The following is a 61,994-nucleotide window of genomic DNA, read 5'->3' on the forward strand; positions in this document are numbered from 1 at the left end:
CTTGGCATCCAGATATTCCCAAATGTCACTCATGTATTTACTTTGATGTGTATAAGTTGCATTTTAACCAACTAATGATTTTTTTCTTGATATTAGCAAGAACAGAAGGAATTAAATGTGAAAGGAAGCCTTGCATTTCACCAGGATGTCTATGAAAATGACTGCGGTTCTGCTGCTGCTATAGCTGAGAAGTCACCTTGGTTCTGGAAGTTGTGGAAAGGTGCCTGTGTGGGCAATGGAATACAGCCATTGAATCAATATAAAGACAATACTGGAGGAGCTCACACAGAGGGGGCATGAGGTGACTGTTTTGAGACCTTCCATTTCCATTTTTGTGGATGGAGACAAATCATCTTCAATTAAATTTGGGAGCTATCCTGCATCATTGTCAAGAGAAGATTTACAAAATCTTAATACTATATCAATCAGTGTAATGGTTTATGAGATGCCAAAAGTGACATTTTGGAAACATTATTCAATATTTCAAGAAGTTATGAGTCAATTTTCTGATTGTGTATAGACTATATGTAGAGATGCAGTTTTGAACAAGAAACTTATGGAAAAATTATAAGAATCAAAGTTTGATGTCATTCTTTCAGATGCCATTTGTCCCTGTGGTGAGCTGCTGGCTGAAATTCATCACAAACCATTTGTGTATACTCTCCCTCTGCTTCTCCTGGTCACACATTGGAAAAATATAGAGGGGGAATTCTCTTTCCTCCTTTCTATGTGCCCATTATATTTCAGGATTAAGCAATTAAATGACATTCATTGAGTGGGTAAAAAATATGCTATATATACTTTATTTTGATTTTTGGTTTGAATCATTTAATGAGAAGAGATGGAATCAGTTTTACAGTGAGATAGTAGGTGAATCACTTGTACTGTAAAATTCTAACTTTCCTAGGGCTTTTTGAAGGTGACATTACAAGAATATAAAGACTGAGGACATTTTTAGGAGTGTCATAAAATAAAAAAATTATCTGTTAAAATCAAAGTATTATAGAAAAATGTACAATAAAAGGTCAGAAAACATTGGCAATTACACCCACCACATAGAGCTCTGAGGATTCCTTTAGGCAATGGTATACATTTTACCATTACACTATTCAATTTAATTATCTTTAAACTTCACTAAATGTCTTCATGAACATAGAAACAAAGATTAAGAACTTACACATGTACTAGTACAACTATCCATGTAGCACTGAGAAAATTGTTTTTCTTTAATTGATTCTTCTTTTAGAAACTATTTTGTCATTTTACCTAAAGAACTCCTTTTCAGTTGGGAGACAATGTTTCCATCTCAGATCAGGAGGATTATAATTGTGTCTTTTAGCACTTCCACATTCCTTCACTAAGAATTTACAATTCATTCTCTTTAAGGCCTATAATGTAAAGCACAGAAATGCAAATTATTCTTGTATTTTAGACAATTTTTCAATTAAAATAATAAATAAATAAAAATTAAGAGTAAACAAAAATTTTATTTCCTAATCTTAACTGTTTCCTGAACTTCTTTCAAAATATATTTTTATAATAAATATTTGCAATCTCCTAACATGAACCCAAAGCAGTAGTAGATACAAAGAATAGAACCATAATCAAACTCCTTTTAGTTCACTAACAGAAAAAAAGTAAACAGGTTGTTTCCTATGAATTGTAAAAACAAGATGGAAGAATGCAGGGTAGTTCTTTTATTGATATGGTATGTTTAATGGATTATACAACTCAAATATTTCTCTACATATGTGTTTCTTACTTTTTCAAATTTAGATTTAAAAAAATACATATTTACCTCTATACTGGATAGCTGATTCTGATGATATTTAAGCTTATAAATGGGAAAAGATTACAGATCGTGTCTGCTCCAAAATTTCATATGTGTGTGAGTGTGTGTGTGTTTAAATATAAGAATTGTGTATATTATATATAATAGATTTATATGTACATATTTTCCATGCATAAATAGTAGCTTTATCAAACTACTCTCTTTATTACTAAAAGTTCTTTCTGACACCAGTCATATTTGCATGTGCCTGAAAATTTGCCATTGCCCTATAGCTTTAATCTTTTTTCTTGCTCAGAACGACCCACTGCACTGTCAGAGACAATGGCCAAAGCAGATATCTGGCTTATTTGCATCTATTAGGATTTGGAATTTCCTCGCCCAGCCCAACCCTACCAAATATTGATTTTGTTGGAGGAATCCACTGCAGACCAGCCAAACCTCTGCCTAAGGTAAACCTGTTTCATTTAGTTGGTTCTGTTGTCCTTGCATTTTTACCAAGAATGATTCTGTCTTCCTCACTCAGAATGATTCACTCATGGTGACAGAATTATAGGAAATGAACCAAAGAGACCTATAAATTGAAATTCTTGCATGCATATGCCATCATAATTATGTGAATTTTATTTCTGTTACAGAAGGGGACTTTTGAGGGACTTTTGAGGATAGGGTCTGTTAAATGAAGATCTTCACTATTCAACACATAAGAAAGTATGCATAATTTCTGAACAAATATTGAACAGTGAATAGCATGTACCACAGGAAAGTGCTGAATATGCAGAGAAACAAAGTAGCACGGTCTCTACCCCAAACATATTTTATCCTGCATTGAAAGTTACACTGTAAGCAAGAAAGAGAAATTGCATGGGGGAAAGTCATAATAAGGAATGCACCAGTGTTTCTTGCTTATTCCAATAAGGGTCCTCAGGAAAACTCCCTGAGAAAACATGGTCTCCATACTGCCTGCCTGAAAGGTAATAGAAAAAAAAATGTATGTTGCATATATAACAAGGAGTGCAAATTGTGTATTTTTAATGAATATCAGGTAACTCACCAGAATTTTAGGGCCCTTAGTGAGACTCCATCATTCCCTAAGTCCTGGATGATCTTTGAAGACAAGGTCCAAAAACATTGGCTGCTTTTCTCTTAGCCTTTTTAATTCCTTCTCTTTTGTGTCCAAGTTTTGGTTTTAAACATGAAGCAGACCAGTTGAAACAATCTTAAAGAGTAATGGGTTTTAATTTTATTATCTTTGATTTTATGGTCAACCCTTCCATTTAATTGGGGTTACTATGAGTACTCAGAGAAAGAATTATATTCTGTCTATTCTGTAGGTGATGGCTTATTATCTATTAAGGTTATTGAGTTAGAAGTAGTACTTCCATAAAACACTAACAGATAATGATTATAAAGTTCTACAAGGAAAATAGAAAATAAAAATAACAAGAAAAAAACATATTCAGTTCATATGAAAGCTTTGAAACAAAAACATAATTTTTTAACAACACAAAAACATCTTTGATATCCCTTTGGCCCCCATTAAAATTTACACTCATCAAATTAATTGTAAATAAAATTTTCAATAGGGCTTTTATAGGTTTTACTTTATTTTAAGCTTCTTTTAAAACTTCACTTCTAAATATATTTTGTAATTTGTGCAAACATTTTTTTAGATTTGTATTATAGTCATTTTTATTTTGAGATCACAGTAGTCCTAACAACAAAAGTCTGACTTTTTAATAGAACTTTAACTTGAACTTAATTTTAGCCTAAATTGGAACTATCCTAACATGGAGTATGGTGAGAGGAAGAGCCTAAACTTTGATGAATCATAGCTACAATGTTTAATTTCTGAAGCTCACCATTGCTCCTCTTTCAAATATCATATATTCTTTTCTGAGGCTATCTAAACATCAGTTAACATAATATAATTAAATATAAGTTACATCTGAAACATGAATCAAACAGAAAAGCTCAGAGAGGTCCTAACTTCCTTACAGGGAAAAGAAAAATGTGTCAAAATGTTTTCATGTTCTACATTGTCAAACTTTAAACAAATCAGGCTCTCCTTATTACCTCTCCAAAATCACGTTTAAATTTCCATCTGAATTTAAGAGTACTTTTATCCAGTTAAAAAACGTTAAATGATATAAATAGATGCTGAATTAAAGTTTTATGTTCATATACATCTGAAAACTTGTTACAAAAAAAATTCTTGCAACTTTAGTTTAGAGAATACCCACTTGGTAAAGTGCTTTTATAAGATTTACATTTTAAAAGACTTGTATGCTTGGTGTTATGTTTTACATATGAAGTGTCGCCCAAAAGCTCATGTGAGACAATGCAAGAAAGTTTAAAGGGGAAATGATTGGGTTATGAGAGTTTTAACCTAATCAGTGCATTAAGCTTCTGACATGTATCAAATGGGTAGTAATTTTAAGTAGGGAAGGTGAGGCTGGAAGAGGTAGGTCATTGGAAGCCTGTCTTTAGGGAACATAGTTTGTCCCTGGAAAATGGAGTTCTCTCTCATTGCTTCCTGGTCATAACTATTTTTAATTTCTTAAGTTTACATTTGGAAGCAATCCTTATGAAATCCTTATAAAATTTCTAAAGTTTGTCAATTAAGTCTTTTTTAATAAGATGAAATACTTTGCTTTTTTGTACTTTTTTCCAATTCAAATACAGATTAATTTTTTTTCTTTTTCATTCTTTCTTTTTTTACATACAAAATTACATCAGTTAGTTGGAATTTTAATTCTTAGAAACCTTACTTTATTTTAGTATAACTCAGATATTGGGAGAACCTGTACAGTGAGAAATACTAGTAGTAGAGTCTGTCAGCCACCCTGGATGCTGAAATCCAAGTTCAGGTTACCACTCATCCTCCAAGAGGGTAGAAGTACTCTGACCATCACCACTACTTATCTCCTGATGTAAGACTCATCATAGTTTCCAGTGCATTTGAGAGTTAACTCTTGAGTAATTGGCCTCTAAATAAAGATAGCAAGAATTTAAATAAATAAATAAAGCCCAGAGATCTAACACTCTCTCTCTCTCTCTCTCTCTCTCTCTCTCTCTCTCTCTCTGTCTCTCTCTCTCTCTCACACACACACACACACACACACACACACACAGAGTCATTATTCAAAACAAAGAAATCAAAACCAAAATATGTTAATTTTGATGCACAGGACAAAAGGTGAATTCACCAGAAAAACCATGAGCTTAAAAAAAAAAAAGGTAGATTTTTTTCCTTAAAAAATGGCTATGATTACTCTAATAACAGAGAATGTAGAATATTTATATCATACCAGAGTGCATATTAGTATCAGAATTGACTCAGTACAGATACTTAAAGATTGTGAAATTCTATGATGATCTGGGAGAGATGGTATCTTAGGAAAAAGTTCTCATAAAAAATAACACTTTTATATATGGAATTTTTCTATTGCTCTTCCCTTTTGTCACTGTTAAATCTAAAGAGAAGAACCTCAGAAAGTGGGAGCCCCCTGTTATTCCTGGGCTTGTTGTGTCAGCTTTCTGTATTAAGAACCTGAGTCTCTGTAGTTTGGATTGACATCCATCATGTCCCTAAAGAAAAATATAAGTAAATCTTTTAAAGCATTGTAGAGCTCTTGAACCTGGCATACCATCCTGTACAAATTAGGTGTTCCTCTCTGTTCCCTCCTTACTCTAGTATTTAGGAAGTAATTGATTGAGAGAACAGAGTCCCAGAATACAAGAAAAGAGAAAGCAGACATTTATGTGCAACAGTATCATGATTCAAAAGTGACACTTTTAACCTAAGCATGGTGGTGCATAACCTGTAATCCCAGTGACTCAGGAGGCTGAGGCTGAAGGACAACAAGTTTAACACCAATTGCTGCAACTTCTCTTAAGTTCCCTAAGCAACTTTGGAAGACTATATCTCAAAATACAAAGATAAAAAAGGGTGAGGATATGACTCAATGGTTAAGCACCCCTGGGTTCAATCACCAGTACCCCCAAAAATAAAAAATAAAAGTGACTGAGCAAACTATACTGGGAAAGTTTCTATTTCTTTGACTTGAAACAGTGCAAATTTGAACAAAGGCCCATGTTGACCTGTACAATTCGCTAAACCGACTGTTTCCTTTCAAATTATTTTAAACCATTAGTTTTAAATTTCATTTGTCCATTTCATTTTACATTTTTTTGTTTATAAATATGAATTCAATCAGTACAAAAGGGATGCTTTGATAGCTGTTTTGAAAGCATATATTATCCATATATCAAGCTGTTTCTTGTAAAATATGAGTAGTTCAAATTTATCACTAGAAAAATTCAATAGATAAAACAGGCATTTATTCACCTTTGATGTTTATATAACAAGCAAAATCTGGGGCCAAATTCTATGCTTTATTAATCAGAGTCTCTAGAGAGAACCACAAGAATCTTTTTCTTTTCTAAAACTTCTAATATGCATAGCATTTTTTATTCCCCTGCTAACAGGACTGGAGGAAGGAGTGTGTATATAGAGGTTAAGTTGTGAGGAATTATTTTGTTTTCCATTCTCTTTTTTTTTTACCATATTTCAACTTGCATGAGAAGTTTCTTCATAAAATTTATACAACTAGTTTTCTTCAAGCCCTCAATAGGAGAGAATAGGACAGTGGAGTCAGTGCTCATCTAATAAGTAAGCTGCATTCCAAAAATTATCTTACTAATCATTTATTGAGACTGGTGCATTTTACCAGAGACATTTTTTTCTAATTGATAACTTTAAAAATCCATACTGGAAATTTAATTAACCTACAAAAGTTTTAAGGATGCTATTGTCTTTGCTTTATAAAATTATAAAGAAGTACTATTTATGGCCAATTATAGTTTATAGAAAACATAAATTTAATCACAGGTTCTTAGCCTGCATTTCTGCAACACTAGTGTTCTGAGAATAAATAAAACTTGAAACCTTTACATTGTAACGCTGACCACCATTACCTAATTGTTTCTATGAAATTGTTCCTCATAGCTATAGGAACTTCTTATGTATAATTCTATGTATTGTCATATAATGGTTAAGAATGACATGTTGGAGTCAAGCAGACTTAGATTTGAATCTCAGTTATAAGTCTCACTTTGAATACTTTAAAAATGGGTGTACTAATTGTTGGGAGTCCACCAGGGTCCTAAGACTAACTTCCCCATCCCCACTGAGAAGAGCTGTCCAATGGTGAGTCCTGCTGGCTCACATGATCCTTACCCACCAATCAGAAAACACCTCTTGCCAACTGTCAAACCCTTCAACCATTAAACTGTCATAACTGTGAAACCACCCTCAGCTCTATAAATATGCAGAGCTGTTCCTCAATAACCCAGCTGACTATGAGCCTTGTTCGTTCTTTCACTAATTCTTCTATAAAATTGTTAACATCTGATAAATTCTAATTAAAATGGCAATGAAATTCAAAGTATAGTAAGTATATATCAACCCACAAATCATAATGTTCAATTTTAATTTATACAATTGACATATATACCATTTTATTTTCCGATTCTATAGATATTAAGAAAATTATATGTAAATGTGAATATACATAATGCCAGATGCAAAGACTAACAGTATAGACTTCCCAACATAATAAAATTCCCACTAAGAAACTTTAATCCACCTATGTGGAATGATTATTTAATTATATCTAACTTTTGATATTTTTTCAAAGGTTGTATTATTACATCTTAAACATTATTTGTAGAGGTATGACATTCTACACAGCCTTCTCATGGTTTTCTTTTGAATGATGATCATTGGCTCCCATTGAAAATATTTAGTGTTGGACAATAACCCCTTACACCACAATAGTTTGCACACAAGGAAAATTAGACTTGGGAGCAAAACAACAAAAGAACATTCATAGCTATAATGTAATCAGAGACCTCTTTTTTCTCATTAATATGTAAAATATCTGCCATTTTGAAGCCATCTCTGTCGAACAAAAAATCTGATGCTTCACACCCATTTAGACAAACAAAATTTCAAGATATATAAAAATAACTTTCTTCATGCAGCTAATGAATGGGAATGTGAACATGTAATAAACACATACTAATTATTTTATTGAACATTTCTTCCCATCCTGTGTATGTTGTACAGATAAGAAACTGAGTCACAAGAAAGTTAATTTACAGTCCCAAGTTCCCAAGTTACTTGGTTAGGAAGTGACACAGACCAGATGCCAAAAGACCCTTTAACTCTAGGCTGTGCTCTTATCTTCTCTATTGCTTCCTTTTCTGATTTAGTCCCATTTTCATTCTCACAAACAAATATGCCAGTTTATTAACTAGTGAGATAGAAGCTTTGAATTTTGTTGTTTCTCTTTCTAAGATATTTGACTACTTATATTTTGAGGGTAGAAAATTAAAGTAACCTGTAAAATCAAGCATTAGATATTAAAATAAAAGATAGTTACAAAAAGTCAATGGCACAGAGAGTCTCCAAATAGGCATCAATAATTTAGTATGGCAAATTTCAATATTACAGTGTATTAGACAAGTAAGATAAATCATCTGCAGGAAAGAGAAAAAAAGAAAATAAAATAGAAGTTATTCATAAAAAAATTAGATAATTAAAATGGCAGAATGCTTTTTCTCCTAGAAACTGGACCATAATGCTTCTTCATCAACACTTCAAATACACAATATATTTAAGTGATTTTTCTGATAGAGAAATATTGCCAGTTTCTGGCTCCTTTGACTCTGGAATCTAGGAATAAACCACAACATCTTTGGGGAGAACAGGGACCCTGGTAGCAGTGGCTGTGTGAATATGAGGCAAGGTAAAATACAGTACAAAAAATTACTAGGGACAAGAAAGGATATTATATAATGACAAAAGGATTAATCCAAGAAGGAGATAATGCAATCTTAATGCCCAAGCACTAGACAATATAGCTTCAAAATGCATAGAACAAAACCTGGTGAAGCTGAAATCAGCAAAAAACAATTCAAAAGTTATAGTTAGGGGCATTTATAGTCAACCCTCACCAACTGACCAAACCAGCAACCAGTAGAAAACAAGCAAGTATTAAGAACTGAATAATATTATCAGGCAATAGGGTCTAACCGAAATTTACAGACTCTTTTAACCAACAAAGAAAATGCACATTCTTCACAAGTGCCCATGGAACATTCACAAAGATAGAGATAAAATATAAGATATTTTAGAGAATAAAATTATATAATGTATGGTCTTTGATAAAAATGGAAGCAAACTAGAAAGCAATAACAATAAGACAATGTGAAAATCTTTAAACATTTGGAAATTAAACAACACACTATTAAATAAGCCTACAGTAAAAAAGTACATTTCAAATGAAATAAAAACATTCATAGTACTGAATGAATATCAAAGTACAACACTTCAATATTTGTGTGATACAACCAATGCAATTCTGAGAGTAAATTACTGCACTAAATGCTACTCTAGAAACAGAGGAAAGGCACTAAATTAGTAATCTACTTTCTTATATGAAGAAATTAGAAAAGGAAGAGTAATTAAACCCAAACAATTAGGAGAGCAATAATAAAGATAAGAGCACAAATCCATGAAAATAAAAGTAGAAATATAATAGAAACAAAAATCTCACTTTTTAAAAAATAAAATCAATATATTTTATAACACTCCAGCAAGAACAACAAAGATAAAAGAAAGGAGATACAAACAACTAAGATAAAGAACAGAACAGTGATTATCATAACAACTCCTAAAGCCATTATAAGAATAATATAGATATATATTATGTGAATAATTTTTTACTCATAAATTCAACAACTTGTAAAATTTTCTCACAGATAACAAACTAGCAAGAGTCAGGTAAGATGCTATAGATGATCTGAATAACACTATAGCTATTGAAGAATTCAATTTGGAATTTAAAATTTACCCCAAAAGAAATACACAGACACAAATAAATGTTCACTGAAGAATTTTGCCATACAAATAAGAACTAGCACCCTTATGTTAAGATTTTGTAGAAGGCCACAATATCTAAGGACAGCAGAGGAATAAAATTAGTAACGCTGTCCTGAGGAGAGTATTCTGTTGCTACTCAAGTTTAGATTACTTAAGTAAGGAAGATTACACTATTTTCCTTTTTTAATTGGAACAATTTCTCATGTAGCTCAGTGCTCATGGTCACAAGTCAATTAAACATCTGGCCATTTTCTTACTATGTGAATGTGTAAAGAGACAAGGTCACACTTTAAAATCAGCTTACAGTTTGGAGTGTACCTTGCAGTTGTTCTCCCAGAACAATTTCTCTTAGAAAGAAGGTCACTTGGTAGATATGTCTTCAGGAGACAAGATGATGGATTCTTCTCTAATTGTTCTATTCCTAGGGAATTTTAGTTTGGTATTTGTAAATATTAGAGTCTCCAAGGAGCATAGATATCCTCGTTTTCCGAGACAATTTTTCAAGACATTTTTGAGAAGCATATCACGTAGTTAAATGCTGTGTCAATTACAGGAATTTCTCTGTATTCCAAGAGGCAATTTTGTGTAGTAGTTGAGTGTTCAATTTGAGACTATCCCTCCTGTGTTGAAATACATACTACCACTCATTCATTGTGAGATATTTCAAAAATATCTAGATCTCCATGCTTCATTCCTCCTTCTCTAAATTGAGGGATAGAAGTGCTCACTTTCATAATTTAAAGTTTTTTATTATATCTCTTCCTTCAGCTCTCTTTTCCAATAAATCTTAAATTCCTATGCATTCTTTTTTTTTGTTAGTCATAATATTAATTATATTCAATCTAACCTCTAAATTACCTTCTAGTTTTACATAATCTTTCCATTTTCTGCATAGAATGGTCCATCCACACAAAATTACATCTGATTACACATAGAAAACAATAATTGTTTCTTTTGTTTGCAATGAATTTATTTATTTGTTTGTTTGTTTGTTTGTTTTTTGGGATGTTATATAGTGGGGATCGAACTCAGGAGCACTTGACCACTGAGCCACATCCCAAGCCCAATTTTGTATTTTATATAGAGACAGGGTCTCACTGAGTTGATTAGCTTCTCACTTTTGCTGAGACTGGCTTTGAACTCTGTATCCTCCTACCTCAGCCTCATGAGCTGCTAGGATTACAGGAATGCACCACCCTGTCCAGCTGCAATAATTTCTTATATAGGTTAAAAGTCTCTCAGTTGCCATTATGACATTCTCTTCACATATTCTATATGATAGATATTTGTGTTTAAATTTGTTTACTTTCTTGTTTACTGACTGTTCCCATATCTTCTTTTAATCCTCACCCTGAAAGACACATAATACAATGTGGATTTCATCAGAGTAGGTAAGTGACTGGTTTTCTTCACCAAGGGATGTCCAGTACCCTGATGGAGTTAAAGAAGGCAGTAAAAGACAATGGGCCCTGTGGGCTGTTTACAGAGCAAATGCCCTAATCACTCAGTCTTGAACTTAATTACCCTCAAGACTGGAAAGACCTAGCCAGAGCTGCTCTTGAGTCTGCAACATTTTTGAAGTGGAAGGCATTCTTCTATGATGAATGTGGACAGCAGAGGTATCATACACATCACAAGGGTTAACCTCCCAGCTGAATGCTTGCAGTGAGAATTCATCTTCAGTTCCCCTAGGACAAGCTACAGGCCCACCAAATTATTTTGATCAGGTGTGGCTCTGCGCTCAGAGCCTGGAGGAAGTTACCAGTAGGAGGATGTACAGTTTCTATAGAGGGTGTATGGCAGAAAGCCATTGAAGGCTTGCCACAGTTTATTGACAGAATAAAGAAAGAAGTAGAAGGGAAGGTGTCTCCTGAAGGAGCTAGGTAAGCCCTAGCCCAGTGATTGATATGGGAAGGATTAAATAAGGAACATAAAGCAACAGTGGCACCAGTACAAAATGGCACACTGGATAACTTGATTTTGGCCATCCAGGATAGAAGGACACAGGAAACTCAAGCCTCTCTGCTGACCCCAACCATGACAGTTGCAGAAAAACAGGACTAAAGAGGCTTGCAAATAGCTAGTCAGTGACTATAAAAAATGTGTACCTTTTTTTCTTACTGGCCATTTATAACCTACTGGAGTGAATCCCTGAGTGTTAAAATCTAAGCTTTATGGCAAATGAATGCCACTTAATATGTATCTTTTGGAAATTTAAAATTTATTCATGTAGTCATTGATATCTATTTAGGCTGTGTAATGTCCACAGCCTCCACAGGGGAAACCACAAAAAAAAAAAAGGGTAATCTCCCATCTACTTAAATGTTTTGGAATTATGGATGTTCCTATGTCTATTAAAACTGACAATGGGCCAGCCTATACTAGCAAGACATTTCAAGCAGTTTGCAATGGTTGGCATATATAGCACTTGACTGGGATCCCCTATAACCCTCAGGCTCAAGGCATCCTAGAAGAACACACAAGGAATTAAAGACTATGCTACAAAACAGAGGGGGGGGAATATACCAAGTCTCCTTGTGATGCCTTGAACAAAACCTTATTTGCTTTAAATTTTCTTTCAATGTCAAAATTTTCTACAGAAAGAGCAGTTCATGAACATTGGGACCCCCACATGGGGCCCTCCCATTTACCTATGGACTCATGGAAGAATCTCATAACAAATGCATGGGGTGGTACGGGGCCCCTTCTAACCATGGATCAAGGGTTTGCTTATGTTAACAGGAGCCTCACCCTATCTGAGTGCCTGCCAGAAGTCAAGCCCTGGACCCCGAGAACCACCAACCACAAAGATGAAGGAACTAACTCTGGAGGAGAAACATCTCAAGCAAAGCACTCAACAACACAAATAGACCTCACATAAAGTAACCTGGGATCATCTTAAAGGTCTTGTTGAACACACCACCAGATTGGCCCCTTTGCCTGGTGGCAACCTCATCCCTGGGCTTATGATGGTGGTCCCATTGGGTGTAATACTAACTGCTAACAGTGAAGCCTCCCATCAGGTAAATTGGGCTTTGGTCACTAGGCCAGTACCTTTAGCAGTTGCTAATTGGGAAGGTGCCCTACCTAAGCTCTTTCCCAATGATTCCAACCATACTGATCCTGAGTTATCCATCTAGGAGTTAACTATACTCTGGAATACCAGCATTTCCACACCTACTCTGCCTATTGGATTCTCCATAGTAGATAATTAAACCTGTAATCCGGACAGTCCCTTCTGTTTTGTTCTTGCCAATGAAACTATTGTATATAACTATATTAAGTCATATGTTGGGCTATCTCTCACTGACCTTAGAGTTAGAGTTAATACTACCTATAACTATAGACTCCCCATGGCAAATGCAAGAAACCCTTGCTGCCAAAATTCCCAAGAACACTTTTGGAAAACTTCTCTTGGATGATAGCATCCCATGGAATCAATGTTTCACAGCCATACCTTTTTTCCTTGATAACAGAAATTTCTCCAGGGAAGAATAACATCTATGTGCCTGGACAGGTGCAGCACCCTGGAATGTAACTGATGTGCCCAAAAACCACATGGGCTACTGCAGTACCTGCTACACAGTACAAGCCATTACCAACCATTATGCAGGAAATCAGTATAGCATGATGGATATCATGCCAATATTGCTAGCTGCAAGACTTATCAAATGGGCAGCAGCTGGCTTTTAGATGAATGGGTTTATATGGAATCCAGACCCTGAGCATGGATTTGCCTTCATGCCAAATTATACCCATACGCACTATACATAATCTTGTGTTATGCCATCCTTTGCTATACTGATAATCAATGATACTAATGTCATAAATATTACTCATACAGAGATCCTTGTACAGTCAGTACATCCTGCTGGCTCACAAATTGTCTAACCTTTGCTATGAAAGTGAAACATATATTTATCTTTGGAGTGCCCCTAGCAATCTGGCTTCCAGTGAACCTGTCCAGAGAGTGGAGGAATCCATGGGACATGGAGATGAATAATCTTCTGAATGAGACCTACATTGGACAAGGTGTGCAGTTAGCCTCATCATTGCTGAGATTATTGCCCTGGTAACCACCATCACTGCCACATCCACTGCCACTGATTTGCTCACTCAATGTATCTGCTCAGACTGTAAACTATTTGTCTACTGCCATGGCAGAAGCTTTGTCCCATTCAAAATGACTGAAATAAACTGTCCTAAGATACTAAATTCAACAGGAACTAGAGCTCCACCAGTAACAACTAGATGTTCTGCTTATGTTGCAAAGGCTCAATTGTGACCCTGAATGTTATACTATTTGTGTCACCCAATATGTTGGATCTGAAAAGGTAACCTTCCTGTTCTCCAGTTTTTCTCAGTATATTAAGGGTGCTTGGAATACTAAATATGTTATGACTCTGCATAACCTTACTAAGGCAATTTTTAAAATCTATGAGACTAAGGTATTTATCTTAACAACCTCCTCTTTCTTCTGGGGATTAACTGAACATTGGGAAAATCTGATAGTCAAATTAACTAATCCTTATAATGCTATTACTCTGCCCCCCCCCCGTTTATATAGTGATTTTTTTTCTTGTGTTATGAGATGCTTATGAACCATGTAAAGGCCACCAAACAAAAATCAGCAATGCTGGCTGAAGTCCTTGCAGCATAGTCAGAGTGGGGAGATGTGAGGACAAGTAAAATATGAAAAGAATTACATTTTCCATCACCTCATATTTTAAATCAGTGCAAATTTTATGACAAGAAAACTAAGTCTAAAGGACAGAATAAAAATACATGAAACAAAAATGCGAAAAACATCAATAAAATAAAGTTTCTGTAATTACTGTAGTAACATTAATCTTAATGTTAGAATAAATATAATGATAATCAGTGATACTAATGTCATGAATATTACTCATACAGAGAATAAATCACATCTAATAAGCTTAGACTAGGGAATTAGTGTTAGAACACTTGCTTAACATGATCAAGGCCCTCAGTTTGACAATCCCCAGTACTGCAAAAAATAAGAATCAATAAAAGGTTAAAAAACAAACAAACAAACAAACAAGCCAACCAACCTTGTGAAAGCTTTCAAAATCAAAATGGAGTTGTTCATGTCAGGATCAACAACACCAAAAGCTGGGAAATTATGAAAGAGGTAATGTCATGCACCTTTGCCTGATAGTAACAAATATCACAAATACTGTAGAACCACAAAGATGAGCAAAGGATACCACAGGATAATTTTGCTTTATTTATATTTGGAAAGTACAAATAAAAATAAATGAGTGAAAGAAAAATCAGTAGATTAGAGAAAGGAGAATAAAAGGAAGGAAGAGAGGAGGGAAAGTGGAAAACAGGGAATGGAATAATTAAAATTCCATGGATGTATGATTTTGTGAAAATGAACACAATTTCTATGTATAACTATAATGCTCTAATTTAAAGAAACTATATATGATTTTAAAGAAAGAAAGAAAGAAAGAAAGAAAGAAAGAAAGAAAGAAGAAAGAAAGAAAGAAAGAAAGAGAAAGAAAAGACTTTTGCAAAAATGCCTGTTAATAACTATTCAACTTTGGATTGTGTCACCCTAGTTATTGCTCATTGAGCAACAACAACCTTTAAAGGTTTCCCTTTACCTTGTTATTTTTTTTAAAAAATGCTTATGGTTTTCTGTGGTGTTCATATTTCACATTAAATTGGTCTCTGCTTACTCTCAAATAAATATTGTTTTTTACAGAGTCTCTGTTTATTATTTAGGTTAAAAGTCTCTATATAAAGATGTATAAAACACAAAAGGGGAAGGTGAGAATGTACTTAAACATGCTAAGGTATCTGTCTATCTATCAAATCACTTTTAATATTGATAAAATAAAATAATATTTGAATGGGTGCTGCAAAATTTAAGGGTCAACATTAAATGTATAGAAATATTACATGTGTTTTACAGATAGAAAAAGGAAATATAAACTCTTTAAAAAACACAAGAACATGAGAAATGGAAAAATAGAATAAATGAGCTTTATAAAACTGCTATAAGCCATGTTTTGTTATTATAGTTCCTAGGTAGGCAATACAAGCAAATAATAGCACAAAATAAAACAGCATAGAGGATAGGTGAGTAAAGGGTCGGTATCTGTTGGGACAGTGAAACTAGCTTTTTCTTTTTGATGAAATTATAAAGTAGCAAAATGTAAAGGTTAAATTGAATGGGAAAAAAAGCATTGGGATCTAATCATCTTGAATGATTGTTTCAAACTTATAAACTTTCTTAAGTCATAGAGGAACTTAGTAAGGAAAAGATAAAGACATAACTATAAGGATAGTTGTGGAATGATAAAATATTCTGTCAGTGTGTTAATTTCTAGGCTTTTTAAAACAATATTTTAACATTTCCCTCCTGTTCTTTAAATAAAATAATAAATCATTGGTAAGTATTAGGTCTTTCTTTAAAGTATCATCTCTCTTGGGTAGGCCAACCCCAAACCCTAATTTATGGTTAGGATTACTTCTGGAATTAACAGGTTATACCTTAATAATTTACTGATCTAGACTGTGATTCACAAGTTATTCATGGATACAACAACTTTTACAAATCAACTCAAAGTATCAACATAGTTTTTCGCATATTCAGCATGATTTAATTTCATTTGATTGCACAACTTTGTATTTTTAAATTTTTCTTAATAAGGTATTCAATAATTAGGACTGTGTATCAAGGTTTGTTTTTCTATTTGCTTCTGGGAGACTGGTATTGCTGCTTGTACATCCAACATCAGCATCACTTCTCTTCTCTAGGACATGAGAAATGCTTACTTTCTTTCACCTAAAGTCATTTCCCAGTAGACTGTGTGTGGAGTTTAAAATATAATTATCCATACATGCTTAATTACACAAAATTGAACTAGAAGAAAATATTTCACCAGTAAAATAATTGGAATATCTCTATTCCCAGTGACTAGAAAGTCTGAGGTAGGAGAATTGTAAGTTCAATGCAAACTTTGGCAGTTTAGCAAAAACAAAGAGTAAAAAGAATTGGGAATGTAGCTTAGTGGAAGAGCACTGCTTGGCATGCAAAAGGCCCTGGATTCAATCTCCAGTATGGATGGATAGATGATAGATATATGATAAATACATAGATACATGAGAGATGATAGATGATAGATAGATAGATAGATAGATAATAGATAGATAGATAGATGATAGATAGATAGATAGATAGATAATAGATAGATAAATCTCAACCACAATTACAAATGGGGGAAAGTCCTGATTAGATATTTCTGAAAAGAATATATAAAAATGTCCAAGAAGTCACACTCAACATTGATAATTATCAGGAAACTGCAAATTCTACCAAAATTAGATATCAATTGTCTCACCTCAGTAAGACTGTGCTTTATCAAAAGACCACAAAAAAAAAAATTGCTGGCAAGAATGCAGAGAAAAGGAAAGCTTATACTCCATTATCAAGAATGTAAATTGGTATAGTCATGGAAAACATTATGGAAATTCCAGAAAAAAAAAGGAAAATCCAGAAACAGTAATAACATTTGATCCAGCAATTTCACTACTGGTATATATTCAAATAAAAGGGAATTGGTATGTTAAAAAAAATCTATACTCCCATATTTCTCACATCACTATTCACAATAGCCAAAATATGGAATAAAACCATGTTCCCATCAATGGACAAATAAGTATAGGAAATGTGTTTTGTAAACACAATCAAATATTACTTGTCCAAAAGAAATGGTGATGTCCTGCCTTTTGCACCAACATAAACAGACTGGAGCACATCATGTTAAGTGAAATAGGGCAAGCACCAAAAAACAAATACCATATGTTCTCATTTGTAGAAGCACAAAAGATTAATCTCACAGAAGTAGAAAAAGGTAGGAAGAAGGGGAAAGAATAATGGTAAAAAGAGAGAGGTGTGGCTATACTTGAGTCATAATTCTAATGTTCTTTTACACAGTAGAATAAGTAACATTGACAACAGTTAATTGCATATTTTATATAGCTAGTAGCGAAGATTTTGAATGTTCCCAACAAGAAATGACTCATGTTTCAGGTGATGGATCTGTTTTTGATAATCTGTTGTCTGATCTGACAATTAAACATTGTATATAAATTGAAATATCCTAATTTACCCCATAAATATGCACAATGATTATGTGTCAATTAAATTTTTTTAAACTTTACATGCTTCAAAAAAACTAATGATATGTAGGAAACAGAAATGAAATCAAGACATTTTTCTCAGAAAAGACTCATAACCTATAATACCAGAAGTAAACTATTTCTAAGAAAACACAATGTGTTTTTTAATTCAAATTGAAAAAGTGTCTTGCTATTGAAATTCTATATTTAGGAATCACAAGCAAAAATAACCCATACATAATATTTGTTTATGGGGTATTTTCTTTGGAACTCCATGGCTAATAGTGAAAACACTCTTACAATGAACATTATAAGGTACAAAACCATGCTGTTCTTGTCAAATTGATTTTCTTAAAATTCATAAATTTGAAAAGCACTTTGGAATGAAGTAAAATATATGTGAACTTGTACAAACACCATGTAAATAATTTGCAAAAATACACAGAATCTCAAGGTAAATAATTTTAATGTTAAATCTCTGTACTTCTGTGATATTTGACTTTCCCCAATAATAAATTACAATTATTCATGTGGCTTAAAACTAATTTGTAAAACAAACATATTGATTCAACATAGCTAGCTATAAGATTTGATATCGAATTAACAGTTTGTTAGACTCATTCAGAATACTTCATGAGACAAATTTCTTGTCTATTTCTCCATCTTAATCCTGCTTTTATGACACTTGTTTCATATTTAAAATATCTATGGTGCAGGTGGTAAAGATTTTCTTCCATTCTGTAGTCTGTCTACTCACATTTTTGTTTTCTTTGCTATGAGGACACTTTTTACTTTGATACCACCCATTTATTGATTCTGGATTTTTCTTCTTATGTTTTAGGAGTCTTGTGGAAGAATTCAGGTTCTAAGCTGACATGATGGAGGGTTGGACCTAAATTCTCTTCTACTAGGCACAGTGTCTCTGGTGTAATGACTATGTTCTTGATTCACTTGGAGTTGAGTTTTGTATAATGTGAGAGATACGGTTTAATTTCATTTTACTGCATATGGATTTCCAGTTTTCCCAGTACCATTTGAGAAGAGGCTATCTTTTCTGCAACATATGTTTAGGGTGCCTTTGTCTAATATGAGATAACTGTATTTATGTGGGTTTGTCTCTGTGTCAGATAGAGTATCAATCTCCAGGACATACAAAAAAACAAACAAACCAATGAATAAATGGGCAAAGGAACTGAACACACACTTCACAGAAATAAAAAATTGGTCAACAAACACATGAAAAATGTTGAACATCTCTCGAAATTAAAGACATGCAAATTAAAACTATATTGAGATTCCATCTCACTCCAGTCAGAATAGTAATTATCAAGAATACAAGTAACAATGTTGGCAAGGATGTGGGAGAAAAGGTTCACTCATACATTGCTGGTGGGACTGCAAATTGGTGCAACCATTCTAGAAAGCACTATAGATATTACTCAGAAAACTTGGAATAAAACCAACATTTGACCTGCTATACCACTCCTTATTATAAACCCAAAGGACTTAAAATTAGCATACTGCAGTGATTCAGCCACATTCATGTTTTTAGCAGCTCGACCAACAATAGAAATCTAGGGAACCAACCTAAGTGCCCTTCAACAGATGGGTGGGTAAAGAAAATGTAGCATACATACACAATGAAATATTACTCAGCCATAAAGAAAAATGGAATTATGGCATTTACCATTAAATGGATGGAACTGCAGAATATCATCCTAAGTGAAATAAACCAATCCCCACACACCAAAGGCCAAATGTTATAATACACAATGCTAACACAAAACAAGCTGGAAGAGGAAACAAAAGAAGGTCATTGGAATGAAGGGAAGGGAAGAGAGATGGGAATAGGAAAGACAATAGAATGAATTAGAGACAACATTCCTATGTTCATATAGGAATACATGACCAATGAAACTCCACATCATGTGCAACCACAATAATGGGATCTTAATTAGAGTAAGTAATACTCCATGTATGTCAAAATAATTCTATCATTATGTATATATAAAAAAACAAATAAAAATGTATGAATAAATATATTTTTAAATTACTATATAGTAAAAACTAAAGTCACACATTTTTTGTGAAATTACTTAGCATTTAATATTAATATTTAATGCATTTTATAGTAAATTAGTGACCTTTGTTAATGACTTCAAAAATTTGTGGTGATTGACATATGATTCAAATATTCTGACAATCTTAACAAGCTCTATTCCCTCTGGGTGACCTTTCCAGATGAATTTCAGCAAGCCTTATAGCTCCCTCAACAAATCAATACAGTAGAAATCACATAGTTTATTTTCAAAAACTATTAGAAAAGGCAACACATTCTCTCTCTCTCTCTCTCTCTCTCTCTCTCTCTCTCTCTCTCTCTCTCTCTCTCTCCCTCTCTCTCCCTCTCTGTTTCTGTCCCTGTCTCCTTTTCTGTCTCTTCCTTTCTCTCTTATTCAATTCTCCACACTCTATAGAATCTGAATTAGTACAGAAGCCTCCAAGATAAACTTTTAGTGGAGAGAATTGTCCCACTTGTTCCAACCCAAAAAGTCAGTTTGATTTTTCTTGACATTGACTAGAGAAGTGAATGATCTTCCATGATTATATCCCGGCCACCACAGGACCATATCCACCTTAGAAAGCCCCTGTTAAAAACCACCTTGCTGAGTGCACTCAACACACCAAATTATGAAAGAAGATACCAAAACAAATGTTGCTGTTCTAGTCCTCTACATTTGAGAGCAATTTGTTAATCAGTGATAGATAACTGGAACATTAAATTGACATATTTTTAATTTTATTAATGTTATATTCTTTCAGTTAATACGGAGGTATATAAAGGAGAGACGAAAAATGTAACACTTTGAAAGTAAATATTACACAGCAAATGGAGTCAGTATAACATAGAGGCAAATGGTTCATATTCTGTACCTGGTAGATTTTATACTAGTCCCTACAAAGTGATATAAAGAGACAAAGTATGTTAGATGTTCTTAGGAGTGTAGCAAAGAGAATAAGTAGAGGTATAGGGCTTATTTTCAGGTTGCGAAAATGCCGTAAAATTGATTGCAGTGATGGTTTTACAATTCTGAGATTGTACTATGTACTACTGAGCTTCATGTTTATTGCTGCATTGTATGATATGTGATTTACATGAAAAAAATTGACACTTCCCCCCAAAAAAATTCATTGAAGGAAGTTATCCTTAAATGCTGATTCACTAGGATTATGACTAAATTTCTGCTTCTGTACAACGAAGCTGTAAACAAAAGTAATATGTCACATGTCACTGTTCTTGACATTATTCAAAAACATCAAGCATAACATAAGAGACATATACATGTAAGGTAATCAATTCTTAACTACAGGGAAGAACACAGAAAGGAATTATGGCACATTTTCTTATAAACATGAGGTCATCTACCATTTGCTTTTCCCACTTTGCAGTCAGACACTCTGTCTATTAGTGTATGTATTTACTTAGGTGTGTACAAGTTATATTTTAACTAATGATTTCTGCTTGGATATCAGCAAGAGCAGAGGGAATCCAGTGTGAAAGGAAGCCTTGCATCTCACCAGGATGTCTGCAAAAATGACTGCAGTTCTACTCCTGTTACAGCTGAGTAGTCACTTTGGTTCTGGAAGTTGTGGGAAAGTGCTTGTGTGGCCATTGGAATACAGCCATTGGATAAATATAAAGACAATATTGGATGAACTAGTTCAGAAAGGTCACGAAGTGACTGTTCTGATATCCTCAGCTTCTGTTTCTTTTTATGTTGAAGAAGGATCTGCTATTAAATTTGAGACTTACCCTTCAGCAGTGTCTAAAACTGACATGGAAGATTTTTACATTGAAGCAATCAGGAAGTTGATTTATGAGCTGCTGAAACAATCAATTTGGACATATTTTTCACTGTTGCAAGAACGGGTGTGGGAAAATTCTGAAAACTTTTTGACAATCTGTAAAGAGGTAGTTTTTAACAAGAATCTTATGACAAAACTACGTGATTCCAAGTTTGATGTCATTCTTGCAGATGCATTTTGTCCCTGTGGTGAGCTGCTAGCTGAGCTATTTGAAATACCAAGTGTGCATACTCTTCGCTTTTTGTTTGGCTACACGTATGAAAAATATAGTGCAGGACTTTCATTCCCTCCTTCCTATGTGCCTATTATTATGTCAGAATTAAGTGATCAAATGACATTCATGGAGCGGATAAAAAATATGCTGTATGTGCTGTATTTTGACTTTTGGTTTCAAACATTTGATGAAAAGAAGTGGAATCAGTTTTACAGTGAAATTTTAGGTAAGTCCTATTTTCTAATGGCAATGAAAATTCCAAAATTAGTCATGTCTCTGAGGGTGAGCCTGAGGGAGTATGAAGTCAGAGAAGTTAAACTTTTAAAAGTATGGTGATAAAATAAAAAAATATTTTGTCAAATTAATACATCAAACTCAAAACTCTATGGAAAAGCTTAAGTTATAAAGTTCGTTTGAAATATTTGGATATAGCAGGAAGTCACACACACAAAATAAGCCACTGAGGACTTACCTTGGGAGTCACACACCTATATTACCCTTTTAGTATCCATTTTATTTCATCTTCAAAAGCAATAATTTTTAATGTTAGTCAATGTCTTCATGAGTCTAGAATGTAGTTTGATGACCCCTACAAATATTTCCAGAACAATTATCTATGTAGCTTTGAGAGAATCATCTCTGTATCTGTAGATTAGTTTCCACATTTATAAATTAAAATATTTTGTCACTTAATTCATCTCTCACATTGTGCCTTTCTCATATGTCCACATAAAAATGAGCAACATATATGTTTTTTTATATATGCACATATACATACACACACATTAGCTTTATTAAATCACAGACACTCTTAAACATTTTTGGCTTCATTATTAAAAGATTTTTCAGATACTTACCAGACATATTCATTTCCAAATAATAACTTTCTAATGTCCTATAGCTTTTACATTCCTTCTCCTGTTCAGGACGACCCAGTACATTATTAGATACAATGTCAAAAGCAGATATCTGGCTCATTAGAACCTATTGGGATTTGGAATTTCCTCGCCCAACCCTACCAAATGTTGATTTCGTTGCAGGACTCCACTGCAGACCTGCCAAACCTCTGCCTAAGGTAAACTATTCCTATTTAGTTGGTTCTGTTGACCTTGCATTTTCACTAAGAATGATTCTCTGTTCTCATTCAGAATGTCTCATTCACTGTGAAAAAAAAAAGGTATAGGAAATGGGACAAAGAGATCTGTAGATAGAAATTCTTACATGTCTATGCATATTCACATAACCATGTGAATTTTATTTTTTAATAGTAGAAAAGTAAAACCTGGGGACTTTTGAGAGTTACACAAAGCTCCAGTTAAATTAAGGTCTTTATTTCTCAACATACAAGACAATATCAGTCATTAATTCAAAGAAATGACTAGCATGTACCATAGGAAAGTTCTTTATATGCATAGAAACAAACTAACACAGTCTCTTCTCCCAAATACCTTCATTCTACATTGAAAGACAGACTGTGAACATGAAAGAGAAGTTTTGTAAGAAATAATATAATAGGGAAGGACCACAGGCATTTCCTGTCTACCCAAGGCTATCGGGGAACTTCAGGAAAACTCCCTGTGGGAAAGTGGGTCACCACACTTTAATTGTCTTACAGAAAAAAAGAGATATACTGCAGAGTTATCAATGACCATAAATTTTGCATATTTGAAGAATATATATTAACTTGACTATTTGTATCTGTAGGATGCTCTTAGCTTTTAATTATGAAATAATTCTATAAGTATTCAGATTAATACTACTTATGAAAAAACATAAGAATCTTATGTATTTTTTAACAATATTGCACTTTTATCATTCCAATAATCTGTAAGGATGATAAAAAGAGACACAGAGACAAGATGCAGAGGCAAAATGACAGAATGGCCAAGTTGCCAGCTTTATTTATATCAACAGGTTACATTAGGTCACTGGCATCAGTAATACATTATTGTTCATTGTGTCATTAGGCAGGATAAAGAGTTAGCAACATTATGCAGCTTTTTTCTCAGTTATACACTATAGTTGCATTGTACAATGTTAGTAGCTTTGTATAGCTCTAAAGAAAGTCCATTGTTTAAAGTAACTATTATGTGGGCAGGTTCAGGCAGCAGAGCTTGGTGAAACATTGTGGTTGTTTAACAAGAGAATTTCTTTATTCCCATGAGCTATGTGCCTGAGATGAAAGTTGAGGATAATAAGACTCTACCACAGAGCCTCCTCATGAAGGTCATTGCTACAGCAGCTAGGCATTCTGTGTCTTTGCATTGAAGATTCCTAGCCATCAAGCATGCCAAAGTCATGAAGCCATCAGAGACCCAATCCTGTAAGGCATAATAATAAAGAGGAGACAGAGTCAAAGTGCAGAAGCAGGGAAGGTGGCAGAGTGGCTCTTTGTCCAAGTGGCCACATTTATTTATACCAATAGGTTACATCAGGTCATTAGTACCATAACCGCATTATTGTTTAGAGTATCAGTAAAGTTGGTTATTCTGCAGTTACATTTCACAATTTCAATATGCAGTGTCAGGAGCTTTGTGCAGTTCCCAAGAAAAGCTACTGTCTGAATGTTAGGCGGGCAGCTCCAGGAGCACAGAAGCTTGATGAAACCTTGTAGTTATCTAGCAAACAAGTTTTTCTATTCCCAGGAGTATGTGCCTGCAATCAAGGTTGAGGCTTGATGAGGCTCTAACTCAGAGGTCTCAGGGCATTGCCATACCAGCTAGACATAGCACATATATTAGCTATATTATTAGATCCTTAGAAAAATTATAGGGCATTCTAAGGGTGGGAAACAGAGTGCCTGTTACCCCTTTTCCCCCTTGTGTTTTCTCACCATGGGGATGCTTTCCTTTACATTTTCAGGGCCAGAATCCTTATACAATCCCAAACACAGAGCTGTTACATTAAACAGCAATCATTTTTTTAATTCACTATTAAGTAATCACTTAAGAAATTCTTTTTGTCTACTCTTTAATTAGCAGTACCATTGTATCTGATCTCATTGAACATTTAAAATCCAAACATAGGTACTTAAAACCAAACTTTGAAGCTACATGTTGCAATTCAATTCCAAAAGCACATCTGAGAGTAATGCAAGTTCTGGGTAGTTCAACCCAATTTTTAAAAGATTTCTCCATTTGTGTTCAATGGAATGACAGTGACGATACAGGAGGGAAGAGAGGATGTCCAGAAAAAGAATGAGATAGATGAAATTCAACCTAAGTGCATGGTGAAAGTCAGTGGATGAAAGATTACTAGGAACAAACATCAGAAGTCAAGGAAATTTTGGCCAAAACAACAATTCTTTCTGAAGACAGAACATAGTAGTCAGACATCACAACTGAAAAATTTCCTGATGTGCAGTTTAAGTGCTTTTAGTGATGGCACAGATATCAAGGTCACAGTTGTGATGATTTCTTAGAGCAAAGCATGAAACCTCCCAGCTTCAACTTGTGGGAAATCTTTAGAGAGTCACACAAAAAAAGTAAGAATGTTGTTCCTGGTAGTTTACACAAGGAAGACAGCAGAAACAATGAATACTTTTGTTTGATGAGGAACCTAGAATTGAAAATTTAGTGAGGATGGACACAACATGACACTGTCCAATTTACAGGTTAAAATAACACAAAATATTGTCCTCTGTGACATGAAATTTACCTACAACCACTCAACTCCATATCTGCAAAATGATAAGTAAAGTAAGGTAATTCTTCCTGACTAAATATGTTTAATTTCATTGTATTAGGTGGATTATTTTCACCAATGAAGCAAGAATGAAAATTTATCATAAGGTATTTGGGGTTTGCTTTGCCAGATCTTTCCAAAAGAAATCTCAGATAGACTTCTAAAAGCCTCCTGAGGCTGGGAAACCTGGGAAGCCAAGTTTGGAAACAGAGTTAAACTTCTAACAGCAAGAGCATCCAGTATGTTGTTTCCAAATTCTGTAGAGATTAGAAAAAGAGAAGCCAATAAATGATTAATTTCTATAAAAAAGTGTAAACTACATATTTGTTAAGTGAAAAAATACTGTACAGGAAAAGAAAAAGCGGTGCCTTGAATCATGAAAACAAAACATCAAATTCAAGCAAAATCTCAAACTTAATATCAAAAATATTATAATCCTTCTTTATCAGATCATTCATTTCCATGTCTACATTAGGCAGGTTCATCAAACTGCAGTAGTTAAAGATGTGATGTAAGTCCATTTGACAAGCAAATGTTTTAGTGACACGTTTTCTTATAAGACTGTTATATCATTCAATAATTCTTAATTTTCTTAACAGACACAAATACAATTATGCTTAAAAGCCACATGTAAAAATTAGTGTTTCAGTCTTATGTAGAAATGGGCTACACATCTAATAAACAAATATTCCTTAATTTAACTGAGTATAAAACTAAGCTATCAAATTAACAAAAAAGATTTTGGAAACTGGTTTTAGGAAGGAAGGCATATTTTCACACTTAACAGCAAAAATACTAGACCTCATCTCAAATGATTTCCTTGTTAACTAATTGCAACCATAGGTGCCTGGTAAACCCAGGTGGAATAAAAATATAAACTCATATTATACTTATGATGATAACTGAGTAACACATCTGTTTTTAGTAAACCAATAACATCAAACTAGTCATATTTTCCAAAGATTAACTAAGCCATGTGAATATTGAAAGCATTTGATTTTTCTACATTTCTGGTAATTTTAGGTATGTTTAATTTATGTAAGTGCTCATTTATCTCACAGTGAGTTGGAATAGAAAGTCATTCAGAGATTTTATATTTTTCATTAGGCATATCATCTAGAGCTGAGAAAATATCATATATATGTAACACATACACACATACATACACACATACAGGCATAAACATGCAGACACACAGATCTCAAGCTTCCATTCTAAAATTTTAGGCATGAATCAGGCAACACTGTAACACAAAACTTACTGCTATTATCTCCATATAATATTTCATCTAAATTGTGTTTCTGATAAAATGCAACAAGGTGAGACTATATATTCAATATGGGGTAAAGATTCTTGGAATTAAAATATGTGTGAAGAAGGCTTTTAAAGGAGTCTTCATTTTAGGTGAGAGAGACAAGACATCTTGTGGCCCTCTAAATGTCCTTGAAGCCCATCACTTGGACAACATATTCAGTTTATGTCTAATTAGCCTTTTCCCTTTCAACCTCAAGTAGTTGCTTTTGGAGGATCCTGAGTTTTTTGAGAGCCCTTGCTTGAGACAGAGGAACAAGTGACTGTCAATGCAGGAACAGAGGCCCTAAAGAGGGAAGTGAAAAGTTCAGCTCTGGGCACAGGCAGAGGGAGGAGGTAGGGCCTAGAAGGAGACATAGCAAAGGGTGCAAGGGACCTGAGGGGAACAATGACATGTTAAAGGAAGAAGAAACAGAAGATGGAAAGGAAGAGTCCACCAAGGAGCATGTTTGGGGATATTTAAAGTTTCCCTAAGTAACTTAAAGATCCAAACTATCTGTACTGAAATTATACCAACAAGAAAGCAGAGAGAGTTGTCAGAACACAACGTTGGCAGGGGCTTGAAAAGAGCTTTCATCTGACTGATGTGTTCCCATGGGAAAATTAGTAAATGGGTCTCAGGCCTAGCCAAGCAAAAAGGAATTTTAGAGCCCAGATGTCAGAGAATTATCTCCACTCCAGAGAGACAGCCAGTAAGGTACCCAGCTAGCTTTCCATCAAAGATGCCTGTCACAGTAAGCAGCATTTGCTTGCCTAGAACTCTAATCTTGCCCCTTAAAACTGAGACTCCTAGGAGACTAGCATAGCCTCCAATTTCTTGGTGTTTAGATCAGCTTACAGAGAATAGTGAGGTTCTTGAAAAACATGATCTGCCCTTAGCAATGTCAGCAGATGTTTCTTCAGGACAAAGTTTCAGGAGTTTTATTCCCCAATAGGTAGCCAATCAACCAGTGAGGAGTGAAGGCACAGGCTTTAAAGATGCACACTTACAGTCCTGAATGAAAGATTAAGCAGTTTAGAAATGAATATGACCTTCTCTGGGGGTTAAAAAAAATTAGTGACAGACATTAAACACAGTAAGGTGGACTGAATTTTGCATCTACACAGTAAGTGTAGACACCACTACAATTGAATTTTGTAGAAAAGGGAGATAAATTAAGTCCAGTTATGAACACAAGGAAAAATATAGATTTAGAGAAAAGGTGTAAGGTGAGGGTCAGTGGATAGAAAGTTATTAAGAGAAAACATAAGGGGCTGCAGGGATTCTGGCCAAACTAACCTAACAAGACAGTCGCTGAAGGCAGGTCAGTGGGATATCTGGGGAAAGAGGAGTTTGAAAGATCTGAAAATCTTAAATCAGATAAAGAACATTAGATATCAGTGTTGGCAGATTCTAGTTAAACTAATTTAACAAGACTCGAATTTAGAGGATTCTTGACAATACAAAGAAGCATATCCAAATACTAATGCAAAGAGGAAACACAAAAGCCAGCTCCTATAGGAGATGTAACTTTAGATAGGACAATAAGCATTTGGTCAAGTAGAAAAAAAAAATTCTCACTGGTCTATAGTGACTATTTCATTTCTTGCTTGAACACACAAACACACACACACACACACACACACACATACACACACGTGTACACAGACACACACAGAGATGCATACACATGCATATATGCATAATAAAGGGAATGTATTTCATATAAGAAATCTCCAAAAAAACAAAGTGATTAAGTTTTTAAAAAGAAGGATAACATGGGCTGGGGATGCAGCTCAATGTTAAAGCACTTGATTGGCATGTATAAGGCCCTAGATTCAACTTCAGGGAACATACACACAGGTGCACGCTTGCACGAACACACACATGCCAATACTGAATTATGAAGGAATTCATGGTTTACCATTTCCACTTCTGGACAGATTATACAAGAATTGCTGGAAGGATCTTCATAAGGTTTTGGCCCAAGGTCAATCATAAAACTATATTCCTGGAAATGAAGAGGTGGAAATTACCTAGGTATATGTTAATGAATTTTTTGATAAAATGTACATAAATATCACTAAACCTTAAAAACATTAGGGAATTGAGATACATGCTACAATATTAAAAAAACATTACACTAAGTAATATGAGTCTGTCAAAAAAAAAAAAAAGAAATTACTATGAATCCACTTACATGAATACCTGACTAGCCAATTTCAGAGAAGCAGAAAGCAGAAGTAAAGCAGACAATGGACCAGGGGAGGAGGAAACCAGGAGTTCTTGCTTAACTTATACAGATTTCCTGTGTAAAAAATAAAAAAGTTCTAGATGTTGTTTGCATAATAATGTGTAATATATGCATGTGTAATACAGAATTTAATACCTTTAGAAATGGCTATAACTATATATTATATTGTGTATATTATAACTTCATTTTTAAGACAGCCCAACATAATTTCCTTATATTCTTGATTTATTTCCTTAAATGGTTGTACCAAACCTTACAATACTCTGTGTTCTGTCTTTTCTCTTTTGTGATGGAACAAATTCTTTCCTTTACAGGAAATGGAAGACTTTGTCCAGAGCTCTGGAGAGAATGGTGTTGTGGTGTTTTCTCTGGGGTCAATGGTCAATAACATGACCGAAGAAAGGGCCAATGTGATTGCATCAGCCCTTGCCCAGATTCCACAAAAGGTTAGACAAAGTGCCCTAATGGTGGAGAACTACTAAATAAGTACCTATTTAGTTATCTTAAATCTTGGAAAGGATATAATTACATATATTTTCTCTGTGAAAGATTAAATGTGATTATAGTGCAAATTTATCTCAAAAATACATTTAAAACAAAAATATATACAGCAAATTCTGAAATAGCACAAATGATATTTTTGATTAATAATACTTTGACATTAACATTGTGCTCAGAATGAAATACATTATTCAGGTGCAGTATGAACTTGGTATTAAAAAAAGTATTATATGCAGATACACAGTAATCTCCAAATTCTGCTCTTTCATTTCCATGGTTTGCTTGCAGAACTCCTGAGGACACTGTGCACACTACAGACATCAGAAGCATGGAGTTAAATATTAGTCAGGGATTTCATCAGTGCTATAGCAATAGCAGGCAATAAAAAGTCCGAATAGCATCATACAGCATCATCATCCTATATAATCCTGGCCTTGATACTCCCCCTAAATGTTGGAAGGGGCCTAGTTATGATGATTTTTTTGTGCTGCTAGTTAGAGAAAGGAAGGCCAGGCTCACCAAACCTGAGTCCAAGTATCCATCAAAATAAGGAGACTTAGTTTGTCATGGTGGACATGGCCCTATTATAGATTTCTCAAGAAGGAAGGTATAAGAGAAAACGTGGAGATGGAATCCTGTGAATTAGAAACTGTGACCCTACAAGGACAAAACACTAGTAACACATGGAGAAAGTGGTTATAGTAATCTTCACATATCAAGACAAAGGTTAATATTAAATTTAGTAGATAAGAACTAGTACAAAATACAGATTTCTAAAACAAAATGGAAGTAAATAGTAATTTTTTACACATTATGCTGTAGATCTATAATTATCAATTATAATTTGTATTTGATATTGATAAACTCATTTGTCTAAGCTACTACTTATATGAAGCTACTATTTAAATGACCTTGATTAAATATAAAAATGAATACAGGAAAATTATGTATTTATATACCCATTTCAATAGTTATTATTATTTATTGTCTCTTAATCTCATTTCTTTATCTTGCATAGGATAGGTATTTAAGTATCTGATTTCTTTCTTAATTGCTTTCAAATTTTAATATCCTATCATTTGAAATTTAACTCAATAATAAGAGGCTTGCTTTACCCTAACAGGTCATATGGAGATATGATGGCAAGAGACCAGCTACCTTAGGACCCAATACTCGAATTTACAAATGGATTCCTCAGAATGACCTTCTTGGTAAGACTCAGAATAAATATCAAAATCATGATTAATAGCCAATTAGAAAAATAATGGTTAAAAATTGTTTCAAAAATTTATTAAGAAAATTTCAAAATACTCTGACTTTAAAGTTCTCTTTTTAGTCCTAGGGAGACAGTGAATAAAAAACAACTGTGGGCATTTTATTATACAAAGTCGTATTGTTTGTGTTCATAGTCCAAGTATCCTTATTTTAGTGGTAATTGCCTCTCACAAAGAATTTTGTGGTCACTTCCTGGATTGTCCCTTATCTCCTATTTCTACAATTTTACAACTACACATTGACATACAATAGTGCTATCTGAAATGCCGATAAAAAACAGCCGTGTCTCTATTATTACAACCGACTCTGCATGTTCATATCATTAAAAAAAAACAAATCCATAATCATTAAAAAACCTTTTTTTAGGGAAAGCATAGACTTTAATCCTTATTTACAGGACACTGTAAAATATGAAATTTCACTTAGTAATAGCAAACCCATTTAGAAGACAATTTTTATACATATATACAGTTTGGAACTGTTCTAGTACAGTTTTGTTGCAAAAAGTGCTATAATGACAAACCACACTTACAAAGAGTTTTAGCAGAAAAACAGTAAGACAAATTTATTCCAAACATACTACACAATAAACTTTATGCCTCAGCTATGTAGCATATAAGTTAAAAGTCCCAGCAGTGCTGTCCTGAACTTGGAAGGTACAGCCTTCAGAGGTAGTTTCTGGCACAACATTCTGATCATCCTCTTCCTCTACTGAAAAACACTTCTCAATCAAGTTTAAGATCTTAATCCTGAAGTTGGACTTCCTAATGAAGTATAGCCAATCCTACCTCTGATTTCATAACCACCAACAACCCACTCCCTGCTGCATTGGACACCCTTCATAGCATGCTCAGGGACATCTTTGTTGTTTTAATTGGACACATAAATCCAGGTCCCCTCTTATGTTTGCACAGGTTGGTTGTTCTACCCAGCATGTGCTCCTTCCGTGTTTCTAGGTAGCAACCTTGTCTTCATTTTTCAGATCTCATGTAACATACCAACTCTTCCATGTAATCTTCACTTACCTTGCCATTGGACACAGGTGCCTCTTGCCCCAAGAATTGAAAGTGATTTCCATTTGAATTCATCATTATAAGAATCTATTACCTAGAAAACAATTTATCTTCATTGCTTTACATTACACATTTGACAATTTATTTCTGACATGGATAATTTCCCTTGATTTGTTCCAATCCTAGGTCATCCAAAAACCAAAGCTTTTTATAACTCATGGAGGAATCAATGGCATCTATGAGGCCATCTATCATGGGATCCCTCTGGTGGGCATTCCCTTGTTTGCAGATCAACCTGATAATGTCATGCACATGAAGGCCAAAGGAGCAGCTCTTAGATTGAATTTTATTACAATGTCAAGTATGGATTTACTCAATGCATTGAATACAGTCATTAATGAACCTTTGTAAGTATAATAATTTTTTCAGTAAAGTAATATTTATATTTAGGTACCCTTGAAAATGAGAAAAGATTTATTCCTCTTTGAGTCTAATGTTAATAACTAAAATTATTGAAGTCTTTGAAATGTGCTTTTATTCTTAACCGATCATTTTTACATTGCAAATTAACCTTACAAATTTACTTAATTAGCAGTACTATTTATTAGTTAAATAATGTGATACTAAAAATTTTTTACTATAAAGCTAAATATAAAGAACACAGTTTTTACTAAAAAGACACGAGAACAGAAGGACAATGCAGTTTGAAGAAGTAATATATTTCCATTTGATACCTAAAATTTCCAAAACTACCAACATTTTTAAAAATTATATATACTTATTTGGTATGGCAGAATAATTTGATACATGTATATAAAATGCAATGACCTAATCAGGGAAATTTTTATTTGCATATTCTTACATATTCATAATGTTTTCTGTTAGGAACTGTCAAACTCGCCTCCTCTAATTCTTTATAATATTTATAAGAAATTATAAACAATAGTAAGCCTATTGTGCTACATACCATAGCATAATTACTTCCACTTCCATCCTTGTTAGTAGAAATGACAATATTTCATTCTTTTTCATGGCTGAATAAAAGCCAGGTGTGTGTGTGTGTGGGGTGTGTGTGTTTGTGTGTGTGTGTGTGTGTGTGTGTGTATTACCATGTTTGCTTTACCCATCATCCAACAATGAACACCTCAGTAGATTTATACCTGGACTATTGTGAATAGTGATGCAGGTAAACATGGAAGTTCAGGGACCTCTTTGATAAACTGATTTCGTTTTCATTGTGTTAGTATACAGTAATGTGAAAGCTGAATCCTATGGTATTTCTATTTGCATTATTTGAGGAGACTCCATGTTCTTTTTTTCCATATAGGCCATTGCATTTCTCTCAGTGGACTATAAGATGTCCCCGTCCTCTTCTGCCTCACCAGCATCTGTTATTTTTTAGATTTTAGATTATGACCAATCTATTCAATGTGATTATCTCTCATTTTTGTTTTTGTTCTTTTTGCTGCTGCTGCTCTTTTTGGCATGCTGAAGATGGGTGTTTTTCAAAATTTGAGAAAAAAAAAACTGTAAAAGAGTTCTGAAATCAACCCTGTGGGTTGATTGTTGTTTGTTTTACATGTCACTCCATGATTAGTAAAGTTGAGCACTTTGTCATATACAATATCTCCTTTTGAAATCAAAATGTCTATTCTGATCATTTTCTGCTTATTACAGTGATAATTTGGATTTTTTCTGCTGAGTTTTTAGAATTCCTCACATATTCTAGATGTTCATTTTTCTTACAAGTATTACCTCCCAATCGTGCTTGTTTTCTGTTTACTCTCTTGGTGTTAACTTTGCAGTGCAAAACTTCTCAATTTAACATAATCCTAATTGTCTATTTTTCCTTTTGTTGCATGTGCTTTTGGAATCTCATCTAAAAAAAAAAAAAGTCATTGACTATACTGATTTCTTCAAGTGTTTCTCCTCTACTGAAAATATAAATTTCTCCAAAATTGATTTTTACTTTAACAGATTCTATTATATATAATTTATGTACCATAAATTTCTTGTTTGAGCTGTAAAAGTCAAATAATTTGGGTTATGTTCACATAGTTCAGAATTCTTCTTCAAGAAATAATTTTATAACATTTCTGTTGTGCCAAAAAGAAATCTCATATATATTTCAGGTAAATGTCTCTTAAACTCCAGTTCTTTGCCACAACTAATTATATATTCAGTCTCCAAATTTAGCCTTAGATGCACATTTCATACAAATAGAAAGAGACATACAATGGTAGTCAGCACCAACTGGGTTGTTTCACTTACTATAGTGGTTTTTTGTTGTTGTTGTTGTTGCTGTTGTTGTTTTGTCCATGTTTAAACAAGTAGCACTATGTGATTTCTACTTATTGCTGAATAGTATTCTTTGGTGTGGATGCATATAACACATATTATTTAACCCCTAACATTATGGACATTTGGGCTTATTTTCTAATTTCGAAATATTTGAACATGGCTTGTTTTGTGTGGAAAAAGGTTTTTTTTTTTTTCATTTCTTTTGTGTAATGCCCAAGAGTGGAATCACTCCCTGACATGAGAACTTCATGTTATTAATTATATTTCATTCAGTTTGCCAAATTATTGGCAAGATTTTACATTCCTAGTATAGGAGAGGTCTAACTTTTCCACATCACTGCTAAAATTTGCTATTGTCTATCTTCTTTTTATAATGCTAATCCTAGTGGTTATGAAATGGCAACCAATTGTGACCTTGATTTGCACTCCACAGGTTGTTTAAAATGATGAATTGTTGTTCACATGCATACTAGATAGTCATGTTGATTCTCCTTACAAATAATTACCCAAGTCTTTAAATCCTTTGTTAATTATGTTACTTGTCTTAATATTGAACTTTCAGTAGTTTTTATTATGGAGACACATTTATATTGAGATATTTGATTTGTATGTGTTTTCTTCTATTCTGAATGGATGAGTTCATCATTTTTATAATGGTGTACTTTGGAAAGCAAATGATTTTAAATTTTATAAAATATCTTTTATAATCAAATTTTCTCTTGATACAACAAAAATTGTTCTGTAAAATGTGTAGTGCTTAGATTTCTACCATCAAGTCAGCATTGATCATGACTCCCAATACTCATTATTTATAGAGGTCATCACCTATCAGAATACACTGACAATGGGTTACCAAAAAAAAAAAAATGTTACAATTTTGAATGCTAAAATACTTTAAAATTAGATGAGAAGGAATAATAAAAACATAATGCAAGTAGGAAAAATGGTAAAGAAAATATGGAATAAGTTGGTAGATTTATATAGTAATATATCAATATCTATTGTAATATTAACTATATCATTAAAAGATAATCAAATTGAATTTTAAAAACCCATCATATACTCTTTTCTGAGATATGTTTAACTTAATTACATAGAAATTCTATGAGTAAAGAGATAAAAGATTTTAAGTGTCAATCAAGGTGTTGCAGCTGGGTATGGTGGTGCAAGCCTGTAACTCAGCAATTTCTGAAGCAGAGACATGATTGTGAGCTCAAGGCAAGCCTCAGCAACTTAAAGAGACCCTATCTTAAAGTAAAATATAGATGGATTAGAGTAGTGGATGGCCCCTGAGTTCAATCATCACTAACACAAAATAAATAAATAAGCTGTTTTAGATATATTATTGTCAGAGAGAGTAGACAAAACTATATATGAATGAAAAGAATATTTCTTCATTTAGAAGTCATTCAATATACAATAGACCAATTAATAAAATTTTACATAAATATAAAAAATGTAAATGCAGAGGTCTATAGTCATAATGCAAAGTTTTTAAAAACTTTTATAGATAACAGACAATGATGGAATATAATATTCATATTTGAAGAACCTGATATATTTGGGTATGCCATGAGACTGCCCAGAAATGATTTGAATCTAAAGAATATATTTTCCAGTCATATTGGAATTAAATCAGAAAAAAATTAAAGAAAAAATTAACTAAAAAAAATTTTAAAAAATTAACTAAAAACCCTCTAGATTTTTAAAAGTAAGTAAAATACATCTAAGTAATTTAGATCCCATAAATAAATCTCAATTATACTTGCATTTTTATATCACCAATACCACACCCAGGCATATAAGCAACAGAACTATATGAATATTTCAAATAATATGTATATTAATTAATATTGTCAAAATGGCCATAACCCGAATGCATTATACAGATTTAATGCAATTCCTATTAAAATCCCAATGACATTCTTCATAGAAATATAAAAAGCAATCATGAAATTTATTTGGAAAAATGAAAGATCCAGAATAGCCAAAGCAATCTTTAGCAAGAAGAGTGAAGCAGGAGAAATCCCAATACCACACCTTAAACTATTCTACAAAGCTATACTAACAAAAAGGCATGATATTGGAACTAGAAAAGACATGTAGACGAAAGGAACAGATAGAAGTCACAGAGAGAACCCCACATAAACACAGTTATCTCACTCTAGATAAAGGTGCCAAAAACGTAGGAAAATAGATAGCCTCTCCAACAAATGGTGCTAGGAAAACTGGATATATATATATATATATATATATATATATATATATATGCAGTAAACTAAAACTAAACCCCTCTCACCATGCACAAAACTCAACTCAAAGTGGATCAAGTACCTCAGAATTAGACCAGAGACCATATGTCTAATAGAAGAAAATGTAGGCCCAAATCATCATGTCAGATTAGGCCCTGACATCATTAACAAATCTCCTAAAGTGCAAGAAATAAAATCAGGAACCAATAAATAGGATGGATTCAAATGGAAAATCTTCTTCTCCATGAAAAGACACAATTAATGAGTGAAGAGAGAGCCTATATTTTGGGAGCAAATTTTTGCCACACTCAAGACAGATAAAGCACCAATCTCCAGGATATATAAAGAGCTCAAAAGCTTAACACCAACAAACAAACAACCCAATCAATAAATGGGATAGGAAACTGAACAGACACTTCTCAGAACAAGATATACAATCCATCAACAAATACATAAAAAATGTTCAACATATCTAGGAATTAGAAAAATGCAAATCAAAACTATTCTAAGACTTAATCTTATGCCAGTCAGAATGGCAGTTATCAAGAATACAAGCAACAGTAAATATTGGCAAGGATGTAAGCAAAAAGGCACACTCATACTTTGCTGGTGGGATTGCAAATTTGTGCAACCAATCTGGGAAGCAGTATGGATATTCCTTGGAAAACTTGAAGTGGAACCACCATTTGACTCAGTTATCCCCCTCCTTGTTCTATACTCAAAGGAATTAAAAATAGCATACTACAGTGATGAAGCCACTTTAATGTTTATAGCAGCACAATTCACAATAACCAAACTGTTGGAACACATAGATGCCCTTCAATAGATGAATGGATACCAAAACTTTGGAATATTATACACAAAGGAATATTACTTAGCATTAAAAAGATTGAAATTTTGGGATTTGCAGGTAAATGGATGGAGTTTGAGAAATCATGATAAGCAAAATAAACAAATTCCAAAAACAGGGGCTGAATGTTTTCTCTGATAATGATTGCTAATGCAAAATGGATGGGGCATTGGATGAGTGCAAGAATTTGAGAGGGGGCAAACGAGAGGGGACAGAAAGAATGGGTGCAGAAAAGTTGGTGGACTGAGATAGATATTGGGGGCTTCAGGAGAAAACTGAAAAGAAAAAAATAGTATCTGTAACATAATATGCACAGGAAGAATTATAGGAGAGAACATTTCCAGTATATGACCTTCTGTGGTCCAGTAGTGATAGACCCAGCCTGGTTTTCTCTTAAAATTGGGATCCATCTCACCACAAAGCCATGAAAAGATAATTTTGGCTTTACTATAAATTACTGCAAATTCTGAACTAGCTTGGAATGCCTGCCTTGAACTCACCCATTCCTGGCTCTTTCTGACCAGATAGCAGCCCTCTCTGAAACTTCAGTGACGCTTCATACATCTTGGCCTTCCCTGGACAGATAAGGACCCTCTCTGAGGCTCTAATAACCTTCATAAATTATGCAGTCAGGGCCAGGAAAAATGTAAACTAGCCTTTGTGTTATGTTCCTCAGAGTTTTGTTATCTTAACCTCCCTTTGTGTAACTTTCTGGGCTATAAAGCTGGGCTGCAAGAAAGCTGTGGGGCTGTCTTGTTCCCATGGTTTTTGGTGGGAGAGGCAGCCTGGCTGGTTGAAATAATAAGCTTGCTTTAATTTGATTTTAATTGGAGTCAGTGGTCTTTTCTTGTGTCCTGGTCTAACAGTAGTCAAAGGAGTATATCTGGATTTTATTCTAAATATGATTATGAGTGAAAATCTTTGAGCTAGTGTTATAATCTGACATGGATACTAGGTAGAAATCAGACAGTAGAGAGAAATAAAGAAGATTAAAAACAGAGAGACTGATTAAAAGTCATTTCACCCACTATGGCAATTTCTCTTCAAAGACTTCAAGATGATCATTTCAATTACAATTAACTATCTTATTTATAGTACTTATTATCATTAGTGCGTATTATCATTTTATCTGATTCAATCAACCTTCATTTACTCTTTGGAAAATATTTGCCCATAAGAAAATCCCAAATTAAAAGTTCAACTTTCTATGATGATCTAACATCTTTAACAACAACAACAACAACAATAGTCTATGGATATTCTTTGCATTTGTGTGTAGTACTGAGAATTGAACTCAGGTGCATTGTTCATGATAGGCAAATGTTCTAACCCACTGAGCTACATCCTCAGCCCACTTTGTTGAATTTTGAGGCAATGTCTTTCTTAGTTGTCCAGACTTAGCCTTGAACTTATTATTCTGCTTCAGCCTCCCAAATAGCAGGAATACAGGCTTATGTCACCAACCTGGCTCTTCTGTGGATACCTAAGGTACTTGTTAGATTCAGTTTTATGAACATTTCTAAAAACCTTATATAGACTTAATATACTTAGGCAAATTAAGTTGTTTTAAGTGTTGGTGTCTTATGGTTTGTCCTTTAGATATAAAGAGAATGCTATGAGGCTATCAAGAATTCACCATGAACAGCCAGTGAAGCCTCTGGATCGAGCTGTCTTCTGGATTGAGTTTGTCATGCGCCACAAAGGAGCTAAACACCTGCGGGTAGCTGCCCATGACCTCTCCTGGTTCCAGTACTACTCTTTGGATGTGCTTGGGTTCCTGCTGGCCTGTGTGGCAACTGTGATATTTATCATCACCAAATGCTGTCTGTTTTGTTGCCAGATGTTTACTAAAACACAAAAGAAGAAGAAAAGGGCATAGTTTTATCTACATCCAAAGCTAGGAGTCCTGACAGATGGACCTCCTCCAGTTCAATGACAAGAAAACTTAGTAGATTTGAAAAGGTAGAAGTCATAAATAACATATTATGCAGATATACAGGACTTAAGTGAGTAAACAAATAAAAAGATATTTAACTAAAATAACCACATCTGGTTATTAATCTAAATATATGAGGATCCATGCGGAAACATTGGTCACACTAGTATCAAAAGCTGACATGTGTTTAATCAAAAATGATCTTTCTGGCAAAAGGTAGAATAGAAGAGAAGAAATATAATTGTTAAAAGTCATTTCACCCACCCTGACAAAATACCTCTTCAAAAAGGTTAAGATGATCATTTTCAAATAGTATTTAACCATTTCACTTACCATTCTGAGAATGGTTTACTACCACTTGGTCTCTAGAAAAGATTAAGCTTCCCACTTGACATTCCATTTTAACTTTGGAAATATTTATGCACCAGAAATCTCCAACTTAAAGAGATTGTACTACTTTGAATTCACTCTTTTCAAGCACAATTTTTGTTTTAATTACATTTGAACTTGAAATGGAAGTAAAGAAATAAATAAACCTCCAACATAGAAGCCAAGTTGTCCAAGACAACAGTTCAAAGAACAATACTTTTAAGGCTGTTCTATGGCACTTGTTTGACCCACTTTTGTAAACTCAAAGAACATTTGAAAATGTTCTTGAAATGACTTGAAAATTTTGACCAATTAACTGGCTTTAAAAATTGTTGTCTTCTGATTTTCCTTTAGAGATAAAGAGAATGCTGTAAGATTATCAATAATTCACCATGAGCATCCAGTTGAGCTATCATCTGAATCAAGTTTGTCATGTGCTACAAAGAAACTAAACACCTTTGGTTTTTGTTCATGACCTCTCCTGGTTCCAATACTACTCTTTAGATGTGGTTGTGTTTCTGCTAGCCTGTGTGGCAAATGTGATATTCATCATCACTAATTGCTGTCTTTTTTGTTGCCAAAAGTTTGCTAAACCAGGAATGAAGCAAAAAAAGGAGAAGTTTATTCAGCCCGAACCTGGGAGTTCTAACAGATGGACTTCTTCTAGTGTATTCCAGCAAAAAGCAGTTACAATGCTAGACTCCCTACTGTTGTGAGAAATTTTCACAACCTACCATAATTAAATCAAAGTTTCTTTTCCAGAATTTTGATTCCTGGTTAAGGAATATAAATGTTTCAGGTCAAAGAAAAATCAAACATTGGAGTAGAATAAATTACATGAACCTATGTAGAAATTTAATAGTGTAATTTATTGTTCATACCTATAAACCTATTGAGCTTAATTATAATTATTCTTTGTGATAAGAATAGTAAGGATTTATTCAGAGTATCAATATGGTTATTCAAATTCTTGGCCTACTTTAATTTAATTTAGTACAGAATTTTGTACATTTAACTTTCTTAAAGAAAACACACCATAATTTCAATTGTGTAAAAAAACTAAATCCTTCTATAGGATTTCAGAAACCAGTATTTCTGCTGTATTTTACTATCAACCCAGCCTCAGAATCACTTCTCTCCTGAGCATCTGGAAGTATGTTTGCCTAGTTTTAGCTAAGTCAATTCCCAATAGAATGTGTATGGAATTAGAAACATAATGATTTTTATCTGCTTTCTATAGTTGAGCTATAGAAGAAAATATTTGGTTTCATTAGCTCATTATTATTTACTCTTAATCCTTCAAATGAATTCAACTGGTTGCCCACTCTCATAATCATACTTTGGACATAGATACTAGGTCTTAATTATAGGTTGTGTTAATACAGAACAGGAACAGGAAAGAAATTTGCTCTCACCTCAAATAGAACACAATGCTACCTACATTTGTTACAGTTATATTGTGAAATGTACTAAGTTTTGTAGACAGTTTGCAATTATGTTTACTGTTCTATAATTTGTAATTATGAAGAGCTTGTCTAATTTTTCTCTCTTTTCTCAGTAGCTAATTGCCTCATCCCACCCATAATTCTAATAAGGGATCTAAATCATTTGGAATGACTGAAAAATAAAATCTTCATAGTTTTCCTTCAAACCTCAGCTTGTTATCTATTACAATAATTACTAACACTGAAAGCAATATAAAAATTATGTAAATTTTGGAGAAAATAGATAAATAAAACCACAAGTAGTCCAAAGGCTGTCCTTTAAGGAAAATATCATAGAACATTTTTATGATCAAAATGGACCAAAACTGAGTAATAGTTATTTTTTTAAGTCAGCTTTTTCACTGGCTCATTTCTTCTGTGCTACAGATGAGGCAGAATATCCTGCTGAGAGAGTGTGCTGGAAGGAAGCAGCTCACATCATGATCAGGACACACAGAGAGAGAGATTCCACTTGCTATGTACAAAATATATTCCCCAAAGCCAGGCTGCCATTATCTGCCACCTACAGATACACACCACCTGCCTTCAATTACCTCTCAATGAATCTCATCAGGTCACTATTTCACTGATTGGCTTAAGGATCTCACAGCCCAATCATTTCCCCTCTGAACCATCTCACATTGTCTCTCAAGTGAGCTTTTGGAGAACCTCTCACACCCAAACTACAACAGTTAATTCTCTCTTTTGATATGAAGACCACCATCCAGCCTCACAAGGAACAGTCTTTGTCATAAGTTATTAATTCAAAATAAATATTAAAACCTATTTTTATATCTTTTTGTAACTCTTTATTCAAGCATTATACTATACAAGCTGATAGCATTTTATATGACGTATTTGTACATGTACACAAAGACACAATATGACAATATAAGTTGGCCAGTATCACTTCCCAGCACTTTCCCCCACCCTTTTCTCCTCTGATCCTTTGTCTCCTTCCCTCTCCTGATCTCCCACAGATTTTCATGAGATTCACACCAGTCTTTCCTTTTCCTCTCTAGCTTCCACATATGAGAGAAAACATAAAACACTTGATTTTCTGAGTTTGACTTATTTTGTCTAACACAATTATCTCCAGTTTCATCCATTTTCATGCAAATGACATAATTTAATGTTTTCTTTATGGTTGAATAACACTTCGTTATGTATATGTACCACATTTTTTTTATCTATTCATTCATTGGCAGACACCTAAGCTGTTTCAGTAATTTGGCTATTGTGAATTGTGCTGCTTAAAATATGAGTATGAAGGTATCATTGTAATACAATGTCTCTAATTCTTTGGGAGTAAGTATTAAGAACTTGTATAGCTGGGTAATATGATGGTTTCATGCCTAGTCTTTGAGAAACCTCCATATTGACATCCATATGGTAGTACTAGTTGACAATCTCATCAACAGTGAAAAGTTGTTTCTTTATTTCCACATTTTATTCAGCATTTATTATTCTTTTTATTTTTGATGACTACCATTCTGACTTGTTTGAAATGTAATCTCAGTGAAGTGTTGATTTGCATTTCCATGAAGGTTAAAGACATCAAACATTCTTTTTCCATATTGTTGTTGGTCATTTGCATGTCTTCTTTTAAGAAGTATATGTTTAATTTATTTGCTGATTTAACAATTTGGTTATTTGGTGTACATTTTGTTTGAGTAATTTCTATATTTAGATATTAATCCTTTGTCACAAGAGAGCTAGCAAAATTTTTTTCCCATTCTCTAGGTTCTCTTTTCACAATTCTAATGGTTTTCTTTGTTGTGTGCAGAAGCTATCTAATTTGATACTTTCCCATTTATTAACTCTTGGTATTATTTCCTGAGCCTGAGGGCTTCTCTTGAGAAAGTTGTTATATGGTGAAGTTGTTAATTAAAAAACAGATCCTTCATTTTCTTCAAGGAATTCCATAGTTTCTGATCTAATTACAGGGCCTTTGATACACTTGTGGTTCATTTTTGTTTAGGGTGGGACAAAGGGGTATAATTTCATTCTTCTACACATGGAAAAGCCATTTTCCCAACATAATTTATGGAAAAGGCAAACTTTTCTCCAATGTATACTTTTGGCACCTTTGTCAGGGATTAGATAACTGTACATATGTGTGGTTTTCTCTGTATCTTCATTTTTGTACCAATGGTGTGTGTATTTTATGTTAATTCTGTGCAGTTTTTGTTACTATAGCTCTGTAGTATAATTTTAAGTCAGACATTGTGGTGCCTTTAGCATTGCTTTCGGGGATCAGAATTACTTTGGGTATCCTAGGTCTTTGATAATACCAAATAAATTTTAGGACTCTTTTTTTCTAGTTCCGTGAAGAATGCCATTGCTACTTTTATAGGGATTTCACTGAATCTGTATATTGCTTTTGGTTATATGGCCAAGATTAGTATTCATCAAATAGTTATAAATATTACAAATCACCAAACAAAAATATGAATAGTCATGTATACAAATAGATGAAGGAGATGGATAGGAAATTCACACAAGTGAAAATGGCTATGAACATGTAAATATAACAACTGTCACATATGGAAATTGAAGGTACTCAATAAAATTCAGTAAATTCAATAAATCCTGTAAGTACATTATAAGTACATGGAACATACCTCAACACAATTAAAGCCATATATTCAAAACACACAGTTAACATGATATTGAGTAAGAAAAAAGTCATTTTTCCCCTAAGTCTGGGAGTGAAAAAAGAATGTTAACTTTCACCATTCTTACCCAATATAATATTTGAAGTTCAACTCAGAATGATTAATCAAAGAAAGAAATTTCATTGAAATTGGAAAAGAAGAAGTCAAATTATCACCATTTTGATTCCACATGATCTAATGTAGAGAAAAACCTACACACTCCACCAGAAATCTTTTGAATGCAAAAGATCAGAGGAAGTACTCTTGATAATGTTTGTGGATAAAAAAATGAATATACAAGAGTTGCTAGTATTTCTAAACACCAATAAGAAACTACCTGAAAAATCAAGAAATCAAACCAGTTTACAATAGTTTTAAAAAATCATTATCAAGGATTGAATTTAACAAGAAAGACAAAATAATTATAAACTATAATCACAAAATAAAAACAAACCATATATAGAAAACAATTAGTAATGCATTGAGAATGAAAAAACAAAGTTGAGAAGTGAAGGAGCAGAAATATTGTAGAAAAAGCCAAATGTTAAAAATTAAAAAAAACAAAAATTAAGAAAGAAAGAAGATGGGGGAATGAAACAGTAAAAGACAATAGAGAATGAGTGAAAATACCTAACTGAAGTTTAATGAAAATCTGGTACAAATATGAAAAATTAACATAATAAACAATGAAATGTGGGTAGGAAAAGAAAAGGAAAAAAAGAAATCAAGAAAAGTATTCACCTTGAGGTGCGTGAATTCAAGAAGCTCCATTCTAGGCCCTCTGATATTTGAAATTAACCAGGTATGGGTCATGAGGTGGGGTTCTAGGCCACTGCTGAGCTCCCATCAAACACATTGTTGAATACAAAACCTGAGACTGGCCACATGTTCTCTTCCAGGCTACTCATTTGTGTCTTGTCTGCTCTGGAACTCAGTTGATTCCCATGAATTTGAATGCATATCTAGAACTACTATTAGTCCTTATGAAATTCAGCATTATGTGTGCTAAGCAGACATTCAAGCAATGCACTTGGGGGTATTGCAACTTCCCTAACTCTGGCATAGCCGTTCATTGTGGGAAAAGCTGGGAGACTAATGAATTCTGCACTCAAGGGAAAACATCTACAGATATCAAGTAATATGCCAATACCAGTCTCAGTCATTTAAGACCTGGTCCCCACAAATGAGGTTTTCATTAATCAACAGAGAGAGTTAGGGACAATAACCTTACACAGACAATGTCCCCATTTGTTAAATTCTTAGAACAGTTTTGAAAGACCCTCCCCTTTACCAAGACTGTTCCTTGTAACTCTCTCTGAATCTGTCTTTGCAGCAGGGTGTCCACAGGAACCCAGAATTAGTAATGTTCCTTGTTTTTCTGATTCATAGAGTAGTTACTTCTTAACAATGGGGCCCTTCTAGAGGTGGCTCCTGGTTATAACACACTAAGAGATGGTGAGGGTCATATTAAATTCTTCTCTCAGGCTAGCTTTTTATGCAGGAGGAGGCATTGTCAAATGAAACCCTTGTATTGAATATAAAAATTTTAAGAACTCTGGGTTTCCTTAACATGTATTATTACTAGTTTGTGGCTATCATTTTGGGTTGCCTGCTCTCTCCCATTTTAACTAGTGCTTGAATGTCAGTTTTGCCTGCCCAGGCCTGGGAAGTTGGGTTGTTATTGCAGATTGTTTCATACATTTTTCTGAAATGCCTTCCTGATCCTATATGGTTGTAGTTTTCCCAATGCAACTTCCTAGATTCCAGGATTTGTCTTCAGAATTTAACTTCTCCTTTGTTTATCTGACTCTTCTCTCTCTTTGAGTTCTTCCAAGGATACTAGTACCTCTTATGGGGACCTCTGTGACATTATAAAAACTTAAGTGTTGTGTTCACAGTCCATATTACTCTGGCTATATAACAAATATCCTTACACATTGAAATTCTCAAATAGACGCCATGACTTCATCGGCCTAGTCATGGGGAAAAAAATTTAGTTTTACCCCTCCTGGTGTATAATTACTGGTTTCTTTGACATGTTCCAGATGCTGCAACATTTATTTTGTATTAATTTCATTTCGGCACTCACATCTTATTTCTCTCATAGAAACACATACATCCAGATGACTTTACATCTGTCCTTTTTAAAACAGAATTTTACCATAGACCCCTCAAACAACCCAAATCATTCATTAAAGGGAAACCTGAACTGCTTGCCCCATGTCACCAACTCTCAGCCTGAAGCAACCAGGGTAGTCATCATCCATTTCCCCTTATAGCAGTAAGGGTTCCCTTAATCGGGGGGATGGGGAAAATGAAAACAGGGCAATACAGAGATAGTGTAATGTAGGGGCATGCTGCAACATGTGGAGCATGTTGCATCAGGAAAGAGAAAGTCTTACTTGCTGGCTGCTATCTGATTCACAGTCCTGGGGCCACATGTAGTTAAGATGGCACCTGGCAATCAGCCAAGAGGCAGTGCTATGGGTTGTGATGAAAAATCAGACCCCCTCCAGGATAGGTCCAGGATTCTTCCGCCCTCGTGGACAGCTTGTGCCTTCCCTTACAAATTATGGAATGGGTGTACATGTGGACTCTCCCGGCCCCTCTGACCTTTATCCTGTTTGGCTCTTGTGCATTACATTAGCTGTGTGTGCTTCCTCAATAAATGAGCTCCTGCCTTGATTGGTCTCCCTGACATGTGTGATTGTCCTCTGGCGAGGGAGGGCTGGGTGCAGGTGGTCAGTCGGCCCTCTCCTTTCTTGGCTCTTCCTGGTTGAGGCGTGCTCTCCCCTCCTCACTCACAGGTCAGGAGGAAACGGTAGGGGTATTGGGGGGGATAAAAATCCTGACAGTGTAGGAAATAAATTATTATGTCAGGCAGATGGGAGATAATTCAAAAGGAAATACAATGTTAATATCCAGAATACTTTCCCCTCTTCTCAGCCTATTTCCAAGAATACCTAGTCTCAAAGGAATTGTTCCTCATTGAAAGGAGTTGTACATGAATATCCCCTGTGTAGTTCATTTTCTGCCTCTGTCATTTCCACATTTTGGTCAACCTATAGGCAAGATAAGAGAAGGTGGGTGTGTGAGATGAATGGAAATCCAAAATCTAGATATGAGTAGAACACCTCTACTCCCTTGGGCACCAGGTCCAGACCCCCTACTCCTTGGGAATTGGGAAGTCTCTCTCTCTCTCTCTCTCTCTTTCTCTCTCTCTCTCTCTCTCTCTCTCTCTCTCTCCTTCCTTCCCTCCCTCCTTCCCTCTGTGTGTGTGTTTGTGTGTGTGTGTGTGTACTATCATTTAAATAAAATTTGTTTTCTTCCTCGGCATTTCTCAGGTTTTTAATCTTCAACACCAGGGAACAAGAACTTTATTCTAAGTTTTAAGACTAGTTTCAAAAGATGCAATAAAAGAACCATATATTTGGGCTGATTAGAAATAAATAAATAAATACTTAAATATTTATGACCGGAGATCCAACATGGTGGCGGGCGCGGAGAGATCAAGTCTTTGACCTCTTCAGCTGTGCGGGCATAGGGAGTTGTAAACCATCTAAATGCTGTTTGCTCAGGATCACTAGGCAATGCTGAGCTGACGTGGATCTGGGGCGAACAGTCTGGGCCTCTCAGAACGCACACCAAGCCCGGATCGGCTGAATTCAAGCTCCTTTTTGCCTGCTTCGCGCAGACAAACTGCTGTGACTCAGCACTAAACAATCCCGCTGAAATAACTGGTCAGCCCTTCGGAACCTACGGAGGTAAATGCCAACCGAGCCTTCATAGGCAGTGGCCACATGATTGAAACAGGGCTTTGGAGAGACAGTCAGGACCCACCCGTTGCATTGGTCACCCGGCAAAGGGAACGAATTGTCACCATTTGCATGGGATACCACCATGGCAGAGAACTGACATCACCAGAATGCGCTGGAGGAGATAACTTCACTGAAACCAGCGGCATGGAACTCCCGGCTACCGCTCCCACCAGTGCTGACAACTGAGGTCTCTTGCACCAGCTACCAGGGGCAAGCAAAATTCGCTGAGTGTCCTCAGCCCCAAGCTCTACAAACTTACGGTGTGAGGGAATGGCAAACAGGGAGAGTGTGCCCAGTAGTTCATGAAAACAGGGCTCCCGGGAGCAGCAGACCTGGCATGTAGTCAGTATTGTGGTGAGCGTCACCAGTGAGCGGGGCCTGGCTTGAGGAAAAGTGGGGAAGTGACTAGACACAAGAGAAGGCCCTAGACACTCAGGATTGGAGACCCGTCCAGTCTGGGAGAAGGAGCTGCTGCACAGTGATTGGTTCCCACATATTGAGAGGAGAAGCTTGGCCCAGTGGGCACAGCTCCACCTAGTGGAAGAGAAGTCAATAAAACTCTAAGACTGCATTTATTATTTTTTTTATTTGTTTTTTTTTCATTTTCATTTTTTTTGTTGTTTTTTAAAATTTTTTTTAAATTTTTAAATTTTTTTAAATTTAAATTTTATTTTTTTATTATTTTTAAATTTTTTTTTCTTTTTTTCTTTTCTATTTTTTTCTTTTGTCTTTTCATTTCTTTTCAATTTTCTTATTCCCCCTTCCTTGAATTCTACGGGCTTACTCTCATTCTCTTTAGTGACTTCTTCCCTTCCCTTCTAATACCTTTCCTCCCAAGCATCAAATAAATTTATAGGAGTAAACAGTAACTCAGCAGTCAAACAAGAGGTAACATGAGCAGCATGAAAAAGCAAGGAAGAAAAGGAGTACAAACAATGCAGGACAGCCTAAATATTCAGGAGGACCTAGAGTCATCAGAAAAATGGTCAAATAAAGAACTCAAGGAATACCTTAGACAGATGGAATGGAACCTTAAAGAGGATATGAGATAGCAAATTCAAACAGTGAAAGAACACATTGAAAATGAATTACATACACAGATAAAAGAATAAGTTAAACATCTTTATCAGGAGATAGAGATTATTAAAAAATCAAGCAATAATTCTAGAAATGAAGGAAACTATAAACAAAATTAAAAACTCAAATGAGAGTATCACTAACAGATTGGAGTAAGTAGAAGCCAGAACATCAGATAATGAAGACAAAATATATCATCTTGAAAAGAGTCTAACCAACTCAGAAAGGCTGGTAAAAAAATCACAAGAAAAACATCCAAGAGATATGGGATAACATAAAAAAAAACAAACTAAAGAGTGATCGGGATAGAGAAAGGTATAGAGATTCAAACCAAGGGAATGAGTAACCTACGGAATGAAATAATTACAGAAAACTTTCCAGAAATAAAAAAGGAAACGGACATACAAATTGTAGATGCATACAGGACACGGAGCATACAAAACCACAGTAGACCAACGCCAAGACACATTTTTATGAAGATATCCAATATACAGAACAAAGAGAAAATATTAAAAGCTACAAGAGAAAGGAGGCAGATTACATTCAGGGGTAAACCAATAAGGTTTACAACGGATTTTTCATCACAGACGCTGAAAGCGAGAAGATCCTGGAACAACATATTTCAAACACTCAAAGAAAATGGATGCCAACCAAGAATTCTGTATCCAGCAAAATTAAGCTTCAGGTATGACAAGGAAATTAAAATCTTTCATGATAAAAAAAAGTTAAAAGAATTTGCAGCCAGAAAACCAGCATTGCAAAGCATCTTGAGCAAAACACTACATGAGGAATAAATGAAAAACAATAACCAAAACCATCAGTGGGAAGTGCCTCAGTAAAGACAGAGGGCAGGGGGAAAACTAATCATGGAGAAACAAAATAAATTGAAAAAAAAAGATAAATAATCAAACATGGCTGAAAGTACAAACCATATATCAATTGTAAATGGTGAGAGAAGGCATTCCTTTCTTGTTCCAGACTTTAGAGGGAATGCCTTCAATTTTTCTCCATTTAGAATAACGCTGGCCTGAGCTTAGCGTAGATAGCTTTTATAATGTTGAGGTAAGTTCCTGTTATCCCTAGTTTTTCTAGTGTTTTGAACATAATATTTTGTCAAATGTTTTATGCCTCTATCAAGATGATCATATGATTCTATTTTTAAGTCTATTGATGTGGTGAATTACATTTATTGATTTCCTTATATTGAACCAGCCTTGCATCCCAGGGATGAATCCTACTTGATGATGGTGCATGATCTTTTAAATATGTTTTTGTATCCAATTTGCCAGAATTTTATTGAGGATTTTTGCATTAAGGTTCATTAGAGATATTGGTCTGTAGTTTTCTTTCTTTGAAGTGTCTTTGTCTGTTTTTGGAATCAGGATGATGTTGGCCACATAGAATGAATTTGGAAGTACTCCATCTTTTTTCTATTTCCTGAAATATATTGAAGAGTATTGGTATTAGTTCTTCTTTAAAGGTTTTGTAAAACTCTGCTGTATATCCATCCAATCCTGGACTTTCCTTGGTTGGTAATCTTTTGATGGCTCCTTCTATTTCCTCACTTGATATTGGTCTGTTTAAGTTGTATATATCCTCCTGACTCAATCTGGGCAGATCATATGACATAAGAAATTTATTGATGCCTTCACTATCTTCTATTTTATTGGAGTATAAAGTTTCAAAATAATTTTGAATTATCTTCTTTTTTCTGTAGTGTCTGTTATGATATTGCCTTTTTCATCCCTTATGCTAGTAATTTAGGTTCTCTCTCTTCATCTCTTCATTAGCATGGCTAAGGGTCTGTTGATCTTATTTATTTTTTCAAAGAAACAACTTTTAGTTTTGTTGATTTTTTCAATTTTTTTTATTCAATTTCATTGATTTCAGCTCTGATTTTAATTATTTCTTGCCTTCTACTGAATTTGCTGTTGATTTGCTCTTCTTTTTCTAGGGCTTGGAGATGTAGTGTGAGATCATTTATTTGTAGCACTTGATCATGGTGCACAATCTTTTTGATATGTTTTTGTATTCAATTTGCCAGAATTTTATTGAGGATTTTTTAATGCAGCCATTATGAAGTCAAACAACAACAAGTACTGGCAAGGATTCGGGGAAAAGGGTACATTCATACATTGCTGGTGGGATTGCAAATTGGTGCAGCCAATATGGAAAGCAGTATGTAGACTTCTTGGAAAGCTGAGAATGGAACCACCATTTGACCCAGCTATTCCCCTTCTTGGATTATACCCAAAAGACCTAAAAACAGCATACAACAGGGACACAACCACATAAATGTGTATAGCAGCACAATTCACAATAGCTAGACTGTGGAACCAAACTAGATGCCCTTCAATGGATGAATGGATTAAAAAATGTGGCATTTATACACAATGGGATATTACTCAGCACTAAAAAATAACAAGATCATGCAATTTGCAGGGAAATTGATGGCAGTAGAGCAGATTATGCTAAGTGAAGTCAGCCAGTCTCTAAAACACAAAGGCTGAATGTCTTCTCTGAAATAAGGGGGGTGACTCAAAATGGGATAGGGAGGAAGAGCATGAGAAGAAGATTACTACTAAATAAGGAAGAGAGGTGGGAGGGAAAGGGAGGGAGAAGGGGAATTGCACAGAAGATGGTAGGAGACCCTCATCATTATACAGATTACATGTACGATGATGTGAGGGGAAAAAAATAAAAAGAAGTGTGTCACATTAGATTGGGTAGAGAGAAGTGATGGGAGGGGAAGGGAGGAGAAGGGGGTATAGGAAGGAAATCAGAATAAAATACACATTATTTTTGCTGTATGTATATACGTGACTGTATGACCAATGTGATTCTGCAACCTGTACACTCAGAAAAATGAGAAATTATATCCCATTTGATTCAAATGTATGATATGTCAAGATCATTGTACTGTCATGTGTAACTAATTTAAACAAACAAATAAATAAATAAAAATTCCATGTATGTATGATTTTGTGAAAAAGAACACAATTTCTATGTATAACTATAATGCTTTAATTTAATGAAACTACATGTGATTTCAATAGAAAGAAAGAAAGAAAGAGAAAGATAGAAAGAAAGAAAGAAAGAAAGAAAGAAAGAAAGAAAGAAAGAGAAAGAAAGAAAGAAAGAAAGAAAGAAAGAAAGAAAGAAAGAAAGAACAAGAAAAGACTTTTGCAAGAATACCTGTCAATGACTATTCAAATTTGGATTGTGTCACCATAGTTGTTGCTCATTGAGGACACTGATAATTATGGTTTCAAAATAACTTTTGTAATCATCCTTATTTTGCTTTTTAAAGGTTTCCCTTTACCCTGTGATTTTTTTTTAAAATGCTTATGGTTTTCTGTGGTGTTCATATTTCACATTAAATTGATCTCTGCTTACTCTCAAATAAATATTGTATTTTACAGAGTCTCTATTTATTGTTTAGGTTAAAAGTCTCTATATGAAGGTGTAGAAAACACAGAAGGGGAAGGTGAGAATGTACTTAAACATGCTAATGTATCTGTCTATTTTTCAAATCACTTTTAATATTGATAAAATAAAATAACATTTGAATGGATGCTGCAAAATTTCAGGATGAGCATTAAATGTATAGAAATATTACTTGTGCTTTACAGATAGAAAAAGGAAATATAAACTTTTTTAAAAATAGAAGAACACAGGAAATGGAAAAATAGAATAAATGAGTTTTATAAAACTGATATAAGCCATGTTTTGTTATTATAGTTCCTAGGTAGGCAATACAAGCAAATAATAACACAAAATACTACAGCAAAGAGGATAGGTGAATAAGGGATCGGTATCTATTGGGACAGTGAAACTAGCTTTTTCTTTTTGATGAGATTATAAAGTAGCAAAATGTAAAGGGTAAATTGAATGGGAAAAAATTATGATCTAATCATCTTGAATGATTGTTTCAAACTTATAAACTTTCTTAAGTCATAGAGGAACTTAGTAAGGAAAAGATAAAGACATATACCTGTAAGGATAGTTGTGGGATGATAAAATATTTTGTCAGTGTTTTAATTTCTAGGCTTTTTAAAACAATATTTTAATATCCCCCCCCGTTCTTTAAATAAAATAATAAATCATTGGTAAGTATTAGGTCTTTCTTTAAAGTGTCATCTCTCTTGATTTCTGGAATTGACAAGTTACACCTTAATAATTTACTGAGCTAGACTGTGATTCACAAGTTATTCATGGATACAACAACTTTTACAAATCAACTCAAAGTATCAACATAGTTTTTCACATATTCAGCATGCTTTAATTTTATTTGGAATCAAAACTTTTTATTTTAAAATTTTTTCTTAATAAGGTATTCAATAATTAGAACTGTGTGTCAAGGTTTGTCTTTCTATTTGGTTCTGGGAGACTGGTAGTGCTGCTTATACATTCAACATCAGCATCACTTCTCTTCTCTAGGACATGAGAAATGCTTACTTTCTTTCACCTAAAGTCATTTCCCAGTAGACTGTGTGTGGAGTTTAAAATATAATTATCCATACATGCTTAATTAAACAAAATTGAACTATATGAAAATATTTCATCAGGCTGTAAAATATTTGGCATTTATCTAATCCCAGTGACTACAAAATCTGAGGTAGGAGAATTGCAAGTTCAATGCCAACATTGGCAGTTTAGCAAAAACAAAAAGTAAAAAGAGTTGGGAATGTAGATCACTGGAAGAGCACTGCTTGGCATGCACAAGGCCCTGGATTCAAACTCCAGTATGTATGGATAGAGAATAGATATATGATAAATACATAGATAGTTGGATATATAGATGAGAGATAGATAGATAGATAAATCTCAACCACAATTACAAATGGGGGAAAGACCCGATTAGATATTTCTCAAAAGAATATATACAAATGGCCAATAAGTAACACTCAGCATTGAAAATTATCAGGAAACTAAAAATTATACCAAAATTAGATATCAATCATCTCATCTCAGTAAGACTGTGCTTTATCAAAAGACCACAAAAAAATTGCTGGCAAGAATGCAGAGAAAAGGAAAGCTTATACTCCATTACCAAGAATGGAAATTGGTATAGTCATGGAAAACATTATGCAAATTTCAAAAAAAAGTTAAGAAAAATCCAGAAATAGTAATATCACTTGATCCAGCAATTTCACTACTGGTATATATTCAAATAAAAGGGAATTGGTATGTTAAAAAAAAATCTATACTCCCATATTTCTCACATCACTATTCACAATAGCCAAAATATGGAATAAAACCATGTTCCCATCAATGGACAAATAAGTATAGGAAATGTGTTTTGTAAACACAATCAAATATTACTTGTCCAAAAGAAATGGTGATGTCCTGCCTTTTGCACCAACATAAACAGACTGGAGCACATCATGTTAAGTGAAATAGGGCAAGCACCAAAAAACAAATACCATATGTTGTCATTTGTAGAAGCACAAAAGATTAATCACACAGAAGTAGAAAAAGGTAGGAAGAAGGGGAAAGAATAATGGTAAAAACAGATGGGTGTGAGTATACTTGAGTCATAATTCTAATGTTCTTTTACATAGTAGAATAAGTAACATGGACAACAGTTCATTGCATATTTTATATAGCTAGTAGAGAAGACTTTGAATGTTTCCAACAAGAAATGACTAATGTTTCAGGTGATGGATCTGTTGTTACCCTGATCTGACATTAAATATTATATATGAATTGAAATATCCTAATTTACCCCATAAATATGCACAATTATTATGTGTCAATTAATTTTTTTAAACTTTACATGGTTCAAAAAACTAATGATATATAGGAAACAGAAATGAAATTAAGACATTTTTCTCAGAAAAGACTCATAACCTATAATACTAGGAGTAAATTATTTCTAAGGAAACACAATGTGAAACCTGAAGCTTAAATTTGCTGTATACAGTATTCTTGGTTGAAATACATTATTTTTCAGCATTTATTTGTTCCAAATAAAATATGTTGTTCCAAATGCTGAAAAATAATGGATTCCAATACTGTATCCAGCAAAATTCAGCTTCAAGTTTGACAATGAAATTAAAATATTTCACGATAAACAAAAGTTAAAATTATTTGCAGCCAGAAAACCAGCACTGCAAAGCATTTTTAGCAAAACACTACAAGAAGAGGAAATGAAAAACAGCACCCAAAACTATCAGTGGGAGTTAAAGGGGTGAAAAATAACCAAAGAGGAAAAACAAGCCAAATTACAATAAATAAATAAATAAACAAACAAACAAACAAACAAACATGACTGGAAATACAGTCCATATATCAATAGTAATCCTAAATGTTAATTGCTTAATCTCACCAATCAACCAACATACACTAGTAACTTGGATTAAAAAAAAACAGATCCAACAATATGCAGCCTTCAGGAGACTCATATGATAGGAAAAGACATACACAGGCTGAAGGTGAAAGGTTGGGAAAAATCGTACCACTCATATGGTCCTCAGAAGCAAGCAGGAGTGGCCATACTCATATCAAATAAAATCAACATCAAAGCTAATTTAATCAAAAGGGATAAAGAAGGACACTATATACTGTTAAAAGGAACATTTCACCAACAAGACATAACAATTATCAATATGTATGTACCAAATAATGGTGCTGCGACTTTCATAAAACAAATTATCCTCAAGTTCAAGAATCAAATAGACCACAACACAATAATTATGGGTGACTTCAACACACCGCCTCTCACCATTGGACAGATCCTCCAGACAAATTTAAATAAAGGAACTATAGAACTCAATAGCACAATCAATAACCTAGACTTAACTGACATATATAGAATATATCAACCATCATCAAGTGGATAAACGTTCTTCTCAGCAACACATGGATCCTTCTCAAAGATAGACCATATATTATGCCATAGGGCAACCCTTAGTAAATATAAAGGTGTGGAGATAATACCATGTATCTTATCTGACCATAATGGAATGAAACTGGAAATCAATGATAAAAGAAGGAAGGAAAAATCCTGCACCACCTGGAAAATGAACAATATGTTACTGAATGATCAATGGGTACATAAAGGAGGAAATCAAAAAATTCTTAGAGATAAATGAAAATACAGACACAACATATCAGAATCTATGGGACACAATGAAAGCAGTTTTAAGAGGGAAATTCATTGCCTGGAGTTCATTCCTCAAAAAAAGGAAAAACCAACAAATAAATGAGCTCACACTTCATCTCAAAACCCTAGAAAAGGAAGAGCAAAACAACAGCAAATGTAGAATAAGGCAAGAAAAAATTCAAATCAGAGTGGAAATCAACGAAATTGAAACAAAAGGAACCATGGAAAAAATTGACAAAACTAAAAGTTGGTTCTTCGAAAAAATAAATAAGATTGACAGACCCTTAGCCATGCTAACGAAGAGAAGAGAAGAACTCAAATTACTAACATATGGGATGAAAAAGGCAATATCACAACAGACACTACAGAAATACAGAAGATAATTAGAATTATTTTGAAACCCTATATTCCAATAAAATAGAAGATAGTGGAGATATCCATAAATTTCTTAAGTCATATGATTTGCCCAGATTGAGTCAGGAAGATACACACAATTTAAACAGACCAATAACAAAGGAGAAAATAGAAGAAGCCATCAAAAGACTACCAACCAAGAAAAGCCCTGGACCAGATGGGTATACAGCGGAGTTTTACAAAACGTTTAAAGAAGAATTACTACCAGTACTTTTTAAGTTATTTCAGAAAATAGAAAAAGAAGGAGCTCTTACAAATTCATTCTATGAGGCCAACATTACCCTGATCCTGAAACCAGACAAAAACACTTCAAAGAAAGAAAACTACAGACCAATATCTCTAATGAACCTTAATGCAAAAATCCTCAATAAAATTCTGGTAAATCGGAAACAAAAGCATATCAAAAAAATTGTGCACCGTGATCAAGTAGGATTCATCCCTGTGATGCAAGGCTGGTTCAATATACGGAAATCAATAAATGTTATTCACCACATCAATAGACTTAAAGATAAGAACCACATGATCATCTCTATAGATGCAGAAAAAGCATTTGACAAAGTACAGCATCCCTTTATTTTCAAAACATTAGAAAAACTAGGGTTAACAGGAACTTACCTCAACATTGTAAAAGCTATCTATGCTAAGCCTCAGGCTAGCATCATTCTAAATGGAGAAAAACTGAAGGCATTCCCTCTAAAATCTGGAACAAGACAGGGATGCCCTCTCTCACCACTCCTATTCAATTTATTTCTCAAAATACTAGCTAGAGCAATTAGACAGACAAAAGAAATTAAAGGTATAAAAATAGGAAAAGAAGAACTTAAATTCTTACTATTTGTGGGTGATATTATACTATATCTAACAGACCCCAAAGGGTCTACAAATAAACTACTAGAGCTAATAAATGAATTCAGTAAAGTGGCAGGATATAAAATCAACATGCATAAATCAAAGGCATTCCTTTATATCAGCAACAAATCTTCTGAAATGGAAATGAGGACAACCACCCTATTCACAATATCCTCACAAAAATAAAATATTGGTAATCAAACAAACAAAAGAGGTGAAAGATTTATACAATAAAAACTACAGAACCGTAAAGAGAGAAATAGAAGAAGATCTTAGAAGATGGAAAAATATACCCTGTTCATGGATAGGCAGAGCTAACATCTTCAAAATGGTGATATTACCAAAAGTTCTCTATAGGTTTAATGCAATGCCAATCAAAAACCCAACAGCATTTCTTGTAGAAATAGATAAAGCAATCATGAAATTCATATGAAAAAAATAAAAGACCCAGAATAGCAAAAGCAATTCTAAGCAGGAAGTGTTAATCAGGCGGTATAGCGATACAAGATTTCAAACTATACTACAGAGCAATAGTAACAAAAACAGCATGGTCCTGGTACCAAAACAGGTGGGTGGACCATTGGTACAGAATTAAGGACACAGAGACCAAGCCACAAAAATACAACTATCTTATATTTGATAAAGGGGCTAAAGGCATGCAATGGAGGAAGGATAGCATCTTCAACAAATGGTGCTGGGAAAACTGGAAAGCCATATGCAACAAAATGAAACTGAACCCCTTTCTCTTGCCATGCACAAAAGTTAACTCAAAATGGATCAAGGAGCTTGATATCAAATCAGAGACTCTGCGTCTGACAGAAGAAAAAGTTGGCTCTGATCTACATATTGTGGGGTCGGGCTCCAAATTCCTTAATAGGACACCCATAGCACAAGATTTAAAAACAAGAATCAACAAATGGGACTTACTTAAACTAAAAAGTTTTTCTCAGCAAGAGAAACAATAAGAGAGGTAAATAGGGAGCCTACATCCTGGGAACAAATCTTTACTCCTCACACTTCAGATAGAGCCCTAATATGCAGAGTATACAAAGAACTCAAAAAAATTAAACAATAAGATAACAAATAACCCAATCAACAAATGGGCCACGGACCTGAACAGACACTTCTCAGAGGAGGACATACAATCAATCAACAAGTACATGACAAAATGCTCACCATCTCTAGCAATCAGAGAAATGCAAATCAAAACCACCCTAAGATACCATCTCACTCCAGTAAGATTGGCAGCCATTCTGAAGTCAAACAAAGACAAGTGCTGGCAAGGATGTGGGGAAAGGGTACTCTTTTACATTGCTGGTGGGACTGCAAATTGGTGTGGCCAATTTGGAAAGCAGTATGGAGATTCCTTGGAAAGCTGGGAATGGAACCACCATTTGACCCATGTATTCTCCTTCTGGGACTATTCCCTAAAGACCTTAAAAGAGCATACTATAGGGATACTGCTACATTGATGTTCATAGCAGCACAATTCACAATAGCTAGGCTGTGGAACCAACCTAGGTGCCCTTCAATAGATGAATGGATTAAAAATGTGGCATTTATACACAATAGAGTACTACTCAGCACTAAAAAATGGCAAAATCATGGCATTTGCAGGGAAATGGATGGCACTAGAGCAGATTCTGCTAAGTGATGCTAGCCAATCCCGAAAAAAACAAATGCCAAATGTCATCTTTGATATAAGGAGAGCAACTAAGAACAGAGCAGGGAGGAAGAGCATGAGAAGAAGATTAACAATAAATAGGGACGAGAGGTGGGAGAGAAAGGGAGAGAGAAAGGAAACTGCATGGAGATGGAAGGAGATCCTCATTTTTATACAAAACTACATATAAGAGAAGGTGAAGGGAAAGGGGGAAAAACAAGAGAGAGAAATGAAGTACAGTAGATGGGGTAGAAAGAGAAGATGGGAGGGGAGGGGAGGGGAGGGGATATTAGAGGATAGGAAAGACAGCAGAACACATCAGAAACTAGTCTGGCACTATGTAAAACAGTGGATGTGTAACCGATGTGATTCTGCAATCTGTATACAGGGGAAAAATGGGAGTTCATAACCCACTTAAATCAAATGTATGAAATATGATATGTCAAGAGCTATGTAATGTTTTGAACAACGAATAAAAAATAAATAAAAATTAAAAAAACAAAACACTATGTAGGATAACATTTTAAAATCAAATTGAAAAGTCATCTTGCTATTGATATTCTATATTTACAAATCACAAGCAGCAATAACCCACACATCATCTTATTTTTTTATGGGATATTTTCTTTCGAACTCCATGGCTAACAGTCAGTGAAAACACTCTTACAATTAATGTTACAAGGTACTAAACCATGCTGTTCTTGTCAAATTGACTTTCTTAAAGTTCAGAAATTTGAAAAGCACTTTGGAATGAAGTAAAATATATGTGAACTTGTACAAACACCATGTAAATAATTTGCAAAAATACACAGAATCTCAAGGTAAATAATTTTAGTGTTAAATCTCTGTACTTCTGTGATATTTGACTTTCCACAATAATAAATTGCAATTAATCATGTGGCTTTAAACTAATTTGTAAAACAAACATTGATTCAACATAGGTAGCTATAAGATTTGATATCAAATTAACAGTTTGTTAGACTGATTCAGAATACTTCCTGGGCCAGAAAGTATGACACTTGTTTCATATTTAAAATATCTATGGTGCAGGTGGCAAAGATTTTCTCCATTCTGTAGTCCATCTATTCACATTCTTGTTTTCTTTGATATGAGAACACTTTTTACTATGATACTGCCCATTTATTGATTCTGGATTTTTCTTCTTATGCTTTAGGAGTCTTGTGGAAGAATTCAGATTCTAAGCTGACATGATGGAGGGTAGGACCTAAATTTTCTTCTACTAGACAAAGTGTCTGTGGTGTAATGAGTATGTTCTTAATCCACTTGGAGTTGAATTTTGTGTAAGGTGAGAGATATGGGTCAATTTTATTCTGCTGCATATGGATTTCCAGTTTTCCCAGCACCACTTGAGAAGAGGCTATCTTTTCTGCAATGCATGTTTATGGTGCCTTTGTCTAGTATGAGATAACTGTATTTATGTGGGTTTGTCTCTGTGTCAGGTAGAGCATCAATCTCCAGGACATACAAAAAAACAAACAACCCAATGAATAAATGGGCAAAGAAACTGAACATACACTTCACAGGAAAAAAAAATACATTTGGTCAACAAACACATGAAAAAAGTTGAACATCTCTAGAAACTAAAGACATGCTAATTAAAACTATATTGAGATTCCATCTCACTCCAGTCAGAATAGTAATTATCAAGAATACAAGTAACAATGTTGGCAAGGATGTAGGAGAAAAAGATCACTCATACATTGCTGGTGGGACTGCAAATGGGTGCGACCACTCTGGAGAACACTATAAATATTACTCAGAATACTTGGAATAAAACCACCATTTGACCTGGCTATACCACTCCTTATTATAAACCCAAAGGACTTAAAATTAGCATACTGCAGTGATGCAGCCACATTCATGTTTTTAGCAGCTCGACCAACAATAGAAATCTAGGGAACCAACCTAAGTACCCTTCAACAAATGAGTAGATAAAGAAAATGTAGCATATATACACAATGAAATATTACTCAGCCATAAAGAAAAATGGAATTAGGGCATTTGCCATTAAATGGATGGAATTTCAGACTATCATCCTAAGTGAAATAAACCAATCCCCACACACCAAAGGCCAAATGTTATAATATACAATGTTAACACAAAACAAGCTGGAAGAGGAAAGAAAAGAAGTTCATTGGAATGAAGGGGAGGGAAGAGAGAAGGGAATAGGAAAGACAATAGAATGAATAAGAGACAACATTCCTATGTTCATATAGGAATACATGACCAATGAAACTCCACATCATGTGCAACCACAATAATGGGATCTTAATTAGAGTAAGTAATACTCCATGTATGTCAAAATACATTCTATCATTATGTATATCTATAAAAAAACAAACAAAAAAGTATGAATAAATATATTATTAAATTTCTATATAGTAAAAACTAAAGTCACACATTTTTGTGAAATTACTTAGCATTTAATATTAATATTTAATGCATTTTATAGTAAATTAGTGACCTTTGTTAATGACTTCAAAAATTTGTGGTGATTGACATATGATTTCAAATACTCTGACAATCTTAACAAGCTATGTTCCCTCTGGGTGACCTTTCCAGCTGAATTTCAGCAACCCTTATAGCTCTCTCAACAAAGACAATATAGTAGAAGTGACATAGTTTATTTTCAAAAACTATTAGAAAAGGCAACACATTCTCTCTCTCTCTCTCTCTCTCTCTCTCTCTCTCTCTCTCTCTCTCTCTCCCTGTGTCCTTTTTCTGTCGCTTCCTTTCTCTCTTATTCAATTCTCCACACTCTATAGAATCTGAATTCGTACAGAAGCCTCCAAGATAAACTTTTAGTGGAGAGAGAGAATTGTCCCACTTGTTCCAACCCAAAAAGTCAGTTTGATTTTTCTTGACATTGACTAGAGAAGTGGATGAATGACCTTCCATGATTATATCCCTGCCACCACAGGACCATATCCACCTTAGAAAGCCTCTGTAAAACACACCTTGCTGAGTGCACTCAACACACCAAATTATGAAAGAAGATACCAAAACAAATGTTGCTGTTCTAGTCCTCTACATTTGAGAGCAATTTGTTAAACAGTAATAGATAACTCGAACATTAAATTGACATATTTTTAGTTTTACTAATGTAATATTCTTTCAGTTAATACAGAGGTATATAAAGGAGAGATGAAAAATGTAACACTTTGAAAGTAAATATTACACAGGAAATGGAGTCAGTATAACA

The 61,994-nt window shown here is 34.1% G+C and overlaps 1 protein-coding gene across 1 annotated transcript; it reads left to right on the forward strand.

Annotated features, from left to right (window-relative positions):
* Positions 1-21,477: 21,477 nt before the first annotated feature.
* LOC113178248 (UDP-glucuronosyltransferase 2B31-like) lies at positions 21,478-39,015 on the forward strand. The gene is made up of 5 exons (XM_077803355.1): positions 21,478-22,201; positions 22,902-23,050; positions 29,519-29,650; positions 30,829-30,916; positions 38,996-39,015. The coding sequence occupies exons 1-5, from the start codon at positions 21,478-21,480 to the stop codon at positions 39,013-39,015; spliced, it is 1,113 nt and encodes a 370-aa protein (XP_077659481.1).
* The last annotated feature ends 22,979 nt before the right edge of the window (positions 39,016-61,994 follow it).

The sequence above is a fragment of the Urocitellus parryii genome, chromosome 10 (assembly GCF_045843805.1).
Source record: "Urocitellus parryii isolate mUroPar1 chromosome 10, mUroPar1.hap1, whole genome shotgun sequence".
NCBI lineage: Eukaryota > Metazoa > Chordata > Mammalia > Rodentia > Sciuridae > Urocitellus > Urocitellus parryii.

Excerpts from the sequence above, each read along its gene's own strand:
- LOC113178248 (XM_077803355.1), top strand. The coding sequence starts at position 21,478 with ATGTCTGCAAAAATGACTGCAGTTCTACTCCTGTTACAGCTGAGTAGT. Across the intron at positions 22,202-22,901 it reads GTTTTACAGTGAAATTTTAG|GACGACCCAGTACATTATTA; the intron begins GTAAGTCCTATT and ends TCTCCTGTTCAG. Across the intron at positions 23,051-29,518 it reads CTGCCAAACCTCTGCCTAAG|GAAATGGAAGACTTTGTCCA; the intron begins GTAAACTATTCC and ends TTTCCTTTACAG.